The sequence below is a fragment of the Oreochromis aureus genome, linkage group 3 (genome assembly GCF_013358895.1).
Source record: "Oreochromis aureus strain Israel breed Guangdong linkage group 3, ZZ_aureus, whole genome shotgun sequence".
NCBI classification, from domain to species: domain Eukaryota; kingdom Metazoa; phylum Chordata; class Actinopteri; order Cichliformes; family Cichlidae; genus Oreochromis; species Oreochromis aureus.
The window spans coordinates 100,698,284-100,770,372 of record NC_052944.1 but is presented as its reverse complement, the minus strand read 5'-3'; the positions used below and the strand labels follow the sequence as shown (position 1 = coordinate 100,770,372).

The following is a 72,089-nucleotide window of genomic DNA, read 5'->3' as shown; positions in this document are numbered from 1 at the left end:
GTCCCCCTATAATCTGGACCTGTTTCTGCAGATATCTGAGTCAGCAATGTGTACTGATGGTGTCCACCCAGCCTGGCTGAGCTCAAATGACTCTGAGGAGAAGAGCCTCCAAAGGAAAGGTGTGCCAAACTTATAGGCCTCACGTCTCAGCCACCATCTATACTTTTCTTGTTAAACTATTACGTCTCAACCAAGTACTGTATGGTTTCATAATTTTGGTAGTGTGTCACACAAACAGCTTTTTTTTTTTTTTTTTACAATATTAAAAAAAAGTAATTAATCTTTGGGGATGCTTTGATTCATTTTGGGGCTAACAACGCCCCTGCTCCAAAGTGCATACACTCTTAGAAATGCTGGGTTAAAAATGACTCAATCAGTAACCCAACGTTGGGTCAAATATGGACTGAGTCAACGCTGGGTTGTTTCAACTTAACAGGGTTGAGTTACTGGTTTGACCCAGCACACTGGGTTAGGATAACTATCCTTGGGCCAGCACTGCGCAGTGTCCCCTGAAGTTAATTAATTCAAGTTTAAACATTTTTCATCTTAATTTTAGAATAATTGAATATACTTGTGATGGCTGCAGTTACAGCCACAAATAGTAATGGCTACCAAACATCAGTGTTACAATAGAGGTTTAACCATAACACTACACTTTTTCGGAGTTACCTCAGTGGCAGCTGCTCCCAGTCCATTGGTTGATGAGCTACTAGGTTGAAAAGGGGCGGAGCAAGCCTATGTGGAGACCTGCAAATTGGGTCATACCGCAATTCTGCATAATGGGGGGAAAATGGAATTTGTTATGTTAGTTTTAGTTGGATTTTGTGTGTCCTTACTGTGTTTGTGTTGGCTGATCAGCCACTGTTTATGTTTCCCCTTTGTCTCATTTCTGTAGGTTAGTTTGTCTGAGTTAGTATTAGTGTTTGTTGCCAGCTTTTGAGAAGAGTTCGGTTACTTTGACCTCTTTTATTTGCCCAAGATGTTGAATTCTCTGTATGATTTCACCAAGTGTGTTTTAAGGAAAATAAAAAAAACTTTATTTGCACTTTAACCTGTGCCTGACTTTCCTTAACTGCTTGATCCATCACAATACTCAAAGGTTAGCAAGGATAACATTACTCATTTTTTAATTTTCTTTCAAGTGAATGTACATAGATATAAGTTACAACAAAATATATAAGCAAGTGTGATTGCACAGCTTGTGTACCCAGGACCGATCATTCGGATAATTATAATTAAGTTATAAAGTATCTAGCACTGCCTTTTAACCTTCTAACAACTTAGCATTGTGTGTTGACTAAGAACCAAAAGGCTTAATACAAACGATATTCAGGAGTTAGTAAATTCGTTTTTTTGTTTTTTTTGTAAATTTTACTTTGATTACTACTACTACTTTGTGATGACAAGCCACACATGGTAAGCTCCACCAATTGATTCACTTTAGTTTACTTTGCAGTCACTACTTTAAATATATACTACTTATTGTTTCTTTATTAAATTTATTTATTTTTCCATCACACCTTCCAATATTTATATGGTGTGCACACATATTAACACTGCAAGGTCAAAGTTCTGTTTTATGTTATATTAATACATCTTTCTGTGTTTGAGTCACCTGGGGTTTGGCTTCTCCTCCTGTCTGATAAGAGGTGTGGCAAAGAGCTGGGAGAGCTGAAGTACCACTGACAGCCTAATTGGATGAAACCACATGCTTCATTGCCTGGGGGGTGTTTCAAGTTTGTTTTGTATTAGTTGGTTATAAGGCAGCCATTTTGTTTTCCCCTGTGTGTATCATTTGGTTTAGCTAAACCAGTATTTAAGTTCCCCCGTGTGTCATTTCAGGTAGTGATGGGCCGATGAAGCGTCACGAAGCACTGAAGCGTTTCACCCAATTGGTTCACCCCAGCGCAAAGTGTCTTGAAGCTTCATTTGCTCTAGTAGGACATCTACTGGACATAGAAATATTAGTTGGCATGAATTTGAAGAGTGTGGCATTTTGCACACAGCCTGTAAATGTCAACAACAAAAGGAGTGTGTAAAACATCTATATTGTAGTGATGGTGTGTGATGTGAAGTGATGGTGAAGGTGGGTCTTGAGCCTGTTCTTAAAAACATGAACGTTCTCTGCGGCCCTGAGCTCCTCCGGCAGGCTGTTCCACAGTCGAGGACCATACCACTGAAAAGCTGCCTCTCCGTGAGTATGTGTCCTGACTTTAGGAACAATCAAAAGGCCAGTACCAGAGGACCTCAGGGTCCGCGAGGGTTCATATGGTAAAAGCAGATCTGAAAGATAAGAAGGCCCAAGACCATTAAGATATTTAAAAACCAATAAAAGAACTTTAAAATCGATCCTGAAACACACGGGGAGCCAGTGCAGCGATTGTAAAACCGGTGTGATGTGGGCCCGCCCTCTGGTCTTCGTCAGCATACGAGCTGCAGAGTTGTAAAGGTGAAATATTCTTTTTGGGGAGACCAGAGAGCAGGGCATTACAGTAATCAATGCGACTGGTAATAAAAGCATGCATCAACATCTCCGTGTTGGCCCGAGAGAGAATAGGGCGGACTCATAATAACCTTACAGGCTATGCTAGGCTTTGGCCCACATCAGTCTAAAATTGTATGTAACCATGAATAACGTGTTTTGGAAAAAACTGCACAACAGGCAGCACTATTAGTTCTCTCAGTCTCAGAGCAGCATTTCTAATTTTGACTGAAACTGTCAGAGAAAACGGCAGCCTCGAGCAAGCCAGGATATTAGTTTACAGAGGCTGTTAAAATTATATGTCTAACGTTAAAATGTTGATGACACAATAATTTCATCCTAGTGGTACTGACATATTCATAGGGTTGATTTTTGAGACAAAATATCATGAGGTAGTCATGATTTTGCAAATATTCCACCTTGTAGTGCAGTTTGCACAAATTGTTTTAAAAATGCACTCACCCTACAAACATTACTGATGAGTCAAGATCTGCACAAATTGACAGAAACACTGAAGCAGCTACAAATTTTATTCTTATTGTCATGTATGTCCTATTTGTCAGGTGACAGAAGAACCAACACAAAGCTCAGAGAGTAATGATGATACAAGATCACAGGTAAAATGTGATGATGACTTGGTGGTTCATGACTGTATTTGAAGCACATGTGTGACTGCATGTATTTGGAATGTCTCACTGTTATTTATCAGGTGACAGAGGCAGCTCTGCCATGTTGTAGCTCAGACAGAGGTGAAGAGGCGAGGTCACAGGTGATGACTTGGTGCTATAGATTAACTAGTATTTATTATCATGACAATTGTTAGGCTGCTGATGTAAATTGATTCATTAGTGTGTATTTGACAAAGAATCTGAATTGACATGTCTCACTTTTTATATGGCACGAATCAATGCTAAAGTTGTGCCACTGTATAAAACTTCACAAATTACAGGCTGGTTTCTTTACTACCACAATTCTCCAAAATCCTAGAAAACCTGTTTAATAAACGATTAGACAAATTCTTAGATAAATATAAATTACTCTCTGACAGTCAGTGTGGATTCAGATCAAAAAGATCAACATCTCTGGCATTAATCGAATCAATTGAGGAGATTACAAATGCTATAGATCAGAAACAGTATGCAGCTGGACTATTTCTGGATCTCAAGAAAGCATTCGACACAGTCAATCATGACATATTAATTAATAAACTGGAAGGGTACGGGATCAGGGGGGTGTACTGCACTGGGTGTAAAATTATTTAAGTGACAGAAAACAATTTGTGAAGCTGGGTGTCCATTCCTCATCATGCTTGGACATTGCTTGTGGTGTTCCACAAGGCTCTGTACTGGGTCCAAAATTATTTATTATTTATATAAATGATATTTGTAATGAATCTGATATATTAAAATTAGAATTATTTGCAGACGACACAAATATTTTTTGTTCTGGGGGGAATCTAAAGGAGCTGCTGGATACAATGACTTTAGAAATGTGCAAAATTAAAAAATGGTTTAACAGGAACAAACTATCGCTAAATCTAAGTAAAACTAAAATAATCTTATTTGGGAATTCCCTTAGAAATGCACAAGTGCAGATTCATATAGATGGTGTGGAAATTGAACATAAGTTTCTTGGTGTGATTATAGATGATAAATTAAACTGGAAGTCTCATATAAATCATATAAATAACAAAATTTCAAGAAGTGTTTCAATCTTGAGTAAAGTAAAACACATTCTGGACCACAAATCACTCCACATTCTCTATTGTTCCCTGATTGCACCGTATTTGCATTACTGTGCAGAGGTTTGGGGCAATACTTACAAATCATCAATCTTTCTATTACAAAAAAGGGCCATAAGGATAATCCATATAACTGGTTACAGAGATCATACAAATCCTCTATTCTTAAAATCAAAAAATCTAAAATTTACAGATCTGGTTCATTTTCTCACTGCACAAATTATGTATAAAGCAATAAACAGCCTGCTTCCTGACAATATTCTAAAACTGTTTTCTAAAAGAGAACGGGGATACAATTTGAGGGGGGAATTAAATTTAAAACATCCTTGTATCCGCACAACATTAAAACGTTTTTGCATCTCTGTGTGTGGAGTGAAGCTGTGGAACAGACTAAGTAAAGATATGAAGCAATGTCCGAGCATGGTGCAGTTTAAAAAGTGGTTTAAGGATATGGTTTTTACAGGGTACAGGGAGGAGGTAGAGATTTGATAGGGTGTTCTTGTCCAATATTTTCATGTGTGTGCGGGTGCACGGGTATGTTGGTATGGGTATATATATCTGTAGGTTGTGTATCCTTTGAGGTGTTACTGGGGCTATTGAAAACGTGTATATGTGTGTATGTGTATATACGTAGGTATGGATAGATAGAAACATGTAGGTATATATATATAAAAAAAAAAATAAAAAAAAATACACATAACATATAATGTAATTGCAAGGAGGTATTTCTGTGGTCTATTGATTACTAGATAGCGGAAAAGGGGTGGGATTAAATAAGCTTATGCTTCTTCCTGCTCCTTTTTGAACATGAAAGTTATTTGTAGTTGTGGTTGCTCGTTTTCCTTTTGTTTTGCTTTGTTTATTTGTCTCTTTTTATTCTATGTTGTTGTACTTTTTCAACATGTTCAAAATAAAGATTCAATCAATCAATCAATGTGTTATTTTATCAGGTGGCAATATGTCCTAGTGCAGTCAGAGGGGAAAAGCCAGGGCCAAAGGTGAGGCACATCAAGCACATAATAATAATTGTGTGTTAATCTTAGATGAGTAGTTTTATGGACAAAAACCACCAGGTCATTCAGTGTTCCCTTAGTGCTAATGTGTAAGAGATGTTGGTGTACTATAACTGAAGTCATGTTGTTAAGTCCTTAAAGTCATATTCCTTTATTGTCATGACTGTATTTGAAGCTATTTTTATTTTTGTATGATGATTTATATGGAATATGGCTGAAGTAAACTAAAGTCTAAAATACCTAGTCAGTCATTTGTTTATGTCATGGTCCTGGGCCATGTTGGCCCAGTATTCTTAGTTTTCATGTATTTTGTTCCTTATTTAGGCCATGCTTCCTGGGTTTGCTCTGTTACGTTGTTTCCTTATGTGTTTTCCCCCTTGTGACTCGTACCCCCTGTGTGTCCCTCTGGGTCTCTCTGTGTATCTGTGAGCCCTCGTCTCTCCTTGTGTTTTATTCCATGTTTTCCCCAGCCCGTTATGTCTGTGCTCTCCCCGTGCTCTCTCTCCTCCTGTCTGAACCTCTGTACTTCCTGTTTTACTTTGACAATCTCCCGTCAGTGTTGCGTTTACTCCTGCCGTGTCTTGTTATGATTATCAGTGTCACCTGTGTTCCCCGTGTGCTCCCACTTCCCTCGTTAACCCTCTGTGTATTCATGTCTGCGTCTCCCTCAGTTCTGTGTCGCGTTCTCCCTCATGCTGTGTATGATTCTCCCCGTGTCTCCTAGTGTACATTATAATTAGCTTTTCCCAGTTTAGTTTGTACGGTTTTTCTGTCCAGCAATAAAGCTGTGTTTTCAGTTCATTCCTGCCTCCGTGAGCTTGCGTTTGGGTCCTCATCCTGCCTGCACACAGCCGAATCATGACAGTTTAATAGTAATTTAACATTATATAATTCACATACAAAACTATGAATTGTAATTTTAAATGGTTTAAAAGCATGTAGAATAGCCTATGTAGGCAAGTATATTTCTCCTTTTTTTGCAAGAAGCAAAGACAAAAAAGAAAAAAGAAATGAAGAGGGCAGCATTCGGTGGTTGAAACACCCGTTCCCACCAATGCCAAAACCAAATGCCCTTGGTATGGTGTGACAATGTTTCTACATGCCCATGGTAAACTGGGCAGAAACACTTTGACACACACACACACACACACACACACACACACACATACACATACACATACACTACTACTACTACTACTACTACTACAGTCCTTCATACACTTAAAAATGAAGCTGCTCCTTTCCTCAGTGCTGACACATAAAGAAGTGTTTGTTTTTATATCCAACACATCTGTTCCAGAAAACAGGTTCAGCGGCCTCTGAGTTCAAGTCTGAACTTGGAGGTGGTCATAGCCCACAGGCCTGTGTGCACAGCAATGAAGAAATATAATGCAGTAAGTCTGAAATATGACTGTGTGTAACAGAGCATGATTATCCCAAAGGTTGATTCTGTTCATCTGGACGTAACGTTTTCAGTGGGAGAAACATTTCGTCACTCAGTCAAGTGACTTCTTTAGTCTCAGCTGACTGCAGGTTTCCCAAACCTTTGTCACTTGATCACTCACTTCATCTCCAACGTGTCACTGACACAGACAGCTGGAGCCGTTACAGCACAATCATTGATCTTTGTTTAGTGTTTTTATAACATTAGCTGGTGTTGATGGACAGGCTAGCAGTGTTAATTGTTAGCACTAGTTCTGCTGCTTCCCCTTTGTCTCTGTTATTGTTGGTCTTTAGCTGTTAATATAAAGTGTCTTCATGAGACTGTTGTCTAATGTTAAGATGTAGATAACACCACCTGCACCAACCTGTTACACAGCACAACCCTCTCATGTAGGTTTGGCTGTAGCACATATTGGCAGCTCCAGTGACATCACTGGAAAGGAGACACCACACCATGGTGACATCATCTCTACAGATTGTGGCTGTTAGATATCCTCACCTGGTAACATAAGATTGTCCTCAGCTGTACACAGCTCGAAGATTAACAGACTGAAGTAAATACAAATCAAAGTTACAATAAATTTAAATCTTGTAATCAGAGCTAATTATTAGTGAAACTGCGACCACAAGACAGGACAGTCAACATGAGACAGTGTGGGGAATATTTTAATGTGGAACTTCATAGAACATGTGTTGTTGTGAACAGTTATTTACATATGATACATATTTACACCTATTTAAGGTGGAATCGGCTCATCCACCCACTCTCAAAACATCATATCATGATCCTGGGTTAGTGTCTTGGTCTCAGATCACAACATCAGCACAGTCTTGGCTTGGGTGAGGTAGTTGAGTGGTTCTTGTTCATGACAGCTACAGGTACAGTGCCATCAGCCATGCTGCACCACATGTCTGCCCCAGGAAAATTAGTGTGGCTGAGTCTACTGTAAACATTGCCCTAAAGTGGTGGGAAAGTGGCTGCAAGCTGGCTGTACATGCACTGTGTTCAATACTCCCAGTATGTGCGCCTGCAGATGATATCCACAAACCTCTGAGTGTCACAGAGTGGGCCTGTGCTCAGGTCACTCTGCCCCATTGAATTCTACTTGCATAGTTTTACAAGTACAAGTAAAATTAAATATACAAGTTGACCAATGATAAGTTATTGTAGTAACAACTAATCCCATGGTTATTATTTGTTAATAGTAGCTTAAAGCTTCTGCACCAATCATTGAAGCACCAGGTTTAGAGCATATGGATCTACAAAAGTAAGTCCCAGTAAGATCGGCTGTGCCTTACATACTAGAAAAAATATGTCATTACCAGCAGATGAAGCGCCCTTTAAAGCAGGATCTCACTTTAAACCTAAAAAAAACTTGCTATGAGCATGCCATGCATACCGATCGTGGGAAGACAATAAAGTGAAATTATCACATTACATTTTATTATTAAATCGTTATTAACAATCCCTTCACTTCTGCTGATCTAATTCATGGTTGCAGGATGGCTGACAACTTCCATTAGGCAAGAGGTAATGTCCATTCTGGCAACAGTGCAAACCACAATGTGTAACTTACATTATTATATTGCATTATGTTACATTGCTAGCATACTTTTTTTTTTTTTAATAAATTATGAAAGTCAGTTGATTTTATTGCCCCTTGGCTGAGGACATCAGGATCAGGAGCTGCTGCTCCATCACAAACACCACAGAAGAAGAATAACACTGGATCAGATTATCTGGATTCATTTGACAAGGACAGAGTTCATGTTCATGGACATCAGGATAAAAACAGGAGATGGAAACCTGCCAGATTTGAGCTGCTCATGTGTCGTCCCTGGGCAGGTCACATGACTCTATCCAACACACAAAGACACACAGACACACAAGAAAAGCCAGAGAAACAAAGACAAATCCAAACAATCCATCATACTGAGTTAAAGTGATCACAGGTCTGCTTTGTTGAAGATGAGCCTTCAAAGTGGAACATGTGGACTGTTCCTTTGTCACTACCACTGAAGGCCACGCCCCTCTGGTCATGTGATCATGTGGTTTGTAGGAACGCTCCTCTTCCTCAGAGGATCCACCTGTGCTTCCTCTCCTCCACCTGTTACAGTGAGGGAACGTCCTCCATGATGGAGGAGCTGCTGGAAAGTGCTGAGAGTTTCCTCCAGAGTGAGACCTCTGTCACAGTTCAGAGGATCTACGGCAGCAGAGACCTTCATGGACACTAAAAGTCTCAAACACACAACAACAACATCACACTGACTCCACTCTGACATCACTGATCAATAATCAAAGAACACACAGATCAAACTGATTGATCAGCCATCAGAGGAGTCGGATCAATGGAGCTGCTTCTGTTCCTGATGTCCCCTGTTTGATCCTGGACCTGAACTCTCCCTGCAGAGGAGACACAAGACAATTACCAAGTGACAGTGCTGCTGCTTGGAGCCACAACTGCAGTCATCACACAGTAACTCCAAAGGAGACATTGTGCAAGACGGGAGCGAGAGTCAAAGTGAGGAGAATGAAATACAAGCCTTCAATTCCATCAGTGAGTGTGTTTGTTTGTTCGTTTTTTTGTGTTCATGTTTCATATGTGGACATACTACAAATCAATTTCCCATTGTGGACAATAAAGTTCCATTGAACCACCACAGATGTCCAGTACAACAGTGAAACCTGGCACATGCAAACATTTTCTGATGAGCAGGAATTGTGAGGAGCTTTGCATTGTGTTCTGCAGAAATTATCATTTCCTAAATGTTAGAAAGACAAACGATATGCTGGCTGATTAATGATGGAAAAACAAGGTGCAGAGAGGTCTGTTAACAGCAGCAGTACCAGAGATGCCAACAGGATCAGCAAACTGATTCACAAAGCCGGAAAACATCAGTTTTCAGAATCTGGAGGCATTTGAGTCACTGAGGGTCATGAGGTCAATGAACAACTAGCTCTCCACCATGAACAACCCATCTTCTGGGGATTATGGGTGCAGGGTTTTACCGTGTAATAAATAGTGCTGTGAGTCAACTGTTGCTGGTATTTACGCTATATAAAGAGAAATGAATTCAATCTCAGCCACTCAGCACTACAGAGACAACAGAGCTGCTTGTTATTCAACCCTGTCTTCATAAAGAACTGAACAACAGCTCTTCCTTCTGTGACATGTGTCACTGTCAGGCATTACTCATCTTCTTTCTAACTTATACCATCTTGCAGATGTCTCTTAGATTTATAGTGTACTAAAATTCTCTAAAACTTTCTTGCATAATACCAGTCATTTTTTTCTATCTACGTATCTGTGTATCAAACAAACCTTTGACTTTCAGCAGCACTGTTTTGTTTCGGATCCATCCATTTCTCCAGACTCTACAGTTGTATCTCCTACTGTCTCCATCTGTGGGGTATTTCAGGGTCAGACTGAGGTCTCCAGAGTTCAGCAGGTCTTCATTCATCTTCGTTCGGTCTCTGTAAACCTGGTGCTGTTTGTGAGGCTGGTCAGAGCCGTTCTTATACACGTGAACTGCTCTGTAAGAACTGTCCTCCCACCTCACTCCAGCATCTTCAGGCAGGTTTTCTGTAGTTTTGAAGGGCAGCTGGACAGACTCCGCCCCCTCCTCCACCTCCACCTGACAGACTGAGAGGACAACAAACACAACATGAGCTGTACAAAGTGTGATTGGTGTTGACAGAGCAGCATCATGTGACTCTTGTTCTGCACTAAATGAAGCGATGGAGTGGCGCCTCCTTCAGGCAGAGAAACAGCTCATGGAGAGAAATAATTATTAGAGTTCTGCACTAAATGATACGGATCAACAGGTTGTGGATAGAAAGCAGATTCCTTCAGCAGAGGATCCATATCACACTTGAAGCATGTCGTCGGGAAAACAATCAGTGAAAGTGGGACACTTTGAGCCAATTTGAGCCCGTAAAGGGAACGAAAGTTTGACTTTTACGGATTTGATCATTTTCTTTTTAAAAAGTCATGTTCAGTGGGTGTGAAACAAAATCTGCTAAAGGTGTCTGTTGCCTTCAAGTTGTCTTTACTTTAACTGCAACTTAGCTAATGCTTGCTGAACCTCTTCATAGCTAAGACTAAGATGGCTGTGTTGTGCTGCTGATTACTCCTGTTAGTAATATGTTCTTCTGCTTTCTGACATTTCAAGATCAGCAGACCCAGCTCAACAATGTCTGCAGGTGCTAACAGGTCAATCTTTGAGACGCTGAATGTTCCCAGTTTCCTGCTGTGAAACTAGAAGTGATGACTATTATTGTAACAGCACTACAGCTGGAACTGCTGACAGGGCTGGAGATGAACTGGATTCTGATTTCAGTCACAGTTTTGGCTTTCAGTCGTCATCAAAACACTTTGTTTCATTCATGTTGCTCTGAAGCTTTCCTTTCTTCTCATTGACGTGTTATGAACCAATCACAGCCCTTTCCTTTACAGCGCTCTGCTTTCACCCCTCCCTAGCTGGAGCCAAGATGACGGAAAGAGTCATATTCCATGAGATATGTAGGAGCACTCAAAAACATGTTTCTGTAAGCTACCCTGTGAAACAGTTTCAGACAGCTGCTTCTATCTCTGAATCAGTGCATATCACATGAAAGTAGTGTGATGTGCGCTACACATGAAGCTAATGTGTAGTTCACATTATTTTTTTAATGCAAGAAATAACATTTTCACAGCTGGTTCCCATTTAAATTCAATGGTCACTATAAGTGTTCTTCATTCTTCAAAAAAGCTAATAAAGACAAAACAACTGGTCAAAGCTACAATAATGATTTTAAACAACAATCTGCACTGTTAAAAAGCTGCTGTCTAAATGTATTAATGGGGTGCTGGTCAGTTTGGGACTAAAATATGAGGAGCAAACTGCTGCCATGCTGCAATCAAAGAAACGTGCTGAGGAGATTGGTATGAGTTACCATATATGTGCTAACTAGGGGGATCGATATGTTTGTGATATCAGGGAGAACTCTTCTGACAGAAACTGCTGGGACTGTGTGAGGTCCTGAGGACTGAGACTCAGGTGGAGCTCTATCCTGAGCAGAGTTGCATGATTATAAACGATTCCACTTTATAAATCTGAAGTCGAATCTGTTCAAGTGTGCAACAACCAATGGACAATTTTTAATTTAGTAGTACGTCTCTTGGATCACACATTATCCTGATAAGTGTCTGGATGTGAGCACTTCCCTGTCCTCTGTCCTCTCCACTCTGCAGCATAACTAAGGGATTCAGGGGCAGGTTTATTTTCAGCAGCTTCAGGTTATTTTTTCTGACCAGGAGTGACATGTTTAGCCGCATGTTCTCCTTAAATTGTTATCTGCCTGAGTGTCCAAAAATGATGTGTGCTTCATAGATCGGTGGTCTTGTTAGGAGAGACGGCATCCATCCCACTTTGGATGGAGCAGCTCTCATTTCTAGAAATATGGACAAATTAAACCCCCCAAAATATGACTATCCAGAGTTGGGACCAGGAAGCAGAGTTGCAGTCTTACACGCCTCTCTGCAGCTTCTCTCCTCCTGCTACCCCCAAAACCCATCTCCATTGAGACTGTGTCAGCTCCCAAACAGACAAAAACAAACTAAAACCAGCAACAAACAACTTAAACATAAAAAATCACAAAGAAAGAACAATACAGTATCCACATCTGAACCAAAGAGTAAAACAGTGAAATGTGGATTATTAAATATTATGTCTCTCTCCTCCAAGTCTCTGTTAGTACATGACTTAATAATTGATCAACAAATCGATTTACTCTGCCTTACAGAAACCTGGTTGCAGCCGGATGATTATGTTAGTTTAAGTGAGTCATTAGCACAGGCCGAGGGGGCGGTGCGCTCCAGCTAAATTGCTTTAATAAGCATTCTGTCATGGTCTGTGGGACCACACCATATGGAGTGTGAGAGGAGGACCCAAATGCGGACACTGAAACTGGGTTGCAAAACAAAAGCAAGCTGTTTATTTAGGCTAAAAATATGAACACATAAATAAAGCAACACAAACTGTGGCGAAAACTAAACTGAAACCTAAGCAGGGAGACTAACTGAGATAACTATGGCTAAACTATGACAACTATGAATGAACTATGACAACTATAAAGACTTGGAGGGAAGATACACGGCCAGACAGGGAAAATGTAAACACATGGAGAAACAGCGTAGGAAAAACATAGAATACGTGGACATGAAACATGACAGTTTAACAGACATAGACTTAACATGATGAACCAACAACTTAAACACAGGCAAAACTGAAAGTAAAACACAGACCATAACAGGAAAAGACTCATAACTAAGAAGTATAAATCCAATCCATTATCATTATTATTATTATTATTATTATTATTATTATTATTATTATTATTATTATTATTATTATTAAGACATGGGAAAAGAATGGGAATCCATTGAACCCACTGAAGGGAATTTGGTGGTGAAAAATGTTTGTTATGCTAAATTAGAGCTGTTAAAACAGACCAGTCAATGTTGACCGGGAGCACTAAAGTAAGCGGGTGGGGCTGCATGGAACTGGAGGGTTATAATAGAGAGCCGAAGCAGATCAACAGGGGAAGTGGGAGAGAGCAGAGACATAAGGGACAAAAGATAAACTATGAGAGAGCAAGCTAATAGAGATTAATCATTACTAAAACCATATCTTCTGCACTATAGAGGGCACTAAAAATACTTTACATTTCTCAAAAATCAACAGTGCACCTTATGTATGAATTCTGGTTGTGTTTACTGACCTCGAACTGCTTTTATGAGGTACACAGCGTGCAGACATCTGTCAAAAATGTTTTAATATGACTTTGGTGAGCTACGAAGCCGCACCGTTTGATGGATTATTGAAGCATTATGGGTACTGTAGTCAGGAGCCTCACAGAGTGATAGGGTCCAAAACTCCATCTGCTTCAGGTCTTAAAGTCACACAAACACTGCGGCATCACTGACAGTTTAAAACTGTCTAAATTCTTTCATCTTTACTAAATGATCAGTGTTGCTGCTTTACCAGGTGTAATAATTAAGTTTAACACAAAGATAGGTGAGTACAGGAGAAATTCAGGGGTAATCAGAATATAAGATATAAGACACAAGGTATTACGTATAAGTAATACTTTGTGAGTGAGCTTTGTTATGGAGAGTGAAATACAAACAAAGGCTAGGGAGGCAAGAGACAAACATATAAAAACCTAAGCTAATAAAACAAAACTGAAATGTGAATCTGCAGGAAGACACAGAAGGAGAAACTCAGGGAGATAACAGAGTGACGCAGGGAGGTAACAGCATGGAGGAACACAGACCAGTAAGAAGCAGGATAAAAAGGAGCAATCAGGGAATGAGAAACAGGAGGGAGACACAGCTGGGTTTAATTATACATAACGAGAGTAGGGGAAGAACCTAGATTCACTGCACGTAGGACTGGGACTTTCAAAATAAAACAGGAAACAAGAGACAATTCACACAGACGCAGACTCAAAACTGAGAGACAGACTGAGACAGAGAAGACAGTGACTTAAACTAGAAACAAGACAACAAATAACACCAAGAGAACAAACCCAGGAATAACTTAAACACACAGGACCATGGAGAGCATGTTTGTTGCTCCATAGTCAATATCAATGATCCACCATGAAATTTTGATTTGCTGTAAATTAGACAGTAAGTTCATCTACATGGTGCTATGAGCCTTATCATGGCTGTTTGCAGCTTTAATTTTAAATGTATTGTCTTTTATCATCATTTAACGTGTGCTATCACTTAAACACTACCATGACAAATTTGGGTTTTAGATATAAATCATCAAAAATGTATTTAATTAAAAATATTTAATAAAATAAACTTCCACTCAACATGAACAGAAAAAAATGTTTACATTGAAATAATGAACTCACACTGACCTCTGACTTTCAGCCCCATTTGTTTCAATATCAGGATGTTTCCCTCCACGCTGTAGACGGTGCAGGTGTAGGTGAAGTTGTCATAGTTTGTGGGGTATTTCAGGGTCAGACTGAGGTCTCCAGTTTTCAGCAGGTCTTCATTCGTCTTTGTTCGGTCTCTGTAAACCTGGTCCTGTTCTTCAGGATCGTCACAGCTGTTCTCATACACGTGGACCTTCCTGTTGTTTGGTCTACTTTGGTACTCACTACTGAGGATTGTGCAACTGTCTTTCCACTCCACTTTAGCATCTTCAGGCAGGTGAAGTGTGGTTTTGAAGGGCAGCTGGACAGACTCCACCCCCTCCTCCACCTCCACCTGGGGGACTGAGAGGACAACAAAGAATAACATGAGCTTGGATGGAGACATTTGTGTTGACTCTAACAGGCTGAATGCTGCTGTACCACCAGCAGATAGAGGAGGTGGCTGATATCTAGAATCCCTACCAGTGGCTGAACAAAGCTGGACTGAAAGACAGCACAGAGGCACTAATCGTAGCAGCACAGGAAGCTCTGAGCACAAGATCCATAGAGGCTGGGATCTATCACACCAGGCAAGACCCCCCAGGTGCAGGCTGTGTAAAGATGCCACTGAGACAATCCAGGACGTAACAGCAGGGTGCAAGATGCTAGCAGACAGGGCATACATGGAACGCCATAACCAAGCATAGCATACAGAAACATGTGTGCCGAATATGGCCTGGAATTTTATACAATACTGGAAGTTAAATCTAACATTGTGCCGAAAACCACATCTGTTCAACAAAGCACAGAGACAACTCTACTAAACATGATTGAAGACTTTCTCAGTGTCAAACTAAACTAAAATCTTAACAGAATATTAACATTAAAAAGAGACAAAGTATTAAATTTCGTTCTTTGCATTCTTTTGGTGGCCAAAAAAGACTGGGCTCAGAGTGGTCAAAACTGAAAAAATGATCTTTATTTTACATTTCCGGAAAAGGAGACCTGAACACACAAAGACACGAGCTCAGGTCTGAAAGCAGCAGCAGCCAGCATGGTTATATATATATCTGTATTTCCGCAGCACGTCACACAGTCTAAGTTTCGATCAAAACACTCTGCTTAGTTTCACTTTCTGTCTGCACCTCCTGTACTCTGCAAAAGCATGCAGTTTCCTATCAGTACTTTTGGCTCAGACTCTACTCTGAGCTGGCTGTAACAGTCACAATGGTGTGGTGTCTCTTTAAGACAACCCAAGTCGAGGGTTAATGTTGTCATCGGTATGCGCCACCGCCCTCTCTGTGATTGTGTGGACATGTGTTTGCACGCTAGTGCATGAGGAGGGACGGTTTTACCTCTCCAGACACCTTTGTTTGCAACGTTATGGGTTGTACGAACACTGTGCGCTATGTTTGTTAAGCTGCAGCCGTTCAACCGGGCTTATATGGTTGATGAAGAGAAGGTATATTAAACAACACGCTGTGGAATTCCCAATGCCAGTGTGAGAGTGTATTCTTTGGACTATCCTGCTAAGTGTTTTTGCCACCTCCTCTCAACCACTGAACACAACCCGACATTACATGGCCCTCTCTTATTAAAATACATAAAACAATATAATCAGCAAATAAGCATTAGGAATATGTATATATTTAAATCCCAACAGACCCCCTTTTCGTCTTTTTTAAAAGACGACATAACCCCTGATCAATCCCATCAATTTGACTTGCATGTGAGATCAATAGTTAGAACAAAAAATCATGTCAAGAAAGGAAACTTTTCAATTACCCAACCCTTTAGGTCATAATTAACTTTATCCTATTAAAAGGCGCTATATTATTCTCATTAATCTCTATATGGTTTAACCCGTTTCCTCTTTCAAAAATTTACTCCTCGTTTCTTCGCCCCCTTTAACGGGTAGCACATATCCGGCCTTAACACTATTTTTGGGCAATTTACATACCATAAAAATCCTACCAACTAGTACTAAAGTCCCTCTTATTACTCTTCATTACATTATGGTCACATTTAACCTCTGTCTAACAAGCTTTTAATCTCCTAAACAACACATTTTCTGAAACTGCGCGATTCTCTGTGCTCTGTGCTTCTTTTGAATAATAATAATGGATTGCATTTATATAGCGCTTTTCAGGGCCCTCAAAGCGCTTTACAATGCCACTATTCATTCACTCTCACATTCACACACTGGTGGAGGCAGCTACAGTTGTATATAACTCACTAGTTCATTCAAATTGTATGCTAATGCTTTAATGACATACTAGCTAAACTTCTATTTAAATAAAGATTTAATTGCTGTTTTGCTCCTTCCAGGAACATGAAGTCATGCTGCACCCCTTCATATGAGATGCACAGCCAGACTGGATATAGAAGACAACCAAACTCCCTCTGTGAGCCGCTGCTCCTTCACATTGAAAGGAGCCAGTTGAGGTGGTTTGGGCATCTGACTAGGATGCCTCCTGGGTGAGGCCCCGATGCAGACTCACGATCTCTCTGCTGTGTCGTGAGAGATTATATCTCTCTGCTGGCCTGGGACCGCTATGGTTGTTCTCCCGACAAACTTGAGGAGGAGGCTAGGGAGAGGGAGGTCTGAGCTTCTCTACTTAGGCTACATGACATGAAATGTTATTGTCAACTGCATCGAACGCTGCACAGAGATGAGTCCACTGTCAGAGGCCATAAGAAGATCATTTGTAACCTTCACTAAAGCTGTTTCTGTGCTGTGATGAGCTCTGAAACCTGACTGAAACTCTTCAAATAAGCCATTCCTCTGCAGATGATCTGTTAGCTGTTTGACAACTACTCTTTCAAGGATTTTTGATATGAAAGGAAGGTTGGAGATTTGCTTCTGTCTGACAGAACATGTCAGACTCACTGTTCATATGTGTTTTGATGTTTATGATATTTTCCATTTCCATTCCTTAGGTTGGACCAGCTGGCATAGATAATGTAGTAGCCATGTTATGAGTTGAGGTGTTTTTTGATGTATGTATAAGAGTTACAACACTTTACATTCAGCCATAAAGCCATTTTCACAATAATATTTTTGGCTGTTGCACCCTGACATGTAAATGAGACAATTATTTCACATTTTTGAGATTTATTTTTACTAAACTAGTAAAAGTAAATTTAACTTGATCCATGCAAGAATATTTTATTTTGACTTTATTATCATTTAAAATCAATTTTAATCATCTTCTTAGTCTGTTAATTTAAATTTAGAGTTGCTCAGTAAAACAAAGCTACAGAAATTTTGGATTTTGGAATTTATATTATCACTAATGACTTCTGACCTGTGACCTTTGACCTGGATCTACAGCACTGACCTCTGACTTTCAGCTCCACTTGTTTCTTCAGCAGAATGGTTTGATCTTTGGCATAGACGGTGCAGGTGTAGGTGTAGTTGTTTTCATCTGTGGGGTATTTCAGGGTCAGACTGAGGTCGCCAGTTTTCAGCAGGTCTTCCTTCATCTTCGTTCGGTCTCTGTAAACCTGATCCTGTTCTTCAGGCTGGTCAGAGCCGTTCTCATACACGTGGACCTTCCTGTAGTTGGAACTGTCCATCCACTCCACTTTAGCGTCTTCAGGCAGATGAAGTGTGGTGTTGAAGGGCAGCTGGACAGACTCCATCCCTGAATCCACCTCCACCTGGGGGACTGAGAGGACAACAAAGCACAACATGAGCTTGGATGGAGACATTTGTGTTGACTCCAACAGGTGTAATGCTGTTGCTTTCCAGGGAGGCTGAGAAATGTGATCCCCCTATAGTGGAAACTCAGCCTCCGGTCCTAATCTCTTAGCAACATTGTAGAGGAGTGTCAACCAAGACAGCCCTATAACAACCTGAGCCTTCAGGAACTCGGGGCAGACCTCATCCACCCCACGGGCTCTGCCATCACGGAGTTGTTGAACAGCCTCAGTGACCTCGCCCCTGGAGATTGGAGGGTCATTCCCCTTCGTCCCCAGACTATGTTTCCTCCACAGTGAGATTAAGGAGGTCCTCAAAGCATTCCTCCCACGCCCAAAAAATTTCCGCAGTCAGAGTCAGCAGTGCTTCACCTGCACTATACAGAGTGCCTGTAGCACACCACTTTCCCCTCCTGAGTCGCCTGACGCTTTGGCAGAATATCTTCAAAGCTTTTGAAATTCTTTTTCCATAGCCTCTCTGAACTTCTCCCACACCAGATTTTTTGCTTCAGCCACTGCCCAAGCCGCACTCCGTTTGGCCTGTCGGTACCTATCAGCTGCACTCCAAGAAGCCTGGATACTGAACCGCCACTTGGCACATAAGCCCAGATGAGGGTCAGGACCCGCTGCCTGGCCCAGAGGCGCAGGGAACAAACTCACTCTTCCACTGGGAAAACCCCAACATTCAGGCAGCAGTTCAAGGGGATACCAAAATACCCACCGTACCTCATCACCTCTCACCAGGGGCAACTCCAGAGTTCAGCTCCTCTCGAGGAGAATGATTCCAGAGCCCACGCCGTGCGTTGAGTTGAGCCCGACTATATCGAGCTGTTACCTCACACACCTCACGCACTAACCCCACGTGCTACTTCACACACTAACTCAAGCTCCTTCCCCACCAGAGAGGTGACATTACAAGTCCCAATTGCCAGTCTTGGTAGCTGTGGTCCACCAGGACCTCCACTCCTGACTGCGACCGGGCTCACAGAATTGCATTGATCAAATATTTATAATATTTGAGTTAACTGAAAATTGATTCATACTAAAATGTTGGATTAATGACAACACATAACACTTGGACAATGTTCTCTCTTGGTAGGGCTGCCACGATTAGTCGACTAGTCACGATTACGTCGACTATCAAAATCTTCAACGACAAATTTAATAGTCGACATGTCGTTTGAAGCTTTGTAAGATCCCAAAAGCCGCAGGAATCAGTAGTAGGATTTAAGAGTGTAATAACGGACTGAAACAGAAGATGGCAGCACTGCATGTACAAGGATGCCAGCTGCCGTTAAACCCCGAAGAAGAAGAAGGAGTCTCCAGTCGTAGCTGTGTCCAAATTCAGGGGCCGCATTTGTAGGCCGATTATGATACAGCGATGTGATGAAGGCTGTCCAAATTGGAAGGCTTATCCTACTTTTCTCCAAATTTGAAGGATGAGTTGGTGTTTCTTTCGTGGCCCGACCTATCCCAGAATTCATAGCGCGGCTCAGCCAATTCCAGTTTCCAACAATGGCAGCAGCTACTTAGTTTTAATATTACTCTTATTACTCTTTCTGGGTCAAAAAATAAACTTTTAACATATTTTCAGAATCTAGCTGTGTAAACTTCAAATATCTGCTCAGTTTATCAAGACACCTAATATTTGCAAAAGTGCTCCAGCGTTTTCGGAGACGTCTGTTACCCACCAGCTCGATATCTAGCCGGGGTTGAAGGCTCACTAGAGCCGGTGAGAACACCGGACTTCCGCTACTCAGGTTAAACATGATATATAAGTCACTTAGATAACTTAAAAATGTTATTGTTTGGCTTTTTTAGTGTTTTATTTTTTCCTGAGTAAACCTGTTTGGCTGAGATTAAAGTTATAGTTTTTGCACAGCTGAATAAACGTCAAGCAGACAGCTGATTAATCAGAAGTGTGAGATGATCGAGAATTTAGTCCAGTGTCCTGTTATATTTTAGATAGCAAGGAGCAGACGGCCGAGTTTATTAAACTCCACTGAGACATTCTGCAAATTACATTAAGTGTAATAAACTATAATCTGGTCTTGATGATCGCTGATGCAATAACGTTTTACGTTCAATGGATGATGATCTGATTAGTCGACTAATCGCAAAAATAATCGGTGACTAGTCGACTATCAGAATAATCGTTTGTGGCAGCCCTAGATCTCAATCACTTTTGACCTGTATCTACAGCACTGACCTTTGACTTTAAGCTCCAATTTTTTCCTTAGCAGGATGTTTCCCTCCCTGCTGTAGACGGTGCAGGTGTAGGTCCTGTTGTCTCCATCCGTGGGGTGTTTCAGGGTCAGACTGAGGTCTCCAGTTCTCAGCAGGTCTTCATTCATCTTCGTTCGGTCTTTGTAAACCTGGTCCTGTTGTTCAAGCTGATCAAAGCGTTTCTCATAAACGTGGAGATGATCATCGTCACTGTCCTTCCACTCTATTTTAGCGTCTTCAGGCAGGTGAAGTGTGGTTTTAAGGGGCAGCTGTACAGACTCCACCCCTGAATCCACCTCCACCTGGGGGACTGAGAGGACAACAAAGCACAACATGAGCTTGGATGGAGACATTTGTGTTGACTCTAACAGGCTGAATGCTGCTGCTTCACTGGGAGCTCACTGTTAGATAGAAAGTGGTCAGTGTGAAGAGGAGACGCAGCAGAAAGATGAAGACTGACAGGAAGAAAGCAGTGAACAGACTGTTGGAGCTGCTGTTAGTGGGACAGGACTTTATTCAGTCTCTGAGGACCAGATTTGACTTGATGAAGCAGAGAAACACAGTCTGAGTGTCTCTGTCACACAGCTGAAACTGGGATAACTGTCCCTGTTGGGGCCACTGATGCTACTAGACTAACAGACTTTGGACACATCAGGTCCAGGTCTCACTAAGCCCATAAACAACTAAACAAACCCATGTAGAATATGTTTCAGGAATTTACAAAGGAAAAAAAGTACTCAGGGGAAGAAACTTATTAGGAGCCCTGAAAAATTAAGGTGCCTATTTTTAAAATCCGGTAATTTGTATGAATGCATTAGATTTGGAGTACAGTGCCAAGGAGATACTGAGAAAATTTTTATTCAGAGATCAGACTTGTCCAGTTTGAAAATAGCAAATTTGAAAGATGATTAACACCCTTCATAGTTTTTGTACAACTTCAAAAGTTGAACATGTAATGTCCAGATGAAGAAGATCATATTTGGGGGATTTAATTTCAGAGATATAAAAAAGATCACGTTTCTGGATGTAGGATTATCACTCATTATGTTTCTGGACTGTAAACTGCATATGGTATATGTTGACTGTGGGAGATGGTGGAATATATTTTTGTTTTCTGATGTGACGTATGGTTGTTACACATATTAAAATGTAAAAACATAGTTGACAAAGACAAAAATGAGTAGAGTCAATGCTACACCTCAGATATATTACTGGACTGGATAAAACTGGACGGCAGCAGAATTTAGCTACAACTAACATTATATAAAGTCTAAAATGATATAATATTATACACAACAAAGTGAGTTGAAAATATCAACCTGATTCATTATTGTGGATGTTGCCTTTTGTGGGGAAAAGAAAAAAAATGAAACTGAATGAATTGAAACAAATGTTAGAAATGCAAACACTGTGAAATGAGCAAACTGATACTGAAGAATTATCATAAATCTGAACTGTATCTACAGCACTGACCTCTGACAGCGAGGAGAACATCTTTCTGCAGCAGGATGTTTCCCTCCCTGTTGTAGACGGTGCAGGTGTAGGTGGAGTTGTCTTCATTTGTTGGGTGTTTCAGGGTCAGACTGAGGTCTCCAGTTCTCAGCAGGTTTCTCTTCATTTCTGTTCGGTTTCTGTAAACCTGGTGCTTTTCATCCGAGTGGTCTGAGCTGCTCTGATACACGTGGACCTTCTTGTCATCACTGTCCATCCACTCCACTTTAACGTCTTCTGGCAGATGAGCTACAGTTTTGCAGGGGAGCAGGACAGACTCCACCCCTGAATCCACCTCCACCTTGTAGACTGAGAGGACAACAAAGCACAACATGATGACATCAGCGGCTGTGATGGTCACATGACCTCCCTGTCCCCTCCTTGGCTTCTAGTCTCAGTCAGATTGTGTCTCAGTTTGTTCCTGATGTGTTCCTGACTCGTTCTTTGGTAACTAGTCTGCAGCGTCCTGTAAAGTGCTGCAGACATGTTGGATGAAGAGCAGAAGAACAGACAGACTGAGCCTCCACAGTCGGCCATGTCTCACACACATCAGCACAGAAACCATGAAGATCTCATGTGTCTGCTCTGAACATCTGAAGCTCTCCACCACATGACTGAGCACAACTCAAGGAGGAACATTTACTGAAGCTGCTGCAACATTTACTGTCAGCACATGTTTCCATGTCAGCCTGCTGTTTACCACCACAGAAGAAGAACAGCTTGTACACATGCAGCCTCTGTGTCAGATCAATGCAGTGAAGCACACACACTGTTTAGTAAAGTCATGTTGTGGCATTATGGGTAGTGTAGTAGGAGACACTCACCTGACATGAAATAGTGCCGGAAATGAAATAAAAGACCTCCAGAAACCACAAAAAGAACCAGGAGAACCAGGAGAGCTGTGGCCCAGGGTGGAAACCATCCTAGAGACAAACATAAAAAAATAAAAAATGAATAACATGACCTTGGAACTCTGATACATACATCTACTGCACAGACCTCTGCATTTTACATCTCTGACCTTTGACCTGCAGCACTACTTTCTGTCTCAGGATGTCTTTGTCCCTGTAGATGGTGCAGATGTATCCTCCACTGTCTCTCTCTGTGGGGTGTTTCAGGGTCAGACTGAGGTCTCCAGTTCTCAGCAGGTCTTTGTTCACTGCAGTTCGGTCTCTGTAAAGTCCATCCTGTTTTTTACTTTGGTCACTTTTGTGTGGATATATATGGACCAGCATGAGTTCTGGGTTAGAGCGAGTCCACTCCACTCTGGTGTCCTCAGGCAGGTCATGTTTTGTTTTGCAGGGCAGGATTACAGAGTCTGAGCCTTCCACTACCTTTACCTCCACCTGTTGGTCTGAGAGGCAAAAAACAATAATATGAACAGTAGAAGCAACAGCAGTCACCCTGATGGTAACGGAGCACAGCTAACCTGGTCACCTGGTCCAGCCCTAACTATATGCTTTAGCAAAAAGGAAAGTTTTAAGCCTAATCTTGAAAGTAGAGATAGTGTCTGTCTCCCGAATCCAAACTGGAAGCTGGTTCCACAGAAGAGGGGCCTGAAAACTGAAGGCTCTGCCTCCCATTCTACTTTTAAATACTCTAGGAACAACAAGTAGGCCTGCAGAGCGAGAGTGAAGTGCTCTAATAGGGTGATATGGTACTATCTAATCTAATCTATTTGACTGCTGCAACTTTTCTAGTTTTTAAGATAGTGGCTGCAGTGGCTGCAGGACAGAACTGCACAGACCAGTCAGATGCGAATTCAGCCATCCCATGTGATGTCTGTGAAGGTTCTCAGTCATCCAGGTCATCGTAGACTAAGGAGCTTGGAAAGAAAAGCGTCTGGACTTCTTTGAGTTGCTTGAAGACGTTTCACCTCTCATCCGAGAAGCTTCTTCAGTTCTAAGGGTCAATTGGTGGGGAGTCCCAGATTTAAACCCAGTGGGAGTTTCCCCCCAAAGAGGGACAAAGGACCCCCTGATGATCCTCTACCTAATCACATGAGCCAAGGTGTGAAAGCGGGTGGGGGTCCTTTGTCCCTCTTAGATAGATAGTCCCCTAGATAGATAGATAGATAGATAGTGTTTGATTTCCACTTTAAGTCTGTGATTAATGTAGCTGTTCATCAAGTATGTCACGAAGTTTTACTTTGACCTCTGACCTCTGTGCACAGTATTAGCTTTTGATGTGTAATTACCGCAGGTGTTGTTTTTTTTTGCTGACCTTTGATCTGCAGCTCTACGTCTTCCAGTGTCCGTTCTCCTCTTCCACCACTGATGGAGCAGGTGTAGTTGCCGCTGTCAGTCATTTCTGGTTTTCTCAGAGTGAGGCTGAAGTCTGAAGTGTCCAGAGCATCAGGCCTCATTTTTGTGCGCCCTCTGTAACGCTGGTTTTGTCCTTGAAAGTCATCTCCTTCTTTGTGTTGTACATGGACAGATTTGGGCACGAGATCATTGCGAGTCCACATCACTGTGGGGTCATCAGGTATAAAACCTGAGAACTGACAGGGCAGGAGGACAGACATTTCCCCTGCATTCATCTCCACCACCACAGCCAGGGCATGCTGGGAAGCTGAGGACACACAAACGGAAACACAAATTAACTGCATGCAGTGGGTTTGTCTCAGAGTCCACATTTATCTGCAGGGAGCAGAGAGACCAGTTTTACAGTCAACCACAAAAAAAGTGTTTTATTCAAATTCTTCATGTTTGTTAAATGTTATGGATCACCAGAAGATTTTCGGGCCCCTCTGAAGACTTTACTGTGAAACAATCTCCCTTTTTGGTGAGCCATATTTAAATCTAATGACTGCACTCTGATGATGTCACATGTTCTCTACTCTACATGTTCATTTCAGAGTCCATAAGGCCAGGATCAGGTCTCAGGCAGTTAGTAGGAGGTTTCCCCCATTAATATAATGACATGGTATAAGGTTTATCCTTCCTCCAATAAGTTCAATTTCCTTCAGTTTAATTTTTATAACTCCCAACCACAACAGTCACTGTGAGGCCTGAAAGCTGAAGGCTCTACTTTCAAATATATGTATGGTAGAAGAAAGATTTTAAATTTAATTCTAGATTTAACAAGGAGACAATAAGGAGAAGCCAGTGTGGCAGAAAAAAACAAAGAAACCAAACACAAATATCCTTACTTTTTGTGACGTGTTTAATTATTTCCCCACATTGTATTTCAGATGTTTTAGATGATCAAACATGTTAATATTATCCAAAGACAAACAGAGTATATATAAAATGTCATTAAAAAAGATTATGTCATTACTGTGTGAAAAAATCTTTATTGAATCCCTTGATTAATTACAATTGAGAAACAATCAACATCTTTAGAGCATTTTTCAATCTAAAAGAGCAACTGATAAACAAAATCATTGATATTTATGAGTCTGTAAAAGGTTATAAAGCTATTTTCATGGTTTTGGGACTGAACTGAACCACGATGAGAAAACATGGAGAAAACTGGGAACAGTGGTGAGCCTTCACAGGAGTGCCTGACTACCATAAATACTCGAACAGTGCATAGATGACTCATCTAGGATGTCGCAAAATAACAATCAGAGCAACATCTGAGGAATTCAAGGCCTCAGTTGGCTCAGATCAGATCAGAGTTTATGAGTCAACAATAAGAAGGAGACTGGAGTTCCAATAAGAAACCCACAGTTGACTAAAAAATCTCATCTCACATATGCAACAACAAATCCTGATGATCCCCAAGACTTTTGGTAAAATATTCTGTGGACTAACGAGACAAAAGTTAAACTTTTTGGAAGGTTTGTGTCTAGATTCAAAAAGCTAACAAAGCGTTTGAAAAGAATTTCATACCAAGAGTCAGACATGTTGGAGGGAGTGTGATGGTCTGGGGCTGCTGGATGATTTGCTGAACTGAAAAAACGTGAACCACTTTTGCAAAAGTTTCAGCAAATATTTTGCTTGCTGCCTTGGAAGGAAAGCAAGATGTACAGTTTCTCTATGGCTAGAGACGGTCAACGAGGTTGTTATAACGTAGTATTACACAGCTTGCTCCAACTAATCTTCTTTATTATCCCCGAAAACCCCATCCCAGTAGCACTGGGTCAGCTCTCAAACCAGTTAAAAGAACAAAAGTCAGCAAAAAACACACTTAACATAAAAAGATCACAAAGAATGAACAATATATTATGTGCAACAGCGCCACAGAGTAAAACAGCGAAATCTAGATTATTAAACATTAGGTCTGCTCTTCTAAGTATCTGTTAATATTTTACTAACTGATCTACAAACTGATTTACTTTTCATTACAGAAAGAAAGAAGAAGAAAAAAGAAACAAGGTTGCAGCAGGATAATTATTAGTTTTGTTGTTTTGTTTTGTTTTTGAATCCTGTCTGGTCGCTTTGGCAATCACAATTATGATAAGAATGATCGGTGTCACCAAACACATTTTGCTAATTGAAGAAGAGCCCTATAAATTCTCTATAGGTTCCTCTTGTTGATGTATTTCTTTTATCTGTTTTTAAATAACTTTTGTTAGTGTTATTTAATTTGTTACATTATATTTAATATTGTAAAGTATGACAATGTCTGGGCTCACAGGCAGAGAAAAAAACACACGCACACAAACTAAATACACACAGAGGATATTAGGAGAAGTGGAAACACAGCTGACACAAATTAGAATAATGACACTGTAGGGGAAGTGAAACTAAAACATGAACATGCTGAAAGTAAAAGACAAGACCGTATGATATTGTGAACAAGAGCAGACACAAGGGCATAGAAGAAAATCTAAAACAATAATGAGAATAACTGATCATCAACACCAGAACTTAACATACGTGTCTTAGAATAGAGTAAAAAATATAAAAAGAACTGGGTCCCAGCCCCTGACACATTCCCTCTGCCCCCATACCTTTAGCCCCCACTAACACCTATTCCATTTATTTAGCTACAAATGTCAGATTTGCTACATATTTCTTTCAAGAAGTGTTGCAAAAGTGGAAAATGTGGGATTTTCTGATTCGGTAGGGCACAGAGTTAATATTGTAAGCTGTAAACAAATAAATAAATATAAGTAAAATTCGAATTACAATTCTGTAGCTCTGAGTATATTTGTGTAAATACACATTGTTGAATATTTCTGAATATTTGTTCTGTAACTTTAAAACACAAGTGTTTGAAAAAAAGTTTGAATTTCAAAATAAAAACGTTACATATTTTTCTGCATATTTGCTCATGGTCTTGGGTCCTTGGCACAGTTTCTGGACTTTACTTACTTTGTTATTTAGTTCTTGATTTCTGGTTTGTTCGTGTTTTTTCCACCTACATATCTGTTCTGTCCTAGTTTCATTTTGTAATTTGTTTAGTCTACCCTGTCATGTACCGTGTCTGTCTCCATGGCTGACTGCATTCCCTGTTAGTTTTACAAATGTAGTATTCGAGTTAGTACATTTGTAGTCCCAAAGTTAGGTTCATAAGTATTACATACAGTGAGTGAGCATTAAAAGAGCATTTAAAGTTATTGTCTTACTGTAGATGAGGAGCAAAAGTAAGAGCATCATCCTTCACTTCAGGCAGCCATAGGTCCCCTGACTTGACAAACTGACACCTGAGGGAACAGACAGATCCAAAACACTAAATCACGAATTCTCAAATGACGCTAAAAGGAAAGATTGCTTTTGGTTTCTGTTTCACAAAACAGGTTTAACCTGTTAAGAGGTTTCCCTTACTCTAACTTCTCAGTTCACGTCAGACTTGCAGTCATTGCCTGTGTGCATGCCAATAAGTAAGGAAAAAGCTATGCATATGTTTGAATACAATAACACTGAATTATGATTATACAAAAATTCCCCTCTCACCTCTGTGTGCAGTCTTTTATTCTTCAAGTTCGGTTCCTCTACCACAGGCTTCGGAGCTTAAGGTGCTGTGATAGTATCTTTGCTGTTCATACCCTGATAACAATGTATTCTGCACACAGCCAGATATGTACTTTATTCATTTTATTATAGCCCCCAAAATGTTCAATATTATTAACCAAATAGAAGTTGCTCAGTACCTGACAAGAATGTTCAATGTTCTTCAAATCATATTCTTTTTAGAAACAATTAAAGACCAAAACATTAAAATGGGGGACAACAATAAAAAGAGTTTGATATTGTAAAGATATCTATTTTAAGATAAACGGAACATAATTTAGCATTTTGTTTAATTAAATAATTTAATCTGAAAATATATTAATTTTAACAATGTTTATTTAAGAAAACTTACATACAAAATGAAATGTTGTTTTTATTTTACCTGAACAAAAACAATAAAGAACAAGACAAAACACTCTACAAACACTGTACATTTATTTTACAAATTTCACAAAAGAACACAAACATAATGTAATAGTTTGACACTAAAGAGAAGAAACTGGATCTGTGCATGTGTGTACAATGAAAAGGTATTTTTTGTACATATTGTAAAAGTTGTAAAAAGCTTGAAAAAACTGCATTATAGGATACAAAGCAGTTGAAAACTGTTGCTCCCATATTGCCCTGCTATGCATTTAACACTGTAGCATATACAATTTCATCATCCACTTGTCTGTTAGAGACTGTGACATTATTGCAGAGTAACATCGGGTTCTGTTGCAGAAGAACACTGTAAATCCCAAACGACTGATTTCAGCACACCCGCATGGTCTCTCTGGATTTTTGTGCATCAGAACAGGAGTAGATCAAGAATAATACATACACTTCTATTTTTACATCTAAATGAAAAAATATTTACAAACGTAGAACCGTAGAATAACTAGCACTGGTGGTCCTTTTTCTGTTACTGTGTCCAGAGTTAAAGTTGATTTATAATTGTTTCACCTGTGAAGTCAGTCTTTAGTTGCCCTAAAATTCTGCATCTCTGTGAATGCCTTATATGCTAGATATATTCATTCTACAGCCTGAGCAATATTGTGTATAATAGAAACATTACTATAATGAAAGCATTACAACCAGTGGAAACTTTCATTAATCACTTTCAAGACAGCTTTCCTCTGTAATGTGCTTTAGGCCATTAGGAACAGGTCCATCCTATTATGTGTGCAACGGGAAAGCTTGGCTTTCTGACAAACTTCTTCAGTTTACATAATTAGTTTTCATATGGAAAAGCTGATAGGTCCAAAGAACCATACCTTTGAACACTAACTGATGGGCGTACCAAGGCATGCACATTAGAGCCCAGAGCAACTGTGCCATAAAGCTCTCCAAAATGACCAACAAATGTTTTGAGCAGTGTGTTTGCAAAATTACTATACGCCCCTCCCTGAGCCTGGTTCTGCCGGAGGTTTCTTCCTGTTAAAAGGGAGTTTTTCCTTCCCACTGTCGCCAAAGTGCTTCCTCATAGGGGGTCATGTGATTGTTGGGTTTTTCTCTGTATCTACTGTTCAATATGAAGCGCCTTGAGGCAACTTTTGTTGTGATTTGGCGCTATATAAATGAAATTGAATGGAATTGAACTATAAATGGAAAGCAGACGAGGACTGAAGAGAAGGAAATACCTTATAATACATCATAAAATAACATGAAGTATTTATATAAATTACTGTCTAAATATGGTGCCAACACAACAGGACCACTATACTTCAAAAACTGTCTTCGATATAAGTTAAGTTATCTTAGAGACCTTGGCTTCCTTCCAAACTCAACTGGCATAAATGTGACTTTGAGAAACTTTGACAAATTTGCTTAACAATGCTAAAGTTACATTTCAAAGGACCTCTCAGCCAGATATTCAAAAATCTACATGCAAACAACAAAACATGCAAGGTGCAAGCATTATAGAGGAAATGTTGTTACCATGCCAACACTGAGTCCAGTAAATCCAGGAGTTCCTTCATGTTGGTGGCACTCATCAGCCCTCTCTGTGTGAATCGGTCTGTAACACAAAGTCATTTATCAGGTAGCCTATGTCATTCTGTGGTTCACACCTGGCTGGGAACACTTGTCAGTCCATGACATGCATTATGAGCCTTCATGTTTTTCACATAAGCTATAGCAGTGGCATCACAGACAACTGAATCCAGCTAAATAAACAGCTGTTTCCCTTTAAAATAAAATCATAAACTCACGATCAAACTCTCTTAGAAATTCATCAGCAGTAGTCTAACCAACTTTATCAATTTCCAATGTAATAACAACCTGCCAGCAGGCTATCACAACCAACAGATGCTTTAATTACAGCTTGTCTGTAATACACCACAACACCGTTCTTTGTTCACAGATGGATAAAATAAATGTACAGAATGACCAAACATAAATATTTCACCTTGAAACAGCTTTTTAAATTTTCTTTTGTTTGTGTAAACTTATACTGAAACACCACAATATAATTTGCAAGTCTATCAATACACTTAAAACAATGTTGCTGTTAAAATAGTAGTACTAGTCATAAAAATAGTCTTCTGCTCCGTGAGTCACATGAACCGGACGCTGTGAGAGAGACAAGCAGGATGATAACATGGCAGACTCTTCAACTTTTCTACTGTGTATGTGTCTTAGATGGATGTCATATGTACTAATGAAATTATTTTGTTTCTAGTTTTCATGATGCTCCATGATTGTGAGAAAGAAATGGAATTCTGGACATCAATGTGAAGTTTGGAATTCTTTGGTCAGAGCAGATAAAATGCCAGATTTAAGCCAAACCGTTCATTTCCATGTGTCGTCCCTGGGCAGGTCACATGACTCTGTCCAACATACAAAGACACACAGACACACAAGAAAAGCCAGAGAAACAAAGACAAATCCAAACAATCCATCATACTGAGTTAAAGTGATCACAGGTCTGCTTTGTTGGAGATGAGCCTTCAAAGTGGAACATGTGGACTGTTCCTTTATTACTACCACTGAAGGCCACGCCCCTCTGGTCATGTGATCCTGTGGTTTGTAGGAACGCTCCTCTTCCTCAGAGGATCCACCTGTGCTTCCTCTCCTCCACCTGTTACAGTGAGGGAACGTCCTCCATGATGGAGGAGCTGCTGGAAAGTGCTGAGAGTTTCCTCCAGAGTGAGACCTCTGTCACAGTTCAGAGGATCTACGGCAGCAGAGACCTTCATGGACACTAAAAGTCTCAAACACACAACAACAACATCACACTGACTCCACTCTGACATCACTGATCAATAATCAAAGAACACACAGATCAAACTGATTGATCAGCCATCAGAGGAGTCGGATCAATGGAGCTGCTTCTGTTCCTGATGTCCCCTGTTTGATCCTGGACCTGAACTCTCCCTGCAGAGGAGACACAAGACAGTCAGACACACACACACACACACACACACACACACACACTGTGCCTGTCATGTGTTCCCTGTTTTATTTTGATGGTCCTTGTCTCTTGTCAGTGTATCTTGCTTACCCTGCCTGTTCTTTTTAGTTCTCAGTCTTATCCTCTCCATGCTGTGTTCCTCCCTTCCTGTCCCTGGTAAAATTCTAGCTCCTAGTTCCTGGTTTTGTTTTTCTAGTTCATGATCCCTAGTACTTCATTTCTTGAGTCTAGTTTAGTTTCTAGTTTTTGTGTTCTAGATTTGTTTTGTTTTTCATGAAATTCATTTCTTATGAAATTTTTTCCAGTGAGTGAAGCTGTGCTTCAACTTTAAGTTGCCATCTGTGATTTCTTCATTTGGTCCTTCCTCCTCCCTGCCACACAGCACATTATGAGAAACAAAGAAATTCTCAGTTTTAATAAATCAGATTCTCATGTTTCCTAATCCTAAAGTTTCGATATCTGTATGCATTTTAACTCAAACAACTGACATTTTTTTGTCTCCCTGCATTGATATAGGCCACGGTTTATTAATATAGCAGCTCTTTTCTGGTCTCTCAGAAGTTCAATAGTTCAATACAATACCTTTATACTTGTCATGGTCCGACAGCCCTTGCCTGGCTGCCTGCCCATGCGTTATTGTGTGCATGTTGCTCCCTTCCTCTCTCTCCCACTCTCTCTCTCTCTCGCTCTCGTAACGGGATTGTTTACCTCCGAGCGGTGACGAGCATTCCCGAGAGTGTCCCCGCGCAGAGACTGACCGCACCTGTTGTTGATCGGAGCCGAACAGCTGTAACCAATTATCCGCGATCTCCCGGGCTGCCTTCTTAACAGGGCGATCGAGCTTCAGTCAGCGCTGGATCATTGTGTGAAGCACGGAGGGAAACGGAGAGAGAGATCACGGGAGCTGGACCACCTTTTGGGATTACTGTTTGGAAGGAGTCACTACGTGTGTTTTCACTTCATGGCCACGAGCACTGCTAGGAGGAGAAGGAGGAGACCACACCTGGGCACCCCATCACTATATATATATACATATATATATTGAACTGTTGCACCTTTACCACACTGTAAATAAATCCACTGTCTTCTCCCAAAGGAGTCCTGCATACGAGTCCTGTTGTCTACACCTACCCTGACAATACTATAACTAGCATCTTTTGCATACCTGTGGCTCTCTAAAAAAAATCAGGGGTTAACTCTGATGTTTCCTGAATAAGACAAAATCTTGATTTGTAGTACAGGGCCCTGTTTCAGAAAGCCGATTTAGAAAACTCAGAGTTAAAAATGATACTCAGGGTTGAGTAACCCCGAACTGTCCAACTCGGAATATTCGGTTTCAGAAAGGCTGATAACAATTAGTTCAATCAACGCGGAGTTGCTTTAACCCCAAGTTAAGCGCGCGCATAAAGCCCTGATTAGTGGAGCACAGATTAAGCGAGTCACCATGGAGACGGAGGGAAAGAAGGCGCGGTCAATGTATTTTACAGCGCTTGAGGCCGAAATTCTGATGGCAGCATATGCCGATAACATGCAAATTTTGCGGGAAAAAAGTAACACAGCCTCAGCTGCAAAAGAAAGGAGCATGCATGGCAAAACATAGCCGACAGAGTCAATGCGTGAGTGTTAATTTAAACATTGATCTAGGGATTTCCACCCATTTAACACGTTATTTTATTATATTTCATTTTATTTTTATTTTATACATTTTATTTTGTGATGTGATGTGAGCGCATGTGCAACCCAACAGGCCCCAAACGTTCCTGGCAGCACGTAAAATGAAATATAAAAATGTAGAGGAAGAGGGTCCAGCCACTTCTCCAACAAACCTTTCCTCAGTAAGATGTTCAGCACTGATTTACAACCAACCTAAGTAGGCATGTACTATGAATGTCAATGCTATTTTCTGTGTTTCAATAGCTCCCTGTACAGCAGCTGTACAAGACCTGTTTGATCAAGAAAATAAAAAATGCTTTTGGAAATGGAACACTTCAAGCAGCAGAATGGAATGTGAGTGCCATCTATACAGCCAATCACGCCTGGGAACCCTGAAAATAAATGTAAAATCTAAGTAGTAGTTCAAGTATCACCACATCATGAATTAAGTTTTGTTCATCCTGATACCTGCAATTTTGTGGAATCCTCTTTGATAAATCTTGTGGGTCTATGACCGGGAACACCACAAACGAGTACAGGAGACGTTTCAGTGCAACTGTAACATTCCTGACTGCCCGACAGACGGTAGACTTGGAAACATGCTCAGCGTCACCAATGTTATACAGAAAGCTCCCGTTTGCAAAAAAACGAAGTGCAATACAAATAATATGTACAGAACTGAGAGAAGTCCACGATGTGTCACATGAGCAATATAAGGCCTGAGGATGTTATTCAAATAAATTATAGATTGTGCTGAAAAACGGTAACGTTCACACAGAAAATCATCAGGAAATGATAAAATGTCCAAACGCGCTCTAATCACTCTCTCCTGGCGGAGAGCTCTGCGGAGAATTTGGGCTTCAACATCTACTGGCTCTTCAAGGAAGGGGCACGCCATGTCTGACACTTCCTACAGTCAGGTTTCCGACAAAGAGGCGGAGAAAGTCAGGGTTAGTTGAAGTAAACCTGCTAGGGGGCAGGTTAGCTTCACGGAGTGTGTCGTCATAGTAACTCACTCAGAATTAATCTAAACTCTCTTTGTGAAACCGAAAACCCAGAGTTTTCGTTAACTCAGGGTATACTTACTCAGAGTTTGCACTAAACCGGCTTTCTGAAACAGGGCCCAGGACATGTTCATGTTCAAGTTTTGGGTTTATCCCTTCAGTTTCCCTCATGCTCCTGCTCACCATCATGTTCAGGTGGGTATCTATGTCATCACAGTTTTGTTAGAGTCATAGTTTCGCCCAGTTTAGGTTTAGTGATAGTACTTGTCATCTGCTGCTTTGTCTTGTTGTGTGTCCCAGTGTTGTATCAGCCACAATAAAATGCTCGCTTTTAGTTCTTCAAAGTTCTGACATCCTGCATGTCCTGCTTCTGGGTCCAGTTACAAAACAAATTGACGCAGCCCCGCTGTGACAGTTTTCTTTTTGAAGAGTCCAGCATTTGGGTCTGATTCCTACCTACATCATGACATTAACACTGGTTTCCATGTCCAGATAGATTTCACATACTGTTAAACTTCACATATTTCCCTGATATATGTATGATGTATAATGGTGCATTGCTACACACATTCATATTTGAGTGTTGTTGATTTCAGAGAGACTGCTTTTTATTTTTATTTCCTCATTGCTGTGCACTAAGGCCTGTTGTTTTATAACCGACTTCAATGTAAAACTTGGAGTCAGATGCTGTTGAACCTGTTTTCTGGAAGAGACTTGAAGAAACCAAAAGCAAACTCGCATTTATGTGTCAGTATTTGGAGATAAATGTCTCACTGATTCTTATCCATCCGTGTCCGTTAATACTACCAGCTGGATTTTTTTTTTTTTTTTAAAGGGGGATGAAGATGCTGCTGGAGTTGCTGCTCCTCATCAACAGTAAGATACACACTTTAAATACTGTTTGAATGCTGATTGTGTGTAAAACTTATGGAACGAGTAACTCGAATAGTGAAGAAAGAAGCTTTGTTTGTAAAAATATGAAAGACTCTAGTCAAAGATTGTGCTTTTCTATCATTGAGATGCTGAAGAACATCCTAAAATGGTTTTACACTAAATCCCTTTGTTTGTACGGTGGTTCAGTCCTCGTCTTACAAACAGGCGTTCATCGCAGTCACCGTACAAGTCTGTAGGTACTGAGAGCCATGGATGAACATTTCTGACATACTTCTGCAGGAGTGCCAACTACTCACTGTGTGTGTGTGTGTGTGTGTGTGTGTGTGTGTGTATACATGGTGTAGACCTGTTTAAACTGATTGTACTACAGTGGTTATCCTCAGGCAGAAGGAGTGGCTGAGCAGCATGCAGTTTATTCATATTGAGTGTGATGTACAAGAAGGTATGGTGTTGTGTGTTTTGTGTAACAGGAACAGGAAAACATTACAGTATAAAAAATGAAGATAAAGGCTGAATTGACAGCTGTTCCACTGCTGTCACATTAAGGACCTGCATCAGAATAATTTTTGTAATGTTGCTCTACTGGAACAGCAGTTATTAAACTTGTCACAAGATGGCGCTCCAACAGAGACACAACACAATATTCACGGTCACATTAAGTGGTGAAGGAAACACTTGTATGCACAATAAATGTATCTACTACATCTGTGTCAAACTAGCTTAGTATTGTGCAGTCAAGAATCAATGTTTCAGTATTCAAACACCTGGCTTGGGTTTCTTAAATTAATTTGTCACCTGAGGTATCTTAGACAAACACACAGCATGCAGTTAATTTCTATGTCTGTTTATGTGTCCTCAGTTTCCCAGTATGCCCTGGCTGTGGTGGTGGAGGTGAATGAGGGGGAAAGATCTGTCCTGCTGCCCTGTCAGTACTCAGGTATTACACCTGAGGACCCCACAATGATGTGGACTCGCAATGATCTTGATCCCAACTCTGTCCACCTACAGCGAGATGGAAGAGATGACCTTAGAGGGCAAAACCAGCGCTACAGCAGGCGCACATCGATGAGGCGTGATGCTCTGAACACTTTAGACTTCAGCCTCACTCTGAGAAAACCACAACTGACCGACAGCGGCAACTACACCTGCTCCATCAGTTTTGGAAGAGAAGAGCTGAGACTGACAGTTATACAGCTACAGGTCAAAGGTCAGCAACAAACACCAACACCTGCTCTTTATACAGATCAGGAGTCAGTACTGTGGACACATCAGAGGTTAAACAGGTTAGATTGATTTGGTTTAAAGTTGTCATTGTTGTGTTTAAATTTGTCTTAAACACAACAATGACATGCAGTTTAATTTATCTTAAACTGCATGTTTAGATATTTTTCTGTTTCTACCGTACATGTATGATGGTGGAGGAGGTTTAGCTATTAGTGTTTAACTGCAGGCACATTCTATATAAGATTCTGGTTTCCTTATTTGATAAGGTTTACTTCCTGCCATTTATGGGCTCACCTGCACTGGTATATGAGAGACCGTTAAAGGGGCTAAACTGTTTACAGGCGGGGTGAGATGACTCTTTTATGACCAGAGATGGGATTAAAATGGTTATAACCGGGAAGTTACACACACGCACACACGCACACACACAGTCTCTTTAACTTTTATGACACACCATATGGGTTTTACATTGGGGTTGTGAGTTGACTGAATAAAGGATGCAAGGAGACACTGGTTCTTTGGTGTTGTCTGGGATCAGGTGAGATTCCAGATAACTGATCCGACCGGCTTCTCTTGCAAGTTAAAACCCATCGATCTCTGATTGTCTTGCTTCGTTCATGGGGATAAGTCTCTGAAACAGTGAAGCCTGTGAGCGCAGACCTAACAAAGAGTGTTTTGGCAATTCTGTTATAAACGAAGACCAACATTTTAGATCTAAGCTCCATGGAAACCACAACTAAGGGTGGGTTTAAAAAAATTGATTTTCCAATTAAAAACGATTTTAGTTTGAATAAAGCGATATTGATTCATTAAATTCTGAATTGATTTTTAAACATAAATGTATTTTCCCAGGAACACCTGAATCTCAGGTTAAAGGTCACAAAACTATTTTAACAACCACCAAACAGCTAAAACACCAAATGAGAGCAGGTACATTGATTCCACACAAACACCTAAACACAAAGCACAGACCATTTCACTCGACAGCACATACACAGACACGCCATCAGGACTAAAAGGTGAGATCTCACTGATTCTGAAGCTGCAGGTTTTGTCACTCTCTGACCAAAATTTACTGAACCAGCAGCAAAAGTAGATCAAAACTAAGCTCCACATTTGATAAACATCGTCTTTAATTCCCTCTTACTTTTGCTGTTTTACTTCCACCACAACAGAATCACACTTCCTGGATGGCTCTCTCTGTCAGTCACTTCATGGTTTTCTCTCATTTTTGTTCTACTGCAAAATATTCTGAGGTAATATAAAAAGCTAGGCTAGAAAAAGGTTTTTCTGTGTTTTATTTTTACTTACTTTGACTCAAAGGCATCTGCTGTGATGCTCTGAAGTCTCACAAGTGTCAGCTTTGTTTTTATATATAGATATAAAAAATATGGAAATGTACTGATAAATGATCAGAATTATAATATTTCTCACTGTCTGAGTCAAAATTGAACTGAATCGAGGATCAAATCAAATCAAGACCTTATGAATCAGAATCGAAACGATTATAGAAATCGATACCAATCCCTAGCCACAACAGCAGAGTGGACTGATTCTTATATAGCGCTTTTCTACTCTCCCGGAGTACTCAAAGCACTTTATACAACATGCCTCATTCACCCATTCAAACAAGCACTTCTAAACTCAAATGCAAAGTAGACTACATTCACACACATTCATACTCTGATGAAAGGGCAACTTGGGGTTAGTATCTTGCTCAAGGATATTTGGCATTCAGACTGGGGAAGCCAAGGATCGAACCACCAACCTTCCGATCAGTAGATGATGTGCTCTACCACCTGAGCCACACGTTTTTTTTTTATATTCACAAATGACTCAGACTATGAGTACAGCTTCTCCATAAATGCATTTAAGAATCAGTCAAAGGATTTTTGTCCAGTGTTTGTAATCTTGCTGTATTTGATTCTTGACTTATATGTAAAATCTCTTTGACGTTCCTTTAAAAGAAAATTTCTAAATTGTTATAGTCTCCTGTACGTAAATGCATAAAAGTATCCATGCATTTGTGTCATTGTGATGGATTACTGCAATGTCTAGTTTACAAGCTTAGAAAAATAAGCTTATTTATGCCTCTAAGTGATACAAAATGCTGCAGCCAGGCTCCTAATGCATTGTAGCAAGCAACCTTGAAGCACTTTATTTATCTGCTTTACAGTTGATTTTATAATTAGATACAAAATTCTCATCCAGTGAAACTCCAGCTTACGAAGGCTCTTAACGGCAGTATTTCTGCCCATTGTACAGCAAAATGCCCGCATAATGAAATCCGCTGGCAGAGACCAGAACTCCCACAATGCCTTCCGAATCATGTGATAACCCCTTGGCTTTTGTACTTGCGTTTTGCTGTTCCACGTGAAAGACGTATTGTTGTTGCAGTGCGTTTTCCTGTGCTTCTCATATGCAACATGAGAAGCAATATGTTCATTCATAATGGGGCCGAAAAAACTTTCTGCAAGTGATTCGAGTGAAAAGAAGAAGCGTAAGGTGCCCTCGATGGAAACAAAAGAGAAATTATTGATAAATATGAGCAAGGTCCTCCTCCACCAAGAACTTTGTCTTCAGCCAGCATCGCCGCACTCAAAAGGCGATGGAAAAAGGTGCTTCGATTTTGACTTACGAAAGACGCTCTGGAACGAATTTATTTCATAAGTCGAGGTTCCACTGTACTTACATATAGACCACTAGATGGGCTAGATAAATTTTGTGCTTTGTATGTACATCTGATTGCTCTGTGGACTTTTTTCAGTAACACTTTCTTTTAAAAGCTTTTCTTCCCTTATTCCAACGTTTTTTGCGATATCCTGCTGTCATCAAATTCAAAATGAGATTTCTGATCAGTCAAAAAATAAACAAACAGCAAAAAAAGAAAACATAGTTTAAAATACATTACATTTAAATTATAAAAACTTTTATAAGTGTCTAATATAAAGGTTTTGTGTGCATTAAACAACGTTTCCATGGCATCAAGGATTTTTTAATGCTGGAAATGGTCAAACAATGATTAAATTGTTAACGTTAAAGAACCAGTTTAGTTTTCAATGGAAAAAAAGAGGCCAGATGATGATGTATTACCACAGAGACATAGATTAGCAACACTAATGCTCATATCCCAGATGACTATTTCATATGATTTATTGTCCTTTCAGACCAGCAGGTGGAGATGAAGGTGAATGAAGGCTTAGAGTTTGTCATCCTGCCCTGCAAAACAAAACCTTACCTGCCTGAGGACACCACAGTGGAGTGGACTCGCTCTGACCCAGAACTCATGATGGTCCATGTGTATGCAAATGAAGGCGACCAACTTATTGACCAGGACGGCCTTTACAGAGACCGAACAACAGTGAACGAAGACCTGCTGAGAACTGGAGACCTCAGTCTGACCCTGAAAAAACCCACAGAGAGAGACAGTGGAGGATACATCTGCACCATCTACAGGGACAAAGACATCCTGAGACAGAAAGTAGAGCTGCAGGTCAAAGGTCAGAGATGTAGATAAAGGTCAGTGGTGCTGTAGATGTTGTCATAATATTATTATGATGTTTTAATATTATGGTCTATTATTGTTTTCTACACAGAGCCATTCCCATCTTGGGCCATAGCTCTCCCAATTCTTCTGGTTCTTCTTGTGGTTTCTGGAGGTCTTTTATTTCATTTCCGGCACTATTTCATGTCAGGTGAGTGTCTCCTACTACACTACCCATAATGCCACAACATGACTTTACTAAACAGTGTGTGTGCTTCACTGCATTGATCTGACACAGAGGCTGCATGTGTACAAGCTGTTCTTCTTCTGTGGTGGTAAACAGCAGGCTGACATGGAAACATGTGCTGACAGTAAATGTTGCAGCAGCTTCAGTAAATGTTCCTCCTTGAGTTGTGCTCAGTCATGTGGTGGAGAGCTTCAGATGTTCAGAGCAGACACATGAGATCTTCATGGTTTCTGTGCTGATGTGTGTGAGACATGGCCGACTGTGGAGGCTCAGTCTGTCTGTTCTTCTGCTCTTCATCCAACATGTCTGCAGCACTTTACAGGACGCTGCAGACTAGTTACCAAAGAACGAGTCAGGAACACATCAGGAACAAACTGAGACACAATCTGACTGAGACTAGAAGACAAGGAGGGGACAGGGAGGTCATGTGACCATCACAGCTGCTGCTGATGTCATCATGTTGTGCTTTGTTGTCCTCTCAGTTTACCAGGTGGTGGTGGATTCAGGGGTGGAGTCTGTCCAGTTGCCCTGCAAAGGCATACTTCACCTCCCCAAAGATGCTAAAGTGGAGTGGATGGACAACAATGACAAGATAGTCCACGTGTATATGAATGGCTCTGACGAACCTGAACAACAGGATGAGTTTTACACAGATCGAACGAAGATGAATGAAGACCTGTTGAAAACTGGAGACTTCAGCCTGACCTTGAAATACCCCACAGTCACAAACAGCTACACCTGCACCGTCTACAGCAGGGAGGGAAAGATTCTGCTGAAGAAACAAGTGGTGCTCACTGTTATAGGTCAGTGCTGTAGATACAGGTCAGAGGTCACTGTAAACGCTCAGAGAATATGAACTGGGTTCACATCATCACATAATCCATGAGACTTTCATGAGTTTCTCATAATGTTGGTTTAGCATTTAGCTAGCACACTGCTAAAGTCAGTTCAAATATATCTATTTTGTTAGCACTCACATTTCAGTGAAAATAACTACATACATGCTTTTTACCAGAACCATTAAACTTTCCCCATAAACACACATGGAAATATCACAAATCTGGGTCATGAAACAAGGAGGGGAGGTCCTGTTATCATCACTGCTTGTCATGTTCAAAGTTTTCAGGACTTTAGGAAAAAATATGTCACTTTAAAACATTAAATTTGCTTCAGCAGTTGAAATTACAAGTTTACAGCGCTGGACCTTTGTGTGAACCATTGGTCTGCTTCACAGAAAGGACAACCTTGAAACGGGCTCTACAATAACAAACAAAAACAATAATAAAAGATTATTATCTTCTCCGAGCACCAAATGTGGCAGTCTGCTGTGAATCCTCCTCATTCAGTCCGACCTTGCCTGGTGTCTGCTCCTTCAAGACAGAAAAGAAAAACATCTCCCTGGCTAGCCTTGATTACTTTTCCGCACTATAAGACCCACTGAAAATCCTTTAATTTTCTCAAAAATCGACAGTGCACCTCGTAATAATATTATATTATATATGCATTATAATAAAAGTTACCGTGAGGGTTCTGAATTGGAAACAAATGCAATCACATGGCAGGATGCAGTAAACGGGCCAAACTTCAGCCAGGAGAACAACTGAGATAATCCATCCTCATAATGAGGTTAGTCATTAATTTGCTGCAACAACATGGGAATAGAGCAGCTGTGAGAGAATTCAGCATTAATGAATCAATGGTACAGAAGTGGAGGAAGCAAGCAGAATGGATTGAGTAAAGTTTGATATCTAACTGTTTGGTTTCACTTAATGCACCTTATGACTCAGAAAATACGGCATTTAATATTATCCTAGATCCTAAAATCCAGTTCAGGAAATCTTGTTTGGACATTCTGACCCAGAGACTATTCTAACCTTTATCATGTGTATGTAAGCACTCTGCTTCTTCTTTCAATATTTCAAATCCAGACAGTAGTGCTGGATGAAGCTCTCAACCCTCAAACATGGAGGGCCAAAATGTTCATGAGCTCATTTGCATTGTGTATATATTAAAATAATAAAACAGCTTTATTTAATAGTTTTATAAACAATGTAATAATCTTTCAACCCTAACATGCTGCTGTTGCTGTCTATTCCACTTACACATGCTGTGTTTTCTTCTCAGTCCCCCAGGTGGTGGTGGATTCAGGGGTGGAGTCTGTCCTGTTGGACTGTACAACCACACTTAAGTTACGTGAAGGTGCTACAGTGGAGTGGAGAGACGCTTACAGGAAGGTCCATGTGTATCAGGATGGCTCTAGTAAGCCAGAGAAACAGGATCAGGTTTACAGAGGCCGAACAGAGATGAATAAAGATGCGCTGAGGACTGGAGACCTCAGTCTGACCCTGAGATACCCCACAGTCACAAACTCTTACACCTGCACCCTCTATGACAGGGATGGAGACATCCTGCTGAAGAAACTAGTGGTGCTCAATGTCAGAGGTCAGTGCTGTAGATACAGGTCAAAGGTCACTGTAAAAGCTCACAGAAGATGAACTGTGAGAGTCCACATCATCCATGAGACTTTCATGAGGTTTTCATAATATTGATTCAGCATTTAGCTAGCGCACTGTGAAGGCTAAGTCAGTTCAAATATATCTATTTTGTTAGCACTCACATCTCAGTCAGGATAACTACAACTTTTTCCAGAACCATGAACGTTAACACAAATGGAAATATCACTAATCTGAGTCATGAAACAAGGAGGGGAGGTCCTGTTACCATCAATGCTGCTGTTCCTCTCTGTACCATTTATAAATGCTTCTTTTTTCCCTCAGTCCACCAGGTGGCGGTGGATTCAGGGGTTGTGTCTGTCCAACTGCCCTGTGAAACCACACTTGAGTTGCCTCATGATGCTAAAGTGGAGTGGAGAGACATTTACAAGAAGGCCCATGTGTATGAGGATGGCTCTGATAAACCAGATAAACAAGATCAGGATTACAGAGGCCGGACAGAGGTGAATGAAGACCTGCTGACAACTGGAGACCTCAGTCTGACCCTGCACTACCCCACAGAGAGAGACACACAAGTCTACACCTGCACCGTCTACAGCAAAGAGGGAAAAATCCTGTTCAAGAAAGCAGTTAATCTGAAAGTCAATGGTCAGTGATTTAAATGATTCTTTTTGTTCACACACTGTGTTCTGTGTGTGTGTGTGTGTGTGTGTGTGTGTGTGTGTGTGTCCTACAGTAGTCTACTACCTTATACAGGTTGTGTGCCTCCTTTAACCCTACAACAGGCAAGGGCTTAGAGTATTTTAAGGCCTATTTATTCTGAGTGGAATCGGGCAGTAGCTGCATCTGAGTAGATGCTAGTGTAGGACAACATTCTTCGTAAAACTGCTGGAAACCCATCTGGACCCGGGGCTTTAAAGAAGGTGTAAAGATGGTGTAAAGCCTGAGAGTGGGGTGCTGTGAATGGCAAGCATCACAAAGACGGAAATCACTCATGTACTGTTAAAAGAATATCTTTAGACTGCCAGATCCTTTGACTCACTGCTATACTGTCATTTTCTGGATTAAATAGCAGATTTAAGTTTTCTCTTATTACAAGAAAAGAAGGTATGAAAAAAGGAGGGTCATCAACATTTGGTCCATGTGTACTAGCAGTACTCAGATCCAAAATTTGAATACATGAATATAAATTTACCATCTGGATCTGTAATAGTGTTGCTAACAGTGAAGATGTATTTTTTTTTTTTTTTGTTAATCATGTGTCTTTGTTTTGAATAGTAACAGAACACTGTGGAGAAATAAGTGTGTGCATTGTGTTGCTGGGTTGTTGTTTGTACTCTCAGTTTAATTTTCTGCCTTCTTCATGCGTCCTTCCACTTTATCTTCTTCTGTGTTAAGTATTTCCATTCTACTGTTTTCTGTTTTATTTTGGTAACCTTTGTCTGTGGTTATTGTTCAGTTGTACTTTCCCAGTTATGTTTCCTGACTAGTTCCAGATGTGTTCCCTGGTGTTTCCTGTCTAATTACTTATGTATGTTTATAACCTCACCTCTTTTCTTGGCCTTTGTCATCTCCTTCCTCTGTGCTCTTCATCAGCTTCTCCTGTTGATCATCACATTTTTATATTTTGGTTTCCCTGCTTTGCAAACATTTAAACTTTCTGTATTCCTTTGACTTACTGCATTAAGTCTCCTGTTCTGTGTTTGAGTCCAATACAGAAGCTTTTCGTGTTTGTTTGTATTATGCTGTAAATTAGACATATAGCATTTTCTAGTTAGATGTAGTAGAAAGTGGCTGAGAAGTGTATATAGCTGTGGTTTGTTGATGGGGGAAAAGTAGTATCAGGTCATACATGCATATTGAAAGGAAGACAATCACAGAGTTAAAGGTGAGTTGTAGAAGCTCTGAGAGAGGTCACAGGGTGATGGCAGAAAACGATGCTCACAGTTCTGTATTAGAGACAACAGTTAAACAGTAAAATGAGGCCAAATCTCACTTTAATCGTCCTATTAGAGGGGTCATGTGACTTCAGGGCTTCCTATTGGCTGATTCAAAGACAGGAAGACTGAAAAAATGTGAAATATAGATCATGTAGATGTTAGGTTTTCTCTGTTTTCTTTGTATTATTTTTGGGTCTTCACCTTGCAGGATGACACACCTTGAGGCAAATGTTGTTCTGATATGATGCATTATAAGTAAAGTTAAATAGAATTGATATAAAACTGCATTGATCCAGTTTCTGTGGCCAAATTAACTTAAAATAATCGCATTGATTGAGTGACTGAGCATTGAATTGAAAGATTTCAGTCCCCTGTTCCTTTCTCCTCTGATCTTTCTTTCAGCTTTTTTCTACAACCATGAAAACCTGCTGCTGTCTGTACAGCTCATGTTCTGTTTCTTGTCCTTTCAGTCTGTCAGGTGGAGGTGGAGGAGGGGGAGGAGTCTGTTTGTCTGCCATTTAAAACTACACAAAACCTGCCTGAAGATGTTGTAGTTGCATGGCAATCTGATGAAATGATGGTCCACCTGTATGAGAACGGCTCTGACAAGCTTGAAGAACAGGACCAGGTTTACAGAGACCGAACGAAGTTGAATAAGGACCTGCTGAAAACTGGAGACGTCAGTCTGATCCTGAAACACCCCACAGATGATGACAATGGAGAATACAGCTGTGAAGTCAGCAACAGGGATGATAACCGCACAAACAGAATTTGGAGACACAAAATTGTGCTGCTCAAAGTCAAAGGTTTGTGTGTGTGTGTGTGTGTGTGTGTGTGTGTGTGTGTGTGTGTGTGTGTGTGTGTGTGTGTGTGTGTGTGGTGGGGGGGAGGGGAGGCTTTTTTCAGACTTAAAATATGGTTTTAGTGTCAGGGTTACAATTAGGTTATGATTAGGTATTAGGAAGTTTCCTTGTGTAGTCATGCTGGGTTTGTATTGATCGTCTTATCCACATAATAATTTATCCATAGAGTTCAGAGCTTCATCCCGTTTATGTTTGTTTGCTTGTTTTTTTTAATATAAAATGCAAACAACAAGGTGGGCAGTCCAAGCACTCCTACAATCAATAAAAATTTAATTAGAATAAAATTAAAATTATCTTAAAAGATTTCCTACCATAATCAGGTGAGCAGCACCTCCAAGGACAGGATTTCACCTCCAGAACTTTAGGTTTTTTTTTAGTGTTTTCTGTTTTATTTGTGTTTATTAGTGATTTTTAGAGCTCATGCAGCTGTTAGTATTCACAGCAAATATCCAACTCATAGTCAAACTCATGTGATGGAAGATCTGTTTTACCTGTGTTACGAGTTCAAAGTATTGGAGATGGATACAAGAGGAAACCACAATAACAACACTGGTCCGGCCGGGTGAAGTCAAACGATGATTTTTAATGAACACACGTGTGGGAGATGAACACTGTACGCAGACAGCATCAGATCTCAAAATGGTGGAGCATTGCTCAAACTCTTATAGCCTCTAGTGGCCCCCACCTAGTCATAAAAGCCTAAACATTCACATTCTTTCTCTCACACGGCGCCTAAGCTATGACCTTGGCTCCCTGTTTATCTGCTCCTGCTGAGATGGGGCAGAAAACCTCTCTGGTATATTCTGCTCTATTCTAATCAGACAAATAAGATCATGACTCTCTGAAAACAGTATTTCTTATAACTCAGCAGTATAATGGATCATAAAACAATATCATTCATTCACAATAAATCAGCAGTCTAATGTAATGCAAATCAGTTTATCAAATGTAATAGTTATCACCTTCTTCTGATTCAGGAGAATAATGCAAACTAAACCTACATAATATTTCACAATCTCTAATTGTGGGGCGATTGTGGCTCAAGAGTTGGGAGTTCGCCTTGTAATCGGAAGGTTACCGGTTCGAGCCCCGGCTCGGACAGTCTTGGTCGTCGTGTCCTTGGGCAAAACACTTCACCCGTTGCCTACTGGTGGTGGTCAGAGGGCCCGGTGGCGCCAGTGTCTGGCAGCCTCGCCTCTGTCAGTGCGCCCCAGGGTGGCTGTGGCTACAATGTAGCTGCCATCACCTGTGTGTGAATGGGTGGATGACTGGATATGTAAAGTGCTTTGGGGTCCTTAGGGACTAGAAAGCGCTATATAAATACAGACCATTTACCATTAGGGATATAATAATGGCATAAGGTAATATTATAATCCCACACCTGTCAGTACCTTTATTAACCATATAGTCTTGGCTAATCCTTTTATTAATAAAACTTTAGAAAACATATAGATACAAAAAAGCACAGACCTCCCTACTCTCCCTGCACAAAATTACTTTAAAAAATCTTAAAAACACAATTACAGGATATCATTACTAGCTCCGATCCTTCTCTCTGTACCTTAATCCTTCACATGTGGATGATATTTTTACATTTCCCCAACTCACCCTCTGCTGACCGTCAGGCTCTCCTAGGTGAATCTAAAAAGCTGCACACATTAGGCTGTTAATATAGATGTAGATGCTATAGGTGACATTTCATTACAGTTTGGTCGCCCAAAAGCCCTAAAGGCAGTTAAGCCTTAGATTTACACTTTTATAACCTTCTAGTTCCCTCCTTCCTGTGGCTGCACACACCTACACGGCTCCACAGCTTAGGTCTTCCAACGATTATATATGTCTATACATATACATATATACAATACCGAAATAATACCTACTATTAGGTGTTAGGTATTATCAGTCAGCTGAATGAAAAACACTGTGATCCTATGAGCTGCTATCAGGGCTGCTCCATTCTCAGGATTCTCATCTGGATGATTGAAGCAGGTTATTGATGAAGTCAGCAAACAGCTTTCAAAATGGCTCTTTTTCCAGGGGAACTCCCTGAAATGTAAATCTCATGGAAATGAAGAAGAAGTCCAAGTTTAAGAAAGTTTGGCTAAGCAGAGGGTGAGGGAGGGTGGAGGGAGAGTTGGGTTTGGTGGACAGGTAAAGCTGGGTGTTGTCGGCATAACATTGGAACTGAATATTATATTTACTGAAAATGTGTCCAAGTGGGAGGAGGTAAATAAAGAAAAGGAGGGGCCCAAGGACAGATCCCTGAAGCACCCCGATAGAGGCTGTAGAAGCTGAGAAAGATGAAGTTAGAGATGGTGTCAAAGGCTGCACTCAAATCAAGGAGAATAAGGACGGAGAGGAGACAGCTGTCATAAGAAGGTAATTTGTTTTTTTTATAAGAGCAGTTTTGGTGCTATGAGAAGGACGAAAACCAGACTGGAACTGTTCGTAATGGTTATTGTTGGTAAGGTGTAGATGAACTTGTAAAGAAACTATTTTTTCAGTCATTTTTGAGAGAAATGGTAGATTGGAGACGGGACAAAAGTTATTAAAGGTGTTGGGATCTACACCTGTTTTTTTCAGTATTGGGGTGATAGCAGCAACTTTGAAAGAGGCAGGAACAGTTCCAGAGGTGAGTGAAGAATGGATAATGGCAGATATTAGGGGAAGGAGAGAGGGTAGACAGGCCTTGACTAGGACTGTAGGAAGGTGGTCAATGGAAGGGCTTTGATTTGCAGATGAGATCAGAGATATCAGTGACAGAGGGAAGTTGGAAGGCAGAAAGGCAACGTAATGGGGGTGGAGTTAAGAAGGAGGAGCTACATGGATCATCAGGAGCCAGGTCTTGGTGTATTTTATTTTTCATTTTTTCAGTGAAGAATAGCATTAGAGAATCATGGAAATTAGACGAGTAGAGATGATCGGGTAGAAAGTCAGGCAGCCTGGGAAAAGAGTTTAATGGTGGAGTAATAGGCAGATTTAGTTTGGCTAATACACTCCTTATAAAACAGAACATGATTATTAAACATTTCCTTATGAATAATAAGGCCAGTTTCCTTATGAAGGTGCTCAAGTCGTCTGCTTTTAGCTTTCAAAAGTCAGAGTTCAGAAGTGTAACAACATGCTGAGTTAGAAAAGGATACAGGTCTAGTTTTTAGTGGAGCGAGAGAGTTCAAAATAATACTAAGGGTATGATTATAATAAGAGACCAGATCATCTGGAGTAGACAGGTTGCTGAGAGAGAGACAACTAGAAAAAGCAGAAGAAAGGATATCAAGATTTGTTTTCTTGATATTCCAGAAAGAAATGGAGCAGGGGTTCTTGATTATGGAGAAGGTCATTTGGACATTAAAGGAGAGAAGCAGATAATCAAAGATTGGTAGCTCGTCGGCTGTGCAGTTTGAAGGTGTAAGGCCGGTACAGCAGACTCGGTCCAAAGTATGGCCCTTGGTGTGAATAGGGAGTTTTCTGTGTTGTTTAAAACTAAAGCTACCAAGGCAGGATAAAAGGTCTTTGGTAAGAGGATGGCCGGAGTAATCCACATGAGGACTTCAAAGAGGTCCGCTTGAAATTTGCCCAGTAACAAAAAGGGAAACACCGGCGTCTGCACAGCCCCTCGCGCTCACCGTCTGATTACATTTACATCACTGTGACCCACGAGGACCCTCAGAAATGAAGAGTTTGTGTCCACTGACATGTCAGTGATTTTAATTTGAAATGCACACAGGAAATAATGTGTTTCCGTAAAGAATGCTGTGCAGTAAATTTAAGAGATCAGGGCCAAAACAGACTGATGGATTATTTTGACACCTCTGTTTGATTCTTCTATCAAACAGAAGAAAAAAAGTTCTCTTCAGCAGGTGAGGTCAGAGGTTAAAGGTCAGCGAGTGGAAGAGAAAACACAGCTCAGGTGAATGAAGTAAAGGTCTTCCTCATTGTGATGACCTTTGATATGCTACCTGTTATTTTCACTCATTAATGTGTGAAAGCAGCATCTAGCAGCAGCTTTTAAGGTGGACTGTTTTCTTGCACGTTACTTAATGCAGGAGGTGACGATAGCCACGATTTCTGGATGGGAGTGGAAAGGTGTGCAGGTGATCTACAGCTAATGTGCTGATTGATGAGCAGCCTGTTCATGGTGATGATGAGAAACAGATTTGATTCAAAGCACAAATGAGTGAAAAAGGAGCAGCAGCCATGATAGAGCGAGTCATCTGCTGACAGAAATAGTGGAGTGAAGGATTTTTGCAGCGTTTCTCTGTGAAAACAGCGAGTTGATTCAGATCAATGAGAGGAGGATGAAGGAGAAGCAGCATGTTTCTGATAGAAGGATCACTGCTGTGCTACAAATTGGTGCACTCGGCGGCCTCCTCAAAATTGGTTTTCTGTTCTGGTAAACTCCTGATGCAACTTCAAGGACTCTGGCTTCACCCACAGCTGCTCCTCCTCCCCTTTATATCGGAAGGTGTTCAGTTTGAACTCTATGTGAGCCTTTCCAGGCGTCATTATCATCTCTGACTCGATTGTAGCATAATTAGCTAATCCACGAGCTGCCTCTACTTAAACACGATGATCCACTACATGCTGTTGAATTCATTCACCTGGTCTCTAGAGCAGACAGATGTGTTATTTCTGTGTCGCCCATCTCTCGATGCTGCTGTGAGCCAAACAGCAGCAGCAGAGATGTTGAGAAGCCCTAAAGTCAAGATTTCTCTCCTTGGATGTCTCTGCTTGTCATGAAGGAGCTTTTTTTTACTGTTCTGTCCTTATTGTGCGTCCTTTTGTCCATTTTGACAGACAGCTGACAGCTTCAATAAATATCAGACACAGAAGTAAAGTTCAAGACTTTTACTTCATCTTCAATCCAATTATCAACTTCTTCTTTGTAAAACTAAAAATGTCTTTTCATTGACTTATAAACATGTTTTAATCCTGAGCACAGAATCAAAATAACAAACATGATGATAATAATGTTTAGTGTGCATGTAATACTGCATGCACACCAAATGTAATACCAGCAGCTCAGTAGTAATCACAGTGTAACAAACCTCTGTGATAAAGAAGAAATCAATGAACTTATAACAGTCATTATATCGTTAATGAGAAGAATTAAAGCAGAAGACCCTTAAGTCCTGCAGAAATACACACAGCTAACTTCCTGTTTCACTTTATTCCACTTATTCAGTCTGATGTTCTCCGACCTGTGTCTCTTGTTTAGTGTCTTAAATGCTGCCAGTGCCTCTCTTGGCTTTAACCAACCTTTCTCTTTATTTCTGCGGGCAGACCTTTTGGAGCCTGAGTGGAGGATCCAAATGCAGACACAGGAGAACAGGACTTGAACGTAAACAAAAATAAATAAACAAAATAACAAAATGCTGGGTCAAAGACCCATCCCCTGACAGGTTTTTAAGGACTTTAACTGATGCATCAACCTTTGAAAATGGAAAGAATTCAGTCAGATTCATGGCTGCATCAAAGTGTCACATGTAGTTCTCCCACATCAGCTGGATTATATCTATAGCAGCAAACAGCAGCTGAAACTAACCAACAAAATAAACAATCTGGAGCACTCAGTCCAAACACAAGGTCATAAGAGTAAATACAAATAACAATACTAAACTAAACTGGGGAAAATGAATGCATGAGGAGACACAGGGAGAATCACACACAGCTATGAGGGATGCAAGATTTTTATTTGTCATTCACGGACAGGACCAACAGTCAATGGACATTCTTGTGCAGAGCTTTCCAGGTCAAGTCACACTTTTTTACAATATAAAGACAGAGTAGCTAAAAAAAGAAAGATAGAAATACAGTAAGGAGTGGAGCAATCACATTATTTGCTATATACAAAACAAAAATGTACAGACAGTGCTTAGTGCTGCTTAGTGCTGAAATCCAGTATTAATTCCTTGGTCTTGTCTCTGTTGCGAATGAGTTCCCGACACTGAGCACAGGCCTTCCCAAAGTGTGTGGACTGAATAGACTAACCAAAGCCATCAGCAGACATGAGAAGGTTCTGGAAGGACTCTCCTGAACCCCTGGCTCACAAGGCGTGATGCTTGAGCGGTTCTCCAGAACCCATAGGCGATGTGGCGTAATGCTGATCCCGCTCTCCAGAACACCCAGCAGAGACGGGGAACGGCTGGTGCGGTTCTCCTGAAACCCTAGGAGGAACAGACAGTTGGTGCGTTTTTCCAGAACCCCCAGCGGACCCAAGGAAGTGCTGATGTGGTTCTCCTGAATCCCCAGCAGGAACAGACACAGAGCCAGCAGGTGTGGAGACCTCTGGCTTGAGGCAGAGCTAAGTGTAGCTGCACAGACTGCACGCAGCCAGCTCAGGAGCAGTGGCTGGGGTTTTCAATGCCAACATTCTGTCCGGGCTTTGTTAGCAAAATGCAGTCCTCTGCTGGCTGAATGAGCTCACCAGAGGTTCCAGCAGAGGATCAAAGTGGATGAATGTGTGGCCGATCTATTGACTGAGCTGGAAACAGAGCTGATGCCTGAGCTGATGGTGGTATTTGTTGTAATGGTAGATAAGCAGGTAACTGAACTAATTCTCTTAAGCCTCTAGAACATGAGAAATACTGCTGGACGGGCTCACTTGAATAAAAGACATACAGACATGAAATACATGAAGGGCAAAAGAGTCTTAAACATAGATGTCCCTTGTGTCTTCTCCTCTAAGGAACAATAAACTATAGGTAAATGGCCTGTATTTGTATAGCACTTCACTGAGGCCCAAAGGATCCCAAAGCACTTCACACTACATTCTGTCATCCACCCATTCACACACAATACTTGTGATGACAAGCTACATTGTAGCCACAGCTGCCCTGGGGCACACTGTCTTGTCCAAGGACACAAAAACTGAGACTGTCTGAGCCGGTGCTCGAACCGTTACAGCTGTGATTGTTGATTTTCTGTTGAATAGAGTTTTTCAAATCCAGCTGTAGGCCTGTGTTTGTCAGCTCATTAACAGCTGTTTATTTAGAGATACGTGGTCCTCACAGGACAGCCACTACAAACATATGATTTTATAGAATATGATGCATTACTGCAGATTCAACACAATATAAAGGATTTGAAATGAGCTCAGCCTTAAACATGTGCAGCAGTAATATTGATCCACAGGGGCGGTCATAACCTGTTTGGTGCCCTGGGCGAACATTGCCTCTGCCGCCCTCTGTTCATTTCTTCAGTTCAGTTTTTGTTTTTGTTGTAGGGCTGTCAATGTTAATGTGTTAACGGCATCATCATAATTAAAATGATTAACATTTTTGACACAATCAACCGATCTGGCGGGCAGAATGGACAAACTTTGGGCATTCTGCCCAAAATGTGCTGAGAAAGACATTTCAGAGATTTTGAGTCATTCTGCGCTCCAGATGGATTAATTGCGTTAAACTTTTTCATTGCATTAATCACGATGACGATGTTAACATTGACAGCCCTAGTTTGTTGGCTTGTTTTTATTTTGTGAGCTAGTTATTAGATGCCGCTCCAGCCAGCCAGAGAATCCCTTGCTGCTCTGCACCTCTCCTCACTGTGTGGCAAGCAACATGCGCACCTCTCAAACAGGGGGTGCCTTTACTCCCCATAAATGGGCAATCAAAAACCAATCGATGCCTATGCAATCCCCAAAATGCGCTGGCATGATGTCGGGGCAGCATGGGTGTGAGCAACTTTTTTTTTGCCGATGTCATGATGCCACCCTGGGCAACCGCCCTAATCGCCCATATCAAAAAAACACTGTTGATCCATAATGGCCTGTATTTATATAGCGCTTTCTAGTCCCTAAGGACCCCAAAGCGCTTTACATATCCAGTCATTCACCCATTCACACACACATTCACACACAGGTGATGGCAAGCTACGTTGTAGCCACAGCCACCCTGGGGCGCACTGACAGAGGCGAGGCTGCCGGACACTGGCGCCACCGGGCCCTCTGACCACCACCAGTAGGCAACGGGTGAAGTGTCTTGCCCAAGGACACAACGACCGAGACTGTCCGAGCCGGGGATCGAACTGGTAACCTTCCGATTACAAGGCGAACTCCCAACTCTTGAGCCACGATCGCCCCTGATGGGAACATTTTTCTGCACAATAAATACTTTTACCTTTCAGACTTTATGTACAATTTGCCAGTACTGCACTTTTGTGTGTAGTGAGGTGTTTTCATGGTTGTTACAGCCGGTACAGTTGTGACCTAACCGTAGCAAAAACCCTTGCTAGTCCTTGCTGTCATAGTTTTCCGCACACCCTGGTTACACAATTAAACTCTTCAATGTCAAAAAGCAGAGCATCTCTAGAAGTCCACTGGTCTAGTTGTCCTTTGTGAACACTTCAAATAACTTCTTCACTGATATAAGGACTCAGTGTGAACTTATGCCCACGTAACTGCGCAGGAGGAATGTGTAATGTAATGTAATGTGTATGTGTTAGTCCCAGTAGGGAAATTACTCCTCTGCATTTAACCCATTCACCCAGTGAAGCAGTGGGCAGCCACCAATGCAGCACCTGGGGAGCAGTGTGTAGAGACGGTACCTTGCTGAGGGGTACCTCAGGGTAGCCATTTGGTGGAGTTCTCCTGACCTTCTGATCATGGGTCAACCGCTCTACCTACTGAGCTATCCCGGCCCCAACATACGTGTAGTGGGAGGGATCCCAGGGGCTATGTTGTCTGGGGGCTTTTGCCCCCTGGTAGGGTCTCCCATGGCAAATTGGTCCTCCCTCAAAACGCTATGTCCAGATGAACAGAATCAACTTTTGGAGATTCAGAAGACCCTTATGAAGACAACATTGAGGGAACAGTTTACCCTGCCCGGGATAGGGTTACCTGGAGCCAGGCCCGGGGAGGGTGCTCTAGGGTGAGTGTCTGGTGGCCAGGCCTTAGTCCATGGGGCCCGGCCTGGCACAGCCCGAACAGGAGACATGGGCCCATCCTCCCGCAGGCCCACCACCCGCAGGAGGCGCCATAGGGGTCGGCGGGCTGGGGTGTGTATTTTAATATCCCCTCGGCTTACTGCTGGTACATTGGGGTTTTTCCCGGTGGACGAGAGGGTTTGTTCCCTGCGCCTTAGGGTCGGGGAACGGGTCCTGACTATCATCTGTGCTAATGCGCCAAGTGGCAGTTCAGAGTACCCAGCCTTCTTAGAGTCCCTGGGGGCTGGTCCATCGTGGTGAAGAGGGAGCTGAGTGTAAAAGCGAAGCTCTCAATTTACCGGTCGATCTATGTCCCTATCCTCACCTATGGCCACGAGCTGTGGGTAGTGACCGAAAGAACGAGATTGCGGATACAAGCGGAAGAAATGAGCTTCCTCGAAGGGTGGCTGGCCTCTCCCTTAGAGATAGGGTGAGAGGTTCGGCCATCCGGAAGGGGCTCAGAGTAGAGCCGCTGCTCCTCCACATTGAAATGAGCCAGTTGAGGTGGTTCGGGCATCTGACAAGGATGCCTCCTGGGCGCCTCCTGGGTGAGGTGTTCTGGGCATGTCCCTGGGGCAGACCCAGGACACGCTGGAGAGATTATATCTCTCGGCTGGCCTGGGAACGCCTTGGTGTTCTCCCGGATTAGCTGGAGGAGGTGGCTGGGGAGAGGGAGGTCTGGGCTTCTCTGCTTAGGCTGCTGCACCCACGACCCGGCCTCGGATAAAGCGGATGAAGATGGATGGATGGATGGATGGATGGATGGATGGATGGATGGATGGAACCCATAATGTGGTGGTGCACCATCTTGCTGGAAAAACTCAGGGAACGTGCCAGCTTTAGTGCATAAAGAGGGAAACACATCATCATGTAGCAATTTCAAATATCCAGTGGCCTTGAGGTTTCCATTGATGAAGAATGGTCTCACTATCGTTGTACCCCATATACCACACCAAACCATCAGTTTTGTTGTTACAACAGTCTTGGAGGGATCCATCCAATGTGGGTTAGTGTCAGACCAATAGCGGTGGTTTTGTTTGTTAACTTCACCATTCACATAAAAGTTTGCCTCATCACTGAACAAAATCTTCTGCGTGAACTGAAGGTCCTGTTCCAATTTTTGTTTTGCCCATTCTGCAAATTCTGTGCGCCGATCTGGGTCATCCTCGTTGAGATGCTGCAGTAGCTGGAGTTTGTAAGGGTGCCATTTGTGAGTAGCTAATATCCGCCGAAGGGATGTTCAACTAACGCCACTCTCCAGTGACATGCGGCGAGTGCTACGCTGTGGGCTCTTGCTGAATGAAGCTAGGACAGCCACTGATGTTTTTTCATTAGGGACAGTTTTCTTGCGTCCACATTTTGGCAAATCCAACACTGAACCAGTTTCACAAAACTTAGTAAGCAGTTTGCTAACTGTAGCATGGGAGATGGGTGGTCTCGTAGGGTGTCTTGCATTGAAATCTGCTGCAATGACCCGGTTACTGCGTTCACCAGATATCAACACGATTTCGATCTGCTCCTCACGTGTTAACCTCTTCGACATGTCAATGGCTGTGAACAAAGAGAAACTTGTAAATAACTCATGAAAGAATAAAGTTAAGTTGAAATCAAGCACACCATTTTTTTTCTTGTGACATTACCAATAAGTTTGATGTGTCACATGACCCTCTTCCTATTGAAGAAAATAACAGTTTTATCCAAGATTTCCGACTTCTAAATGGCCACCATGGTCACCACCCATCTTGAGGAGTTTGCCCCCTCACATATACTAATGTGCCACAAACAGGACTAATATTACCAACCATTCCCATGTTATTACGGTGTATCCATATAAATGGCCCACACTGTACAACAAGAGGGATGATGCACCCCCTGTTTGATCCCAAGCAGCACATCACACCATGAGTTCAAAATAGTAAGTGATTTATTTACAGGAATGGAACAAAATGGAATTCACAGGAGACAATCAGAGTTCGGGGTGGACCCACACAAAAAAAATAAACAAAAGGAGACTAACTCACGGGAGTAACTGCATGCCTAACCCCCCAAAAACATAAACAAATGACAATCGCTTACCTCCCTGACTAATAAAACACAAGAAAACTATGGCCAACTGAAAAGGCAATCCACTTCTACTTCCTCCTGGATTCAAAAAACCACACAGGTTTTGTGAATCCACGGGGGTGGATGATATACTCCGCTCCAGGTCATCATCAAATCCGGGCACACCATCTTTGGGATCCACCACACGGGATGGCATTTCAGAACCCTAGGCCACAATGGCAGCTGTAACAATAATATTTTATTGTGCTTTTACTACAGGAACGCTTCTATCAAATCCTTCCAAATGTTGTCAAACTGAGCTGTGTGATGAAGTGAGTGTGACAGAAACACTCAGACTGTGTTTCTCTGTTTCATCAAGTCAAATCTGGTCCTCAGAGACTGAATAAAGTCCTGTCCCACTAACAGCAGCTCCAACAGTCTGTTCACTGCTTTCTTCCTGTCAGTCTTCATCTTTCTGCTGCGTCTCCTCTTCACACTGACCACTTTCTATCTAACAGTGAGCTCCCAGTGAAGCAGCAGCATTCAGCCTGTTAGAGTCAACACAAATGTCTCCATCCAAGCTCATGTTGTGCTTTGTTGTCCTCTCAGTCCCCCTGGTGGAGGTGGAGTCAGGGGTGGAGTATGTCCGTCTGCTATGCCACACCACACTTCACCTGCCTGAAGATGCCAAAGTGGAGTGGACGGACAATTACACAGATGCTGAGATCAGCAACAGGAAGGTCCATGTGTATGAGAACGGCTCTGACCAGCCTGAAGAACAGGACCAGGTTTACAAAGACCGAACGAAGATGAATGAAGACCTGCTGACAACTGGAGACCTCAGTCTGACCCTGAAATACCCCACAGGTGGAGACAGCAGGACCTACACCTGCACCGTCTACAGCGTGGAGGGAAACATCCTGCGGAAGAGACAAGTGGAGCTGAAAGTCGGAGGTCAGTGCTGTAGATAAAGCTCAAAGTTTAGAGGTCATGTATTCTCTAAAAGTGTTTAACTAAATATATATTTAAATTAAAGTAATATAAATTCTTTGATGTTTTCATCTAAAAGTCAAGGTCCTCATCAGAAAGAGTCTGACAGAAGCTCCTCCCTCTATACCCCAGTAGACTTCAATTAGACTGCTCCAGAATCCTGAGAGTTCACACAGAAAACTTTACAAATAGCCAAATAAAGCTACAAACTATTGTAAAGGCTTCAAGATTACAAAGAGCTATTTCAAAGTACATACAAGTCATTACAAAGTGAACATGTATGTTTTCCATAGTCCATGTGCAGAGTAACAGATTTAAAACCCTAGTGGAAGTGGGCCCCAAAAGGATCAGTGACCCACTATTGATCATGTGCCTCATCATCATCATTGTCTATGATTGTACTAGAGTGTACGCCTCCTTTATTGTGAAATTCCTCACCATGGTAACTGAACACATCAGCTGGTCTGCAGCAGGTTATGTTCAGAGTTTGAGGCTCAAATTGGCTCAAAGTGTCCCATTTTCACTGATTGTTTCCCGACGACATGCTTCAAGTGTGATATGGATCCTCTGCTGAAGGAATCTGCTTTCTATCCACAACCTGTTGATCCGTATCTGACTAACAGCAGCGCAGGAAGCCCTGCAGTTATAGAGAAACTGTCTGAGTCGCATTGTTGCTGCAATTTACCTGCAACTGCTGATGAAGAAAAAGTCTCAATGTGTTTGTGTTTGGTCCTAATCTGCTGCCAAGTCTGTTTGACACTGCTGGATTTCCAGCTGATAGATGACAGATTAGAAACTGATCAGTCTATTGATCACACAATATTCCATCAATAGAATTGATTTGACTTTGATTTGTGTAACAAAGTGATTTCCACGTCTCCTTCATGATGTGACAGTGTCAGAGCTGAATGCACTTGTAGAGTATCATGTTTTTATGGCTCACATTTAAAGTGTTCCAGCTCTAATGTACAGCTGTCATATTAGAAATAGAAGCAGCTCTGATTTTAGTGCTCAAATAAATCTATGAAGTGATGAATTCACACATGAACAGTTGTCTGCAGCGTTCCTCTCGGCCTTATTTGCAGCTCCACTCTTGTTTTTGCTCTAATAATTATTTCTCTCCATGAGCTGTTTCTCTGCCTGAAGGAGGCGCCACTCCATCGCTTCATTTAGTGCAGAACAAGAGTCACATGATGCTGCTCTGTCAACACCAATCACACTTTGTACAGCTCATGTTGTGTTTGTTGTCCTCTCAGTCTGTCAGGTGGAGGTGGAGGAGGGGGCGGAGTCTGTCCAGCTGCCCTTCAAAACCACAAAAAACCTGCCTGAAGATGCTGATGTGGAGTGGAGAGACAGTTCAAACAGGAAGGTTCACGTATATGAGAACGCCTCTGACCGTCCTGCAAAACAGAACCAGTTTTACAGAGGTCGAACAAAGAGGAATGAAGACCTGCTGAGAACTCGAGACCTCACTCTGACCCTGAAATACCCCACAGATGGCGACAACTCCACCTACACCTGCACCGTCTACAACAAGGAGGGAAACATCCTGCTGAAGAAACAAGTGAAACTGAAAGTCGCAGGTCAGTGCTGTACATACAGGTCAAATGTAAGAGGTCATGTAGGAGCTTATTCTCTAAAAACTTTTAGTTTGAATTTTTTTTCAGTTTATTTAAAGGATATAAATTCTTTGCTGTTTTGATCTAAAAGCCAAAAATGTCAGGCGGTGCAACTGTGTGTTTAAATGAACAGACTAAGAAGACCATTAAAAATGATCCTAACTTCAAAATAAAAGCCTCCGGCATGATTTGAGTTTGGATGAAATGAAGAGTTTTGTTAGTTTAGTCCAAATTAGTGTAAATGTATAAATATCAATAGTTTTAAAGCTGCTGAGATCATTCAAACACTTTGATCCAGTCATTTGGATGTTGTCACATGTCAGGGTGGAGCAGCCATAAATTAGAGGCTTTTATTGTGAAATGAAAATGATGAGTTGATGATACAGAGGAGCCCATGGGGTGTTTGTGGCTGGATGCAAAGGTTTGTAGCTCTCCTTGTAAAGAGAAACAGCTTGAAGCTACAGAGGAGCGTCTGCAGAAGAAGACAGGGGAAAGAGGAAGAAGCTGAGGCCGCTGGAGAAAAGACTTTCACCAGTTGACAGTCGAGCTGTGTGGATCTGCAGTCATCGATGTAGAGGATAAAGAGCAGGACCGAGAGCAAACATCCCTGGGGGAGCCAGTGGAAGTGGAACGGAGCCCGGAAAGAGAATTGTTTACCAGAACTTTCTGAGTCCTGTTGGTCAAAAAGGTGAGGGCCACAGGACGAAGATCATTCAGAGACTTTGGGTTTTTTCTTTTGGGAATGTGGATGACTGTGGAGTGTTTCCACATCTGGGCAATGGTGTGACTGCCAACTGAGTTTTGAAATAGAGTCCGGAAGACACTTCCTAGTTGCCCTGCACAGTGCCTCAGAAATCCGACTGCTGATGTTGTCATGATTTCCTCTCAATGGTCCTTCTGATGGCTCTCACCAAGTCCTCAGTCCTGAAGGTGAGTGCAGAGCTGCCAGGTTTGAGTGAGGATCTGGACTTCTCAAGCTGGGCCATGTTTTCCGTCTCAAACCTGGTGTAGAAAGCGTTGAGGTCGTCAGGGAGGGAGGGGGGTTCCTCTGTCCACTGCTTGATGTTTTTGGTGACCTTTTTAATCTTCTTGATGATGTAAGCAGGGGCCAGCAGGATGGTGTGGTGGTCTGCTGAGCCGAGAGGGGGTAAGGGTAGGGCTTTAAATGCATCAGGTACAGAGCCATAGCATTTATCCAGAGTCTTCCCCTGACGTGTGCTGCATGAAACATACTGTTGGTATCCTTTAAGCAACTTGTCAGGGGAACAGTGGTTGAAATCAGCTAGGATGAACTTAATGTGCAGCCTGCAGTCATCGTCACTGTTTAACCACGATTTCGTGAATGCCAGAATGGAGGCAGTTCTGTACGCAGGTGGTTGGCGCAGGCTTGCAGCTCATCTAGATTGGTGTGGAGAGACCGCACATTAGCAAGGATAATGGACGGGAGCGCTTGATGTTTGTGTGTCTCCCTCTTGAGTCTGTGTGTCTGTCTCTCACTCTTCTTTAATCCCCTCCTGGTTACCTTGTTATTGTGAGTTTTTGCCTCAGACAGTCAGTCTGTCCAAAAATCACAAAAATGAGGAAAAGGAAAGGAATACAAAAAAACCAAGTGACAGCAAAAAACAACAATGAAGAGAGCATTAAAGTTAGAAAAAGAACGCAAAACTGCTCAGCTGGCTGGCAGGTTGACCGCAGTAGCAGCGACCTGGAACTGAAACCCGATGTCAGAGTGTCAGAGCTGAATGCACTTGTAGAGTATCATGTTTTTATGGCTCACATTTAAAGTGTTCCAGCTCTAATGTACAGCTGTCATATTAGAAATAGAAGCAGCTCTGATTTTAGTGCTCAAATAAATCTATGAAGTGATGAATTCACACATGAACAGTTGTCTGCAGCGTTCCTCTCGGCCTTATTTGCAGCTCCACTCTTGTTTTTGCTCTAATAATTATTTCTCTCCATGAGCTGTTTCTCTGCCTGAAGGAGGCGCCACTCCATCGCTTCATTTAGTGCAGAACAAGAGTCACATGATGCTGCTCTGTCAACACCAATCACACTTTGTACAGCTCATGTTGTGTTTGTTGTCCTCTCAGTCTGTCAGGTGGAGGTGGAGGAGGGGGCGGAGTCTGTCCAGCTGCCCTTCAAAACCACAGAAAACCTGCCCGGAGACGCTGAAATGGAGTGGAGAGACAGTTCAAACAAGAAGGTTTGCGTGTATCAGAACGGCTCCTACCATCCAACAAAACAGAAGGATTACAGAGACCGAACGAAGATGAATGAAGACCCTCTAAAAACTGGAGACCTCAGTCTGACCCTGAAACACCCCACAGAGAGAGACAGTGGAGGATACATCTGTGAAGTCTCAAAGAACGGACGGATACGATACAAAACAGTACAGCTCAGAGGTTTGTTTGATTATTTCTGTGTGTGTGTGTGTGCATGTGTATAAGTGTGTGTCTGACTGTCTTGTGTCTTCTCTGCAGTTCAGATCCAGGATCAAACAGGGGACATCACGATACCTCTTATGGCTCATCAATTCGTTTGATCTGTGTGTTCTTTGATTATTGATCAGTGATGTCAGAGTGGAGTCAGTGTGATGTTGTTGTTGTGTGTTTGAGACTTTTAGTGTCCATGAAGGTCTCTGCTGCCGTAGATCCTCTGAACTGTGACAGAGGTCTCACTCTGGAGGAAACTCTCAGCACTTTCCAGCAGCTCCTCCATCATGGAGGACGTTCCCTCACTGTAACAGGTGGAGGAGAGAGGAGAGGAAGCACAGGTGGATCCTCTGAGGAAGAGGAGCGTTCCTACAAACCACATGATCACATGACCAGAGGGGCGTGGCCTTCAGTGGTAGTAATAAAGGAACAGTCCACATGTTCCACTTTGAAGGCTCATCTCCAACAAAGCAGACCTGTGATCACTTTAACTCAGTATGATGGATTGTTTGTCTTTGTTTCTCTGGCTTTTCTTGTGTGTCTGTGTTTAAAAATGAGCAAAGTACTAAAACAGAGCTTTTCTCCGTTTTCCAATTGTAAATTGTCTTTACTCTTGTTAAGTCAAATTGTTGAATGTTGTTAGTTCAAACTATCAAACGATCAAACACATTCTTTTGTCTGACCACCTCTCCAGCCAATTTGGTGCTGGGGAAGGCTGACGTGAGTTTTATGACTTTTCACAAACGAGCAACATATGTTTGCTGTATAAAAGAGTGCAACAGCATCACCTATACACTGTAGGCCTACCAGCAATATAGACACAATACACCAAATGTTTTTCAGTATTTCCTGTAACCTTTCCTTCTGTACATCTCATTTCTCGTTATTTGTTTTAAATCTTTGCAGCTCAGAGGGGAGTGATTGTCATGATGCTGTTGGGCAAAGTACAAATGTGAAAAAGGCATCAACTATTACCTGTTTAATAAATGAAAATAATAAATGGTGTACAAAGCAAAAAGAAAAATGTTCATTAACTATGATGTCAGAGCCAATCATCCTGTGTTAGATAGCTGCTTTTTAAACATTCATTAAATAAGAAAAGGATTGAACACTTCATATTTTAAAAATGATCTGCTGCCTATAAGAGCTGAAGGAACCATGATGTATGTGCTGGTCAGAAGCCAGAAGATTTAATGAGACAGGTACCTGATACCTGAATCTAAGAGGAGCTGCTGGTTTTTATCATGATGAGTGCTGACAGGGACATGGATGCCTGTGGGAAAAATAAAGGTGGTGCTTTATACCATATGTGAATGATAGGTGGTGCAACCCCGGCCATTTGAGTGGCAAAGCACTGATAGCGTGCTACTTTCTGAGGAAGTTAACGCACATCACTGTTATCAGTGTGTATGGACTATCATGATCACCACCACCAGAGTTTTCTGCAGTCTGATGGGCTTTAAGGTGGGACTAAGAGTAATGTGGGTATTATTATTAAATACTAACTGTTTTATTATTAATATGTAGTGTCTGGGACTTCCCATGTCCCCAGGAGTATCAGCAGTACTGAGAACAGTGGGTGTATTAGTGGGAGGTGCTCAGGTAACAATAGGCTGCACACCAGGTGTGGCAGACCTTTACCATGTCTGATGATAAGCAGTAATTGATCTGTCACCTAGATGAGTCACTGTAGCTGATAAACTGATACCTTGTGAGTCTGGATGTTTTCTTTAGAGATCTTCCTCAGGAATCCTAACCTGCAGCTGCCTGAACTGTGTGGATTCATGTGTTTGTCGTACGCTGATTATTATCTGCTACTGTTTAACTGTTACTACTTTTTCATGTTTTTATTTCTTAGTGTCCGGTTTAGACATTATGTTAGTGATCTTAACCCTGGCCTGATGTCATCTGTACAGTTTCCTGGTGGTAGCCAGTGTGTTCACTGGGACTACTCAGGTTTGTGGTGGTGGAATCGTGTGTAGTCATTTTAATAATGCTCCACAGTTTCTTTTAGGACCAATAGTTCCTCAGAATGAGACAACAAACATGTTTATAAAACTTTTTAAGCACAGTTCTTTTTAAACCACACGAAGCCGTAACTCTCAGCTCAAAAAACGCAGTAGAGAGAGGGCCAGGTTAAATCAATACATTCAACATTACTGCTAAAGACGAGAAAAAGGGTAATTAGTCTATGTTTTTATTATTTTGTTGAACAATAGATTAAATACAGTGTTTGGCAGCCATAACATTAAAGACATATTACCAACATCGATCAAAAAACAAGTAGGAAAGTCAAAGATTCAAAGTCAATCCTAGCAGATGTGTAATTTTGACAGTACATTACTCTAAGTTTTGTTTCTTTGTAATTTTACGTAAGAGGTACAGATGAATCTTGAAATGTTATGTTAACGATTTCTTCACTTCAGAGCTCCATCATGTCACGCTGGGCATCTAAATTTCAAAACGAAACTTTAGAGCAGGATTCTTCATTTTGTGCTTGTAGTCCTCATCAAACTGTTCGTTCTGCGACACTGTGAAGTGGTTCTTCCAGTCACCAACTTTCCCTGGAGACGAAATGTTCAGAGTAACCGATCAACCTAATTATATATGGAGGAAATATTGGTACTGATGCTTCAGTGATGCTGAACTTTACCTTTTCTCATGAAGGGAGACACGGTCTGGTTCAACAGAGGAATTGTGCTGTAGTTGGTCATGTTGTTCTGTTTCATACTATCAAACGTCACACTGACTCGGACTCTTTCCTTCTCCTCAGCAGAAGGAGACAAACCAAGGAAGGAACACAGTCGCTCTATTTCTCGTCCCGAGTCCTGTTCACATAAATATTGAAAATAATTATCACTTTTAAAGGAACATTTCAACCCAAAATCCAATTTATGCTCTCTTATCTATCTAGATTGATCTGGTGTTGTTAGGCCCAACTTCTCCCGATTACAATGGAATTAAATTTCGTCGGTGATCAAAGTACAAATGAAATAAAATCTGGATCCATAAATACCAGTAACTGGTACAGTAACTGATTTATAGTTACAGATGGGAATCTAGAGCTCTCAGTAGTCCGATTACTTGGAATTGTTAGTCTTCCTGCAAATTGATCCCATCAATCAGTTCTCTCACTCTTGCTGCAATCAGCTGATTTCAGCTTGTTTTACCAAAGAGAAAAATAGTGGCACAATGAACAGCGTGGCTTTGGCCTTTACTTTTATTTTTATAACACATTTATTGCACTTTTAAGACTTTTTGTCCTGTTTTGTCCTTTGATTTGTGTTCATACCTAAACACTAAAAGATCACGTGTGTCCTCATTAGTATAGGGGAGTGTGCTGGTGTGTGGAGCCTTTACAGAGTAAAAGGAGTAACAAGTAGTATAACAAATGTCTTTGTGCTGGTAATAAAAAAGTAACGTACTGCATTACTTTAAAGAAAAGAGTTCTGTGTGATATGTGCACCAATGACCCCAAAGATCACAACAAAGAGGCGAGATACCTCAACCATGTTCAAACATTTGATGACTCAGCATGTATTAAATTTGCATGAATGTGATCTCTTTGCTGTGCTGCTTAGAAATGGTGGTGACTCTTAAAGTGGAGCCAGTGAGAGTCGATAAGGAATCAAATCGATATGTGATGTCCATAATGGAATTAAATCACTAAACTCTTACCACTGCCCATTTATAGCATATGACATCTGTATATGTATATGATATCTGACCTGTGTAAACTAGTATTCTGAGTTAAGCCACAGCATTAGTGTCTTGGAGAAAATCAGCTTACTTGCATTCTTGAAAAAAGTTACATGAGAAATATGGTCATGGTCCTGATAATAAAAGTTTGCTTTTCACACTGTAATTGTGTCACAAGTCTGTATTTAGGTCTGGAAACCTACTTAGAACAACACATGACAAAGACTGATGTAGTGATTGGTCAAACAGATTTTTCTTCTCTACAGCTTTTATAACTTTGACTCCTTTTTTTGTTTGTTTGTTTGTTTTTATAAGTTTGACGCTTACCATGTTTCCATGCACATGTTCAGTCTCTACTCAAAGAAAAGTTGTAATTTTGATATTTGTTTTTTCGTTCCATACAAACAACCTGATTGTAGAGTATAAACATACTCAAAGACGTCTTTGTTACTTGCACAGCACACTGCTTTTTAAAACAAGAAAAGTACTCTACATTTAAAACTGGGTATATCTGGGCACCTAGTCTGAATTAATTGTAATTTAAGGCAAATGTTGTTTTCTTTGTTGAATAGCAGCAAAACCAGGGTTTACAGAGATGTCGTGTGTGACACTATTTCCTTCTTCATCTGCAGACACAGGCCCTGGCAAGCTGCTATCTTTTTCCTGCATCCAAGAAGCTACACTGATTTAGATCAGTCTTTTAGTTAACCGTTCTAGCTTTAGCCATGTATAGGCTGATAAAAATGTGATGTACCAGTGGATCTTTGTTTGTTACAGTCACAATCAAAGAGTTTTAAAGAGCTCAGCTGACAATGGCAAAGACGTTAGCACAAACCACAGTACCTCAATCAAATCTTCATAGAACATGTAGAGGAGATTTGAATAAGTCTGCTTCTTTTCCCACCAGCCGTTCACATGGTCATACCACGATCCAAAAACCCCTGTAGCCACAAAACAATACACAAAGGAGTTTTTACATGCAAAATGAGATGACATTGTTTTTCCTGGAGCCTGAAACTACTCTGGACTCACTCTTTCCCTCCATGAATTCCTGTAGAAAGGTGCTCCAGTCTCCTGGTTCTGGCTGAAGGCTGTTCATCCGGTCAAAGTGAAAGTAGGACACTGCATTGTCCTTTGCATTACGGGCCATGTAGATTATCTACAGAAAGACACAACACTAAATTATAATCTGTGGGTTTCATGAATGTATATGCATAAGTTCATGACTTTTACCCTGCAGTCCTGCTCCCAGAAAGACTTTGGTACAAACTGGACAGGTAGATGAGTTTTAATGAGACGAGGAGTGGTGGGAAGTTGTTCTGCCAAGTCGGTGCCTGAGTGATGAGAAAGAATTTGTTTGGAACTGATTAAAAGATACGTTTAGACCACATGTCAATAATACTAATTGCCTGAAAAATGTAGATGTTTTAAATAACCTGACATGTTTACACACTGACAAACTGCTGGCTCTTAGAAAGCCACCGAATAAAGGTGTATTTTGCTGCTTTTTAAGCATGTGAAACAGAAACATGCAAGAATAGATCAAACAGGTTGAACCTGTTTCACAACAGTTTCTGAGAAGCGGTATAATGGCTACCCTTTAATATTTTTGTTTAAGTATAGAGCCAAACTGAAATCGACTTTGAGCTTTTTGTTTTGGTGTAATATGATAGCATAAAATAAGATTTAACCTGAAGGTATAGGAGGTACACAGAACTCCAGGAAGGGAACTCTTTCATGAATAGGGATGGATGTCTGACGGTCTGGACCCATATCGCTAAAATACAGAAGATCTAAGATGTAAGAGACCCATGTGGTTCCTGAGATAAAACAAACAAACATATCAATAGATACTGGTTAGCAGGATATTTCAATCTATTTTTGTTCGTGAAAAAATACTGCGATCCAAACTCTTACACATCATTACCTGCTTCAGGGTAGGTAGCAATAAGAATATCATCTGGTCTCGCTTTGAAGTTCTGTATGTTGTCCCAGTCATCAGTGAAGATGTTGATCATGGGGACTCCATGGAAGTCGAACGGTTGTGGCCGAGGTGGTGCTGCCATCTGTGAGAATTGCTTGTTTTTAAAATCCAAGTACCAGTCACATCAGATTACATGTGCACCCATCTATCCACACTACTACTCTACTCATCCAATTCAGGGTTAGAGTTGGGCTGCAGCATATCCTAGTATAGGGCAAGAGGTCAGTTTGGCCCTGGACAGGCTGCTAGTCTGTCACAGAGCTCACACAGAGAGGCAGAAAAACATTTACACCTACGGCCAATTTAGAATCACCAGTTCACCCAACACACGGGGAGAAACGCAATCCCCGGCCAGATGGTGGAGTCAAACTCATGACCTTCTTGTTGTGAGTCACCAGTGGTAAAAACCACACCGCTGTGTCACTACAACCTGTTAAATCTAAAATCACATTTTAAATAATTTAATTTAAAATGCTTCTCCTGGCTGGTAGGAGCTTCCCATGATGCACTGAGCATTTCTTTTTCATTCACACGCCATCCTCCTTAATTTTATACAAAACTGCAAAAGTCGGAAACATATAATTTTTCCTGTTGATGAATGAAAAGTGAAGCACATTATTAAATGTCCACATCTAACAGTTTAGCATATTTGCATTAATAAATATTGTTTAAAAACCTCCACACTCACCGTACTGAGTAGTATTTCTTATACTTGGCTTGGATCTGGATCTTCCACAAGTCTCTTTGTCACTTAACGTTCGCTGCAAAATACTGCATCACTTCCTGAAATGTGTTGTAGTTTTGGTGCCCAGCCTCTCTGTCCCTCCCTCCCTTTCCCTGTGTCTGTGTGTGTGTGAGAGAGAGAGAGCATGGCTCACCTTTCTGCTGGATGGCTGGAGGTGTGTCTTCTCACCTGTTTGCCAATTGTCAGATTGATACACCACCGCTCGGTTGGTCTGCCTCTTGTCGCCTTGATTAAATTCTCACTCTAAACTGCTTCTCTGCTGCTGGGCCCTCCACAGGCTCCTCCCCCATTTAGTAATTGTGATATGCTGGACTGCACAGACTACATTGCACTCCTACATTCATACTGATTGTGACTGGCAAACATGAATACAGTCAGATGAGCTAGGTTAAAGAGGTTTATTCAAAATTGCCAGCAAAAATGACCAACAGGCAAAATAAGCAGTTTGGTTCTTTGTGTTCTTTGCTTTGCAAGGATTAAATGACTTAATTAAGTGACTGGAATAAATAAATGGCACCAATCCTTTTTGTCTTTACTTTTACTTTAAGAGTATCGTTTTAATAGTTTAACATTTATGTTTCCACTGGTGGAAACATAAATCCACTGGTGGATTAACAAGCGAGGGGAGGAGGATTATGGACAGATGGATTTGGACCGTGGCTGCAATGATCCAGCTGATGCAATTGTCTGTTCTGGTAAAGAGAAAGCTGAATCTAAAAGCAAAACTCTCAGTTTAGCAGTGCACTACATCACTACCCTCACCTATCTTTGTAAACTCTAGGTAGTGACTGAAAGAATGAGATCTCAGTTAGAAGCAGCAGAAATAAGCTTTCTATAAAAGGTGGCTCTTCCTTACAGATAGCGTGAGAAGTTCAGTCATCCAAGATGGGCTCAGATTTGAGCTGCTACTCCTCTGCATTGAAATAAGCCAGTTGAGTTTGGGCATCTGACAAAGGGCCTCCTGGACACCTCCTTTGTGAGATTTTTTTTGCATGTCCCACCGGGTTGAGGCCCAGGGAAGACCCAGGGCATGCTGGAGGGATTAAGTCTTTCAGCTAGCCTGGGAACATTTCTGCTTTCCAGCTCATTAATGAAGTGTGCTCCACTGATAAGATGGAGGAGGTGGGGATTGGGAAGTCTGGGCTTCTCTGCTCAGAGGCTGACCCACAACCTGAACCAGGGTTTGGATGGAGCAGAAACAGAAAATGGATGGATAGATGAAACATGCACACCGGTATTGAGTTTCATTTCTGTGTAGCCCTTCATAACATGTAGATAATTTTTAAGGGTTTTTTTTACAGAAACATCACAGCTATGACACATCTCATTTTTGAGTTTCTGTTTTAAAATGCCTCTGGTAGAAACTCACCTTTCTACCCTTCGACACCAGCAAGAAGAGGTGGCAAAAACAGACATTCTTTACTTAAGTAGAAGTACAGATGCTAGTGTTGAAAAATACTCTAATAAAAGTTGAAGTACTGATTCAACTTCTTTACTCAAGTAAAAGTAAAAAAGTAGAGGCTCTGAAATGTAGGTAAGTGTCAGGCAGTCGCTGTGTCGAGAGAGAGAAGAGAGGACCCAAACGCAGGGCTGGTGAAGGATGTGGACGATGTTTATTATTATTAATAAACATCGTCCACATCCATATTTTATATTTATTATAAAGGTAGGATGGACAGAACATGAGACGGACTGATTGACTGAAGGGCTGGCGGAACTAAAAACACACACACGGGATTGACGATGACAAGTCGACGAACTGAGGAAAACTGAGTTCTTAAATACTCAGTGGATGATAATGGATACTGATTATGATTAAAAACAGGTAAGAACACAGCTGAACTGAATCTGAGTGGACAGAACATAATGCACACAGACTGAGGATTACATACTAAAAGAGAAAATGTGAAAACTAAACTGTGACAAAGTCCAAAACTGAGAACACTGGCTCAATGACCCAGAAACACCGACAGTAAGAGAGTAAAAGTAGCTCCTTTTACTTTCTTTCTACAAGCAGTTATGCAAAGCAACCTGAGCCTTTCTTACATTAATGTGATAATAAATAATATTAACATATAGAAATGCAAACTTTATTTTAATTATTCTAATAAATGTACTCAGCTTGATTGAGTTAATTAGAACTTGAGCAGAGAAAAAGACAGAACATATAAAAACAACATTTTCTGCTGCTACATTGTAGAGGGAGACTTTACCTCTAAACAGGAAAATGTGTACAGTCAGGGGTTTACATGGATCAGCAGGAGGTTAAGAGAATCATGAGTCCCAATAATTTCTACTGAGAGCTCTGCTGCTCATCCTGGCTGATGTCCATCCTCTACACCAGTGGTTCCCAAACTTCGGGGACATGAAGGGCACTATTATAGATCTGCAAAAGACTGCAATGGGCTAAAAGACCATCAGCCAGAAGCTTGGTGAGAACATGACAATTGCGACAATTGTGCAATTTTTCAGAAAAAAAGTCACAATCAGTATGGAGATCGGCACAAGATCTTTCCTCATATGGTTTAATGGTTATGCCAACCGTATAAATGATGACACTGGACGCAGCGCGTTCGGGTGATGTTTCCCACCTTTACTCGTAACCCGGAAACCCCCCCCCCCCGCACAGCCTTATGGGAACAGTAGTCTACCGCTACACCTCCTCCTTTTAGCTAAAGACATACTTCCTAACGACTCAAACAGCTCACAAGAACAGAAATGCGGAGCATCCTGAAACGTGAAAATTATACACATCCCTCATTTGTTTACTTACATTTAAACGAAACACATTATTGTAAACATTTCTAACAGCTTAACCCATCTTTGAATAGGGCATGAATGGATAACTTCAGAGAATTACACATCCAGTCTTTCAGGAGTTCTTTTAATGGTGTGGTGATTGTGGCTAGTTGTGGCATGAACTTGGCAAGATAGTTGGCCATGCCCATGAGACGGCGCACATCTTCCACACTCTGAGGCTGCGGCAGCTGCTGGATTGCTGTTACCTTGTTGGGATCAGCCTCAATGCCTTTTGCTGACACTTTGTGTCCCACAAAGATTATTTGACTTTTAGCAAACTCACACTTCTCATTCAGAGTGAGACCCTCCTTCTGAAACTTTTGGAGCACACAGTGCAACCTCTGGTCGTGCTCCTGCCTGTCTCGGCCATATACAAGCACATCATCGGCGTGACAAATCACCCCTTCAAAATCTTCCAGCATCTGTGACATTCGCCTTTGAAAATGTTCCGGTGCTGATGCAATGCCAAAAGGAAGGCGGTTGAATTGAAACCTTCCAAAAGGCGTGATGAAGGTAGTGAGTGGCCTTGACTCTGGCGTGAGCGGAATTTGCCAGAATCGAGACCGGGCGTCGAGCTTTGTGAACACTTTAGCATCTTTCATCATCGCTAGTGTTTGATCTACTGCTGGGAGTATGTGCCTCTCTCTTTTGACTACTGTGTTCAGGGGTGTGAGGTCCACACATATTCTGGGGGGCTTTCCTGCTGGTCTGGGGACTACTACCATGCCAGAACACCACTCTGTAGGCTCAGTGACTTTGGAAATAACGCCCATTTCTTCCATTCTGTGTAGCTCATTTCTCACTGCATCTCTGAGGGGAAGAGGAACACGTCTTGGGGCAGATAGGGCTATCGGTACAGCTCCTTGCTCTATCTTAATGTGGTAAGACTCCCTCAGCATGCCTAAACCTTTAAAAACGTCTGGGTATGCTGCCCTGAAATCTGTCACCGACTCCGTTACTGAGCTTACTCTGTATACAAGACCCAGAGCCTCACATGCTGGCCTGCTTAGCAGTGGCTGTACTAAACCTGACACAAGGTAGACGTCTTGAGAAACACTGCGCCCTTTCACTGCTAGCTGTGCCTCGAAGCAGCCTTTAACATTGAGTGGGCTACTGCCTGGCCCTAGTAACTTTTTTCCGGGTCTCTGCAGCTTACCATCTCTGTCTGGACTGTACAAACCCTCTGGAATAGATGTAACATCCGCCCCTGTGTCGAGTTTAAAATACACATTTTCCCCATTTAACTTGACCATTTGCACCCAGGGATGTGACCTCCCAGTCTCTACTTCACCCAAGAACACACAATCCTCGCTGTCTGTATCTTTCTGATTTTCTGTCACTTCGCGTAGCGCTGTAGCTTCACTACTGCGACAGACCACAGCAAAGTGTCCTTTTTTCTGACACTTTCGACACTGTACCTCTTTGGCTGGACATTCTTTCCATGAGTGTTTGTTCTTGCGACCACAGCGGCCACATGCCTTTTCACTTTGCTTGATTGGCTTTTGGTCTTTCTTCTGCCACGTCTGCGTTTTCCCACGTGTTGTATTTGTCCGTATTGTGTCCATGTTCAGTGTTTTCTCCACTGCCGCGCTGCTGTGAAGAATTGATTGTTGTTTCTTTACCGTTTCGCTCTGCCTAACTTTCTCAATGGCTTTAGCAAGAGTCAACTCTGAGTCCATTTGCAGCTGCTCGGACAGTCTTTTGTCTTTTATGCCAACCACAATTCTGTCCCTTATGAGTTCATCTTTGAGTGCTCCGAATGCACAATTTTCTGCAAGTTT

General features: G+C 41.5%; 3 protein-coding genes across 3 annotated transcripts; 1 reads left to right on the top strand and 2 right to left on the bottom strand.

Moving 5' to 3' along the window:
- Positions 1-18,135: 18,135 nt before the first annotated feature.
- LOC120434851 lies at positions 18,136-27,632 on the bottom strand. Its single transcript, XM_039603321.1, has 8 exons — positions 27,532-27,632; positions 24,237-24,584; positions 23,035-23,367; positions 22,838-22,936; positions 21,996-22,322; positions 20,506-20,832; positions 18,223-18,265; positions 18,136-18,181 (listed from the first exon to the last, which is right to left on the bottom strand). Exons 1-8 carry the CDS (start codon positions 27,560-27,562, stop codon positions 18,136-18,138), a joined length of 1,554 nt encoding a protein of 517 aa, XP_039459255.1. The 5' UTR covers positions 27,563-27,632.
- A 7,089-nt stretch (positions 27,633-34,721) lies between these two features.
- LOC120434847 lies at positions 34,722-61,309 on the top strand. Its single transcript, XM_039603315.1, has 12 exons — positions 34,722-34,843; positions 35,721-36,068; positions 39,253-39,585; positions 39,682-39,780; positions 40,299-40,619; positions 41,941-42,258; positions 42,594-42,917; positions 44,680-45,015; positions 56,650-56,994; positions 58,287-58,613; positions 60,740-61,051; positions 61,130-61,309. Exons 1-12 carry the CDS (start codon positions 34,807-34,809, stop codon positions 61,189-61,191), a joined length of 3,162 nt encoding a protein of 1,053 aa, XP_039459249.1. The 5' UTR covers positions 34,722-34,806; the 3' UTR covers positions 61,192-61,309.
- Positions 61,310-63,128: 1,819 nt separating this feature from the next.
- LOC116321688 (cytosolic sulfotransferase 3-like) lies at positions 63,129-67,595 on the bottom strand. Its single transcript, XM_031741597.2, has 8 exons — positions 67,453-67,595; positions 66,708-66,846; positions 66,472-66,600; positions 66,014-66,114; positions 65,813-65,939; positions 65,624-65,721; positions 63,735-63,909; positions 63,129-63,645 (listed from the first exon to the last, which is right to left on the bottom strand). Exons 2-8 carry the CDS (start codon positions 66,844-66,846, stop codon positions 63,533-63,535), a joined length of 882 nt encoding a protein of 293 aa, XP_031597457.2. The 5' UTR covers positions 67,453-67,595; the 3' UTR covers positions 63,129-63,532.
- Positions 67,596-72,089: the final 4,494 nt, after the last annotated feature.

What these genes read in the sequence shown, in the direction of transcription:
- LOC120434851 (XM_039603321.1), bottom strand. Translation starts at nt 27,562, where the DNA reads ATGATGCTCTTACTTTTGCTCCTCATCTACA. An exon ending in TGTTCTCCTCGCTGTCAGAG is followed by an intron (nt 20,833 to 21,995) that starts GTCAGTGCTGTA and finishes TTGTCCTCTCAG; the next exon opens with TCCCCCAGGTGGAGGTGGAT. An exon ending in ATTGGAGCTTAAAGTCAAAG is followed by an intron (nt 18,266 to 20,505) that starts GTCAGTGCTGTA and finishes TTGTCCTCTCAG; the next exon opens with TCCCCCAGGTGGAGGTGGAT.
- LOC120434847 (XM_039603315.1), top strand. Translation starts at nt 34,807, where the DNA reads ATGAAGATGCTGCTGGAGTTGCTGCTCCTCATCAACA. An exon ending in AGTGGTGCTCAATGTCAGAG is followed by an intron (nt 42,259 to 42,593) that starts GTCAGTGCTGTA and finishes TTTTTCCCTCAG; the next exon opens with TCCACCAGGTGGCGGTGGAT. An exon ending in AGTGGAGCTGAAAGTCGGAG is followed by an intron (nt 56,995 to 58,286) that starts GTCAGTGCTGTA and finishes TTGTCCTCTCAG; the next exon opens with TCTGTCAGGTGGAGGTGGAG.
- LOC116321688 (XM_031741597.2), bottom strand. Translation starts at nt 66,846, where the DNA reads ATGGCAGCACCACCTCGGCCACAACCGTTCGACTTCCATGGAGTCCCC. An exon ending in TGCTACCTACCCTGAAGCAG is followed by an intron (nt 66,601 to 66,707) that starts GTAATGATGTGT and finishes GTTTTATCTCAG; the next exon opens with GAACCACATGGGTCTCTTAC. An exon ending in TGTACCTCCTATACCTTCAG is followed by an intron (nt 66,115 to 66,471) that starts GTTAAATCTTAT and finishes CTCATCACTCAG; the next exon opens with GCACCGACTTGGCAGAACAA.